We start from the raw sequence: 72,089 nt of genomic DNA on the forward strand, positions 1-72,089 counted from the left end.
GTCGAACTACAGCAACCATGTACTTGTTTGAGACTAAAACGCACAGACACAGAGACAACAACTCAATAAAAAAGTGGTCAGATGAAGCAGATGCTAAACTACAGGACTGTTTTTCTAGCACAGACTGGAATATGTTCAGGGATTCTTCCGATGGCATTGAGGAGTACACCACATCAGTCACTGGCTTCATCAATAAGTGCATCGATGATGTCGTCCCCAGAGTGACTGTACATACATACCCCAACCAGAAGCCATGGATTACAGGCAACATCCACACTGAGATAAAGGGTAGAGCTGCTTCTTTCAAGGACGGCACTCTAACCCGGAAGCTAAAAAGAAATCCTGCTATGCCCTCTGACAAACCATCAAACAGGCAAAGTGTCAATACAGGACAAAGATCGAGTCGTACTACACCGGCTCCAACGCTCGTCGGATGTGGCAGGGCTTGCAAACTATTATAGACTACAAAGGGAGGCACAGCCGCGAGCTGCCCAGTGACACGAGCCTACCAGACGAGCTAAATTACTTCTATGCTCGCTTCGAGGCAAGTAACACTGAAACATGCATGAGAGCATCAGCTGTTCTGGATGACTGTGTGATCATGCTCTTCGTAGACGATGTGAGTAAGACCTTTAAACAGGTCAACATTCACAAGGCCGCAGGGCCAGACAGATTACCAGGACGTGTACTCCGAGCATGCGCTGACCAACTGGCAAGTGTCTTCACTGACATGTTCAACCTCTCCCTGTCTGAGTTTGTAATACCAACATGTTTCAAACAGACCACCATAGTCCCTGTGCCCAAGGACACTAAGGTAACCTGCCTAAATGACTACCGACCCATAGCACTCACCTCTGTAGCCATGAAGTGCATTGAAAGGCTGTCATGGCTCACATCACCACCATTATCCCAGAAATCCTAGACCCACTCCAATTTGCATTCCTCCCCAACAGATCCATTGATGATGCAATCTCCAATGCACTCCACACTGCCCTTTCACACCTGGACAAAAGGAACACCTATGTGAGAATGCTATTCATTGATTACACCTCCCTCTGCAACTGGATCCTGGACTACCTGACGGGCCCGCCTCCAGGTGGTAAGGGTAGTTTACAACACAACCGCCAGGCTGATCCTCAACACGGGGGACCCTCAGGGGTGCATGCTCAGTCCCCTCATGTACTCCCTGTTCACTCATCACTGCATGGCCAGGCACGACTCCAACACCATCATTAAGTTTACAGATGACACAACAGTGGTAGGCCTGATCACCGAAAACGACGAGACAGCCTATAGGGAGGGGATCAGAGACCTAGCCATGTGGTGCCAGGACAACAACCTCTCCCTCAACGTGATCAAGACAAAGGAGATGATTGTGGACTACAGGAAAAGGAGGACCGAGCACGCCCCCATTCTCATAGATGGGGCTGTAGTTGAGCAGGTTGAGAGTTTCAAGTTCCTTTGTGTCCACATCATCAACACACTAACATGGTCCAAACACACCAAGACAGTCATGTAGAGGGCACGACAAAACCTATTCCCCTGCAGGAGACTGAAAAGATTTCGCATGGGTCCTCAGATCCTCAAAAGGTTCTACAGCTGCACCATCGAGAGCATCCTGACTGGTTGCATCACTGCCTGGTATGGCAACTGCTCAACTTCCGACCGCAAGCCATCCAGGACCTCTATACCAGTCGGTGTCAGAGGAAGGCCCTAAAAATTGTCAAAGACTCCAGCCACCCTAGTCATAGACTTTTCGCTCTGCTACCGCACGGCAAGCGGTACTGGAGCGCCAAGTCTAGGTCCAAGAGGCTTCTAAACAGCTTCTACCCCCAAGCCATAAGACTCCTGAACATCTAATCAAATGGCTATCCAGACTATTTGCATTGCCCCCCCCCCTTTTTCAAGATCTCTGCAATCCACCCTGGAATGCTGTCTATTAACTTCTGGGCCACATCCTGACTGATGGCAGCCCATTCTTGCATGATCAATGCTTGGAACTTGTGGGTTTTTGTTTGTCCACCCGCCTCTTGAGGATTGACCACAAGTTCTCAATGGGGTTAAGGTCTGGGGAGTTTCCTGGCCATGGACCAAAAATATTGACGTTTTGTTCCCCGAGCCACTTAGTTATCACTTTTGCCTTATGGCAAGGTGCTCCATCATGCTGGAAAGGGCATTGTTCGTCATCAAACTGTTCCTGGATGATTGGGAGAAGTTGCTCTTGGAGGATGTGTTGGTACCATTCTTTATTCATGGCTGGGTTCTTAGGCAAAAATGTGAGTGAGCCCACTCCCTTGGCTGAGAAGCAACCCCACACATGAATGGTCTCAGGATGCTTTACTGTTGGCATGACACAGGACTGATGGTAGCGCTCACCTTGTCTTCTCCGGACAAGCTTTTTTCTGGATGCCCCAAACAATCGGAAAGGGCATTCAGCAGAGAAAATGACTTTACCCCAGTTCTCAGCAGTCCAATCCCTGTACCTTTTGCAGAATAACAGTCTGTCCCTGATGTTTTTCCTGAAGAGAAGTGGCTTCTTTGCTGCCCTTCTTGACACCAGGCCATCCTCCAAAAGTCTTCGCCTCACTGTGCGTGCAGATGCACTCACACCTGCCTGCTGCCATTCCTGAGCAAGCTCTGTACTGGTGGTGCCCCGATCACACAGCTGAATCAACTTTAGGAGACAGTCCTGGCGCTTGCTGGACTTTCTTTGGCACCCTGAAGCCTTCTTCACAACAATTGAACCGCTCTCCTTGAAGTTCTTCATGATCTGATAAATGGTTGATTTAGGTGCAATCTTACTGGCAGCAATATATTTACCTGTGAAGCCCTTTGGTGCAAAGCAATGATGAAGGCACGTGTTTCCCTGCAGGTAACCATGTTTGACAGAGGAAGAACAATGATTCCAAGCACCACCCTCCTTTTGAAGCTTCCAGTCTGTTATTCGAACTCAATCAGCATGACAGAGTGATCTTCAGCCTTGTCCTCGTCAACACTCACACCTGTGAGAATGACACAACAGAGAGAATCACTGACATGATGTCAGCTGGTCCTTTTGTGGCAGGGCTGAAATGCAGTGGAAATGCTTTTTGGGGGATTCAGTTAATTTGCACGGCAAAGAGGGACTTTGCAATGAATTGCAATTCATCTGATCACTCTTCATAACATTCTGGAGTATATGCAAATTGCCATCATACAAACTGAGGCAGCAGACTTTGTGAAAATTAATATTAGTGTCATTCTCAAAACTTTTGGACACGACTTTACATACATGTACAGACAAATAAATAGAGAAATATGAAACGGGAAGGCATTTGAACCCAGTCTGGCACAAAGAGAAGATTCAAGAAGGAGACAGGCCTACATACAAACTATATACATATGTGCCATTTGCTATATAGAAGCTAAATATTTGTATTATTTAATTATAGGTATATTTTATTTTATTCCAGCCTTCATCTAAATATTCCATAAACGGAAATACACAATGGACAAAAAAACATTTCAGTTTCTCCTCATCGCTAATAGTTTTTACGCAAGAAAATGTTATGTGGGGGGTTCCGAAGACAAGGTTGCATGCACCCGCCCATATAGTGTTCTTGTCTTCCTCCACAACCATCGCTCTGAGACCCAGGGCTGTTGCCTTGTGGATTTGGTCGTCCGTCCACCACAGCCTTTAGTGGGGACATGACTGTCAGAATTTGAGGCTGTTTTCCTAGCTTCTTAGAACTAGCTAGCTAACAGCTATATTAGGTTTTTCTCCAAAGCCCATTGGCAAGACCGCCAATACATCCTTCCCTCACACAAAGGCTTGAAAAGCTTCAAGTTGCTACTATTTTAATTTTATCCCTAAGTTGGTCATTACTATGTGGCAGTGTTGTCGCTCTATCTCCATTTCAGAAAGCTCCATCACTGAGTTTTTCTCCCCACAGCTTTAGTTAGCTAGGCTAGCTAGGCAGCTAGCCTAACTTTAGCTTGGTTTGCCTCTCTAGTGCAGGTGTAGCAAATTGATGAGGAAGTGTGGGGGGCGTTGCGCATGCAAATAGCGTGCATATAACAACAAATCAAATAGTCGCTTAGAATTTACAAGCCAGAGTTTCCAGACCAGTGAGTCACAGCTTGCTGTGTAGTCATGTGGGTTGCGCGTCATCCAGGCTAATTATACCCTTCCACCTATCTGTTTCATGTTTCAGGTAGCCCGCAAAAGCCAGCATGGATAGAATGCAAGAATTGACTAATTTTGCCACATTCTAATCATTCTCATGTGCCAACGTATGGCCATGGTCCATGCCATGGTGAGACTTGCACTCCTGTAGATCTGAAATAATTGGATGGTGAAATTTGCATCCAGCCAACCAGAAAAGCCAGGCAAAGCAATTCAGGCATTCTTGAAATTCAAGGCAATCCTTGTACTGCAATTAAACATTATTTTAATTTTTTATAATTTTTTTACCCTTTTTTCTCCCCAATTCGTGGTATCCAATTGGTAGTTACAGTCTTGTCCCATCGCTGCAACTCCCGTATGGACTCGGGAGAGGCGAAGGTTGAGAGCCGTGCGTCCTCCGAAACACAACCCAGCCAAGCCGCACTGCTTCTTGGCACACTGATCGCTTAACCTGGAAGCCAGCCGCACCAATGTGTAGGAGGAAACACCGTACACCTGGCGAAGGTCTCAGCATGCATTGTGCCCGGCCCGCCACAGGAGTCACTAGTGCGCGATTGGACAAGAACATCCCTGCCGGCCAAACCCTCCCCTAACCCGGATGACGCTGGGCCAATTGAGCGCTGCCCCATGGGTCTCTCGGTCGCGGCCGGCTGCGACAGAGCCTGGACTCGAACCAGGATCTCTATGAAACATTATTTTTATAGTTTAAAAATATATTTAGTAAGCAGAAGGCATTTATAATTAAATGTAGAGTGGTGCTTTATAGTTATGTGATGACATCTCGTGCTCCGCGTAAATTATTCAGCAATCATCATTGTTTCCATTATCATTTGTCACAATAAAGTTCGACAAAAGAAAAATCCACCACTGTCGAACGGATAAAAACGTTGTCAATCTTTAGAAAATTACTCCTGTACAGTGGCTTGCGAAAGTATTCACCCCCTTGACATTATTCCTATTTTGTTGCCTTGCAACCTGGAATTAAAATTGATTTTTGGGGGGTTTGTATCATTTGATTTACACAACATGCCTACCACTTTTTATTGTGAAACAAACAAGAAATAAGACAAAAAAACTGAAAACTTGAGAGTGCATAACTATTCAACCCCCCCAAGTCAATACTTTGTAGAGACACCTTTTGCAGCAATTACAGCTGCAAGTCTCTTGGAGTATGTCTCTATAAGCTTGGCACATCTAGCCACTGGAATTTTTGCCCATTCTTCAAGGCAAAACTTCTCCAGCTCCTTCAAGTTGGATGGGTTCCGCTGGTGTACAGCAATCTTTAAGTCATACCACAGATTCTCAATTGGATTGAGGTCTGGGCTGTGACTAGGCCATTCCAATACATTTAAATGTTTCCCCTTAAACCACTCAAGTGTTGCTTTAGCAGTATACATAGGGTCATTGTCCTGCTGGAAGGTGAACCTCCATCCCAGTCTCAAATCTCTGGAAGACTGAAACAGGTTTCCCTCAAGAATTTCCCTGTATTTAGCGCCATCCATCATTCCTTCAATTCTGACCAGTTTCTCAGGCCCTGGTTTTATGGAAAGCCTTTAAAAATGACTGTTTCGCATCGCTAACTGGCTACAAAGTGGTAGACTCATGAATTACCATGCAGTTACGTCTTCAGAAAGTTGAAAGAAATACAAATTGCTGATGCATTCTCTAATATTCTTTACATGTAGGCTTTGGATTGAACGAATCTGCACTCTCTTTTTTCACTAGGGCATTCGGAAACAACTGCACAGTGAAGCCTATCAATACAATTATTATTTGGGTGATTTTTTTTCCTGGTCGCACTGGTGCTCCCAAAATAAAATATCAGGTCCCACAGCAAAATATCTAGGAGCATATGTGACCAAAATTGTCACACTTTAGAGCCTTGGTCAGACTGACCTGCCTGGACCTCTGATTATGTGGTCTGTCTTTAGGGGAGGAGTGCAGTTGAGTAGCTCTCCCACTGAGAAGCAGAGTCCATCAGGTCTGGTCCTCCAGCCTCCAACCTCCAGGCCTGGTCAGACTGCCCTGCCTGGACCTCTGATTCTGTGGTCTGTCTTTAGGGGAAGAGTGCAGTTGAGAAGCTCTCCCACTGAGAAGCAGAGTTCATCAGGTCTGGTCCTCCAGCCCCCAGCCTCCAGGCCTAACACAAAGCAGATGGTGAGGGGAGATTCCCAGCAGTAAAGGACGGGCTGAGGATAAGAGGAAAATAAAAGATGGAAGAGTGAGGAACAAATTATGGTCAGAAAGACAAACCTACTTTGTTGAGGCGAGTTGAGTTTTGATTATAACTGACAATTTCATCCTGATTAATAATTTGTTAATCCATATTTACAATGCTAACATAGAGTAATCAATGTTTGAGGAACTACAAAATAGGTTCAGAGTTCAAGTTAATGGCTCATCCATACACACAGACACACACCATCCCAAATATAAAAGCTAAATATGTTCTCGACGAAAGGCTTAAAAATTAAGATGAAGAAGAATGTTTAAGTGAACCCTCCCAGTCTCATTGATATGGGTGAGTGCACAACGGACACCCATCATTTCATATCACCATAGCGATTAGGAAACCTTTGATCTTTGGGGTGGATGTGATAGGATGATGAGGCAACAAGCTCTCACTGTCTCAATGCAGAATTAGACATTCATCCACGTTCTCCAAACTTAACATTTCAAAGTTGCTCCAAATGTCACATTTCTAAGTGTTTTCGTTGCTCCTGCTGCTCTGTATCGTCCCATTTCTCCAAACATCACATTTCTAAGTTAAGGGTTAGGTTTAGGCACTCATTCCGAATAGTTAAGGTAAGGGTTAAGGTTTACGTTTAGGCACTCATTCCAAATGGTTAAAGTTTGGGATAGTGTTAAAACCAAAAATAAAAAAACAGTGTCCACAAATGGAATTCAACACACAACCTCCAGAGTCATAGGATTACTTTAGAGCCCTGCCATGGACCTCTGATTATGTGGTCTGTCTTTAGAGGAGGGTTGCAGTTGAGAGGCTCTCCCGCTGAGAAGCAGAATCCACCAGGCCAGGTCCTCCAGACCCCAGCCTCCAGGCCTAACACGAAGCAGATGGTGAGGGGAGATCCCCAGCAGTAAAGGACGGGCTGAGGCCTCTGCTGGAGGTACAACAAGAACTAGAACCTAATTTGGAAGTGGAATCATAACATAGGAACAATGGACCTGCACATTGATATGCATAAAATGTTTGTGTGAATTTCTGGCAGACTAGACGCTGTGGTGCGTATTGCTGCTTTTCACAAGGTCAATTGCAAATTTGTCACAAAAAAAGGGAAAATGAGAAGGTCATTTTTTAGATTGCACAACCATCTAACCCTGCACATTATACACTATCCCCAAAATCCACCACCCTATCCCACAACTTTGTCCCTAAACAATCCTACACCAGGCCGTCTGCCAACTTGCGTCTTCATCTTCTGACAACGATAACCCCTCTAAACTGGAGTGGCAGGGACCAGAGTCCAAATGTCCATTTGGGCACACTTATTGGCTGACAGGAAGGATCTTTTGTTACAGTCTCTCTCATTCTTACACTCTCTGCCCACTCTCTCTGTCTCTCTTTGTCTCTCTAAATCAGTGGTCCTAAATCAGTGGTCCTCAAAAAAGTCGAGATCACTTTCTGAGTCAAAATGAAGGCAGAGATCTACCCCTCAGAATTTTTTAGAAACATGACTTAAAAGACGTAAGCCTATGCAACATTATTAACCTATTAAAAACAATGATGTTTGTAGTAGGCTATATGCCCAATACATTATCACTGCATATTGGCTATGCTTGAATTGCCCTGCCAAGGTTATTCTTCTCAGAGCATTTCAAAATGATATTTCAAAACTTAAGGCATACGATCACACTGGTAATATATCATAATTTGTCGTATTGTGAGGCACAGCTGAGTGAGCATAAATTCAAATAATGTGCTTTCTTTATTTTACTGGACTGATTATGCTTTCAATCTGATGATCAGTCTCAGTGGAGGGAGAGCATCAGAGGGTCTGCCTCTCACCATAGTACCATCTCTCAGCTATCCCCCCTCCGCCAAGACTGACCAAAATATATATTACAACCTATGTGTTGTGATAATTGCGTTGTTTGCTCTATAACCTTTTAGTTCATATCCCTTGAAACTGTGATACAGAGACAATAAGAAGACAGAGTAGCAAAATACATTTAACCACACCTTTGTATCATCACAAAACTGGAGAGCAACATCTGTCCGGTGAAGTCAACAAAACATATTGCATGTAACAAACAGTTACATGACCTACAGCATGGTCAAGCAAGGTAATGTTTCCGACATTTTCGGACTACTAAACAGCTATTGATTAAGAACCATGGAGAGTCGCAAAGAAAACAGAAGCTGCCTCCACTAATCCAGCAACATTTCAACTTCAACATCATGTAATCACCTATGCTTAGTCTAGTACAGTGACAACTAAAAGATACCAAAAACGATTTAGTACAATCAATGTAAACTAAATATGATGTGGCTGTCCATTGTACTGATTGTGTGTGTGTGTGTGTGTGTGTGTGTGTGTGTGTGTGTGTGTGTGTGTGTGTGTGTGTGTGTGTGTGTGTGTGTGTGTGTGTGTGTGTGTGTGTGTGTGTGTGTGTGCGTGCAAGTAGAAAAAACATGTTGAGTCACCCTACTTGTAGAGACACGCCAATGCTATCCTCCTCTTTCCTGTTGCCTAAATGGTCTATGGCTGTCATACAGTACACACTTTAAGTTTTTGTTGTCCTATGCTAGCTGGTAAAATGCTTTCTCGCTAGCCTAACTACCTTTCATGGGCAACGATGTGCCAGGCCAGCTAGTTAACATTAGCATACTACTTCTAGCTACATGTTTAACTTCCATCATTTCATGCCAGGGGAACAATGTATGAATTTATGGTTAGATCCGTTATAATCATTGGCCAGTACTGAGAATTAAGTAAAACTACAAGTCCAAATCCCTATCTCCATCCATGGCTAATTTAGGACAGGGCTGATTTTAGCTAGCTATCTAGCCACCGGAGGACAACAACAACGAGATGCAACAATTCAAGTTTTTTTGTTGTCAATAATAACGTTTGTGATGTGATTGTTCGGAAGCCAAATCCAAACTGTCTTCCCTTAACACTTTTTTTGGGTGCGTCAGGACCATTCAGAGCTGAGCTCACTCAGCTGAGCACAACGCTGATTGGCTATTTTAGTTTTTTTTTTATGATCAAGGGAGGCCAAATACTCGCTGGCTTCCCTTGCATTCACTGCTACAGGCGACAACAATGTCATACTCTTTCTGACCAGACAGCATCAGATAGATACGCTACACATGCTGAGACAGAGGGGCGCTGTTCGTTCGCTCAGATGCTTTTTCCGGTGAGATACATTCAGCCTCTTAGAAATTTATGAAACACATAGAGACAAAAGATAAATTATTTAGTATCTTTTTTTTCTTGGTAAATTTTTTGGGGAATCCATAAATACATGCCACTGCCAAAGAAAAGGACTCCGTCTTCAAGCTGATAGCAAAACTCAAGTCAGACTGCATTATTTCTGCCCCATGCACAAATTCATGTTGTTACTCCTATGACCAGTGCTGGTTGCAGTGTGAGTGGAGAAGTGCATTTCATGGCTTATAAAAATGTTGAATAAAAAGGTGTTGACAGTGATGAATAAAACTTTAATATGAACTCACTCGTAAAAACAGCAGCTCTTTGCTGTATTCATTGACAGTCTCTCTTTAGTCATGGTTTTAGATGTTTTGAAATTACAGTATCGTCTTACTTTGCTGTGCGCTCAAGGAAGCTGCAGTCAGACATGGTGATCTGAGGCTGTGTCTATTCTTGAGAGTTCATGCAGCTTTAGTATTCTGATTATAGAGTTGTAATCATGGAATTCAGAGCGCACCATGCATCTACACCTACATTTAAATGTGTCTACCATGTCCACAGTGTTTCCGGATTCCCATTTCCCACACTATATTCAAATGCCAGTATGCATTCCACAAACGGTGGAATAGGCTAAATATGATAATAACACAACAACTGATGGCAGTAGCTAACTACTGTAGCTAACTAGCCAGCTAACCTCTGTAGTTAGCCAGCAAGCTAGCAAGCAACGCTAGATGGATTGCAAACGGGTTAGCAGAACTCCAGCCAAACAACTTATTCTTCTCCTAAATATTCGCTAGCGGGCTAGCATTTTATGAGGCCAGTAAACACTTCCTCCAATGAAAAGGTGCCTTTCAGTCCCAAAACACACTTTTTCTGGAGACTTGTGGGAGGAGTGCTGATGACGTCGCCCACTGTATGCACTTTCGGTAGCCTGATTGCGTCCAGACTAAGGAGAAATCCGCACACAATGCATCCCTGACCACAGCCTGAAGTGGTCAGCCAGATCTGAACACAATTAGACCACAAAGCAACTTTTGTGCGTTTCAATGCAATCTTCATATTCTGATAGCAGAAGTCGCAGGTAGGTGTCAAGTTTAGACACAAACTTGGAGATCAACCAGTCAATCACAATCGACCATTTGGTGACCATCGATGGTTTTGTGAGCATCAACTGTTTGTGAATCCACTATCATCGAATTAAGGTGGGTCCTGCCTAGGCAAACTCTACAAAGTTATATGCTGGCCATGTCAAGATTGTAAACTTACAGGAAATGGACGACATCAGTGCCCCATTGACAGTGATTTACAGTAATTGGACGATTTCAGTGCCCCATTGATACGAACTGAACTGGACTACAAACACGAGTCGCTAATGATCATGTGACGAGGTAGCCTAGTCTGCAAACTTCAAGATTTGTGTCTGCCCTCACCCAACATAACATTTCCTCTTGGTCTAATGGTCTAAGATGTTGGTTTCTCCCGTGGGAGACTCGGGTTTATATCCTTACATATAGACTCCATTGGCTAGGCAGATTGGCATGCTTGGGCTAGTTGCTCTTGCTATCTGTATCTCTGTGTACATGTGGAACGGAGGTGGTTCAGTAAACTGTGCTTGCATGGTGAGTGATCTGACCTGAGACCTGAAGACCCGAGCCTTTAGCTCCATGGACTAACATGGTCTTGAGGTGTATTGACAACCCAGGTTTGACTCCCAGGTGGTCATCCAGACTGCTAGGGTTGCCAAGTAAAACAGGCAATTGAGCTAAACCAGTCTATATGCAAGGACATTGAATAATGATGATGCTGCTGATGATGATGAGGGTGATAAGGATGTTTAAAGACTTTCCATATAAAATTCATTTCACAGTTCATCACAAGTTACATTTCCTGATTCTTCATAACCATCACTGATGATGGAAAATATGCTTCCAGGAAACATGCCTTTGGCTCTTTTTGATAATTATTACTAGTTCCATACAATGCACATTAATGTCCTAATTATGGTGATGGAAGTCTCTGGAATATGTAAGGACAGGTTAACAGTAAAACTAGAGTTCAAGGAAGTAGTTTCACATCAACAATAGGCTACAAAGTTGGTGTAGGTTAAAGACAGTGAAGTTCTTTAGTTGCCTTGGAGACGGGGGTGGGGCCGCCGCTCGCGGAAACTGCCTTTAAATATGTCGTTGGAGTGAGAGGTTTTACACAGTCTCATTTGGATTTTACACTGAACTAGGCTACATAGTATAGTACCAGGGAAAACAACCAGGTACCGACCGTCGCCCTGAACACAAGACAATCAGAACCATGTGTGGTAAGAACGGATAGCCTACATCTAATCTAGATAATCGGGAGACAAATTACGCATTACGCATAACAAGCAATAGCCTACAGTAGGCTCGTCTAGTAGAGACTATTGGAATAGTACAATAGTATTAGCTATGTTGTTATTGTAATTTAAAACCAGTCCGTTGGGAGCCGTACCAAGGCAAACAGTTTTTGTGTGTGTCTCTGACACTGTCAATGAGGTGCCATCCTTGTAGGCAATTTAAATGTCAGCGTAGGCCAATTACTTAAATATAAACCTAGATTATATATAAATATAACTTGTATTACTTCTAGTAATAACAAAATAGGTTATCAGTGTTCTGCAGCGGTCCATATCTTGGTTGGACGACAATCCTTCCGCTTTAGACAATTAACATGTCAGTCTCATGGCATGTTCTGAGCTGCTACGTGTCAATGTAGCTCCTTGGGGTATTAATGACAGGTCTGGCAACATTGTAGGCTATGACAGGCCGGGCAACATTGTATTATGATCAGATTATGATGATAGTCTACATCAATAGGATACCATCAGCCCAGGAGCATCATTCCCAAATATTCAATTTAACAAAATTTAGGCTATGCTTAAAGAGATGTACTCTCATCCGAGTCGTTGGACTCTAGGCCTATGCACATTTATGTTGCTTAAATATGATTTTGCATTATCAAAAAATATATGATTGTATGCTATTTAAATGCTTTAGGGTTTTAATAGTAACTATTTGCCTCGAAGTGAAGCAATCCAAGCAAAGCTTTACAGCCAACTGTAAATGTAAGTCGGCTAGTTTCTTCCTGGCATCTCTCGACTGTAAATCTAGGTCTGTTAGTTTCCTCCCGGGATCTCCCCCGGGCCCCGGCCTAAAGTTAGACTACCTAGTCGAGGCGAACACTGCACGCAATGTGCTCCTTTCAATGGCCACCTGTGTTGCTCTGATTCCAAACTCCCTCCAGCGTGGTGCACATACTGGGACCTTAAATTGCAGACGTCACGACCATTTGAGGCGCTCTCCAGAGCATTATGTGTCATTCGCTTTTGATCAGAAACCTATGTAACTGTAATGGATATTTAATTAAATCATCGGTAAGGTTGCTCATTGAGACAGGCCCTTTATATCCCAATCAGACAGCCTCAAATGTTCTGTAAACAACAGCGGGAGATGCTGGTAGGAAATCAAAAAGTCAGTGACTGACAGCGGCTACAGAGTCAGTGTTCACAGAATGTCCTTCATAGAATACAACAGTGAATAATCCGTGTGTCCTTTGTCTGGCATCAATCATTATCAATTGATATGAGAATAATTCATTACAAGTTTATTGACCATCAACCCACACCTTGAGTGCCACAAAAACTTAAATATAGTAAACATTGTGGAAAACACTAAATCTATTTTCAGCATTACACTCATTCATCGTCAACACTGATGATTCATTTGCACCACTATGAATCTCCCATGAAGTGGCTTTTTTTATTTCCAAAGCTTTGATTATATGATTCCATTATTTCTCCAGTTGGACAGGGATTAGTTTGTTGATATACACTTTTAATGATATATTTTGATTTCCATTCATGTCTAAGCTGTCCCAGTTGGCCATGTCGGTAATTTATATGCGTAGGCCACTGTCTCCATGTTCACAACACATTATAGAGAATCATATTCCCAAACACAGGAATAGAGTATTATGAACAACAAAAAACTGTTGGGATACTGACTGCTGTACAGTACTTGCCTCCTCAACTGTTTTCTAGACCATAGTCTAGTACTGAATGGATAGTCTACATTACACCTACACACTGCTCAAGTCTTTCAGTGAAAGTACTCATAAAACAGCTTGAGTTGACTGTAAAGATAGACCGAAAGAGAGGGTGAAATAAGTAAATAGTCTTTCTCTTGTTCTCTCTCCCCTCCCTCCCCCTCCTTCACCCCTTTATCCCCTCTTTTTCAAACTCATTGCAGGGATCTTTGCCTACCTGAATTACTGTGTGCCTCGCACCAGAAAGGAAATATTCGAGACACTGGTGAAGGGACTGCAGAGGCTGGAGTACAGAGGCTACGATTCAGCAGGTAAGGCCCTGGGTATCACCCTGAACACGCACACACAACAGATCCTTCACACTAAAGCCCACAGAGTACCACTCTCGCACCTGCATCTCACTATGTTTATTCCAGTCTTACTTTGGAACTGCACAGGCAGTATACGGCTTCAAGCACAGTTATGACAAACATTAGTAAAACCACTGTCATTACACTGTAAAACCCCAAAGACTAGTTATTCCTTTACTCTGTGCTTCAGGGCGGTTAAGCAGTGAGAATATTGATACAGAGACTCTGTGTGGTGGTACTAAAAGTATGGTATCTAATCACTTACAGTTGAGGGCTGCCGGTTACTGTCGGTTATTATGCCGATGAGTACATTGTCCTGCTATGTTGACATGCAGGTACTGTTGAAGCAGGTGTACACATGTGATCACATGGTCCATTTGAAACTGGGTGTGGACACGCCATCTAGCTGGTGTAACATTGGGCAAAAGGTAGCTCTAATACATTATTACTTCCACCCATCTGATGATCCATTGGGTAGTAGGATCTCGGCTACAGTGGTTCCTCCTTTAAAAGTTGCGAGCTTACACCGCGGGTCTCAGAGGTACCCAGCGTCACGGCTTCATTGCTCCAGACCACCACAAGGGGGAGTTAGAGCACTCATTATGCATTTGGGTCCCAAGCTTTTTATATGGCCAATCATATTGCGTGGTTCCAATGACGAATTTGACACGAGCCACCTGTCTCTGGTGACTTTCTTCAGCAAAGATGGCTGACAAAACATTCCAGTGGAAGCTAATTTAAGTAATTATAACATCATAACGAATCAAGAAATTTTTTTACAATTGAGAGGAATATGTTGGTTAATGTAGAGACAAACGATTGTGCATATTCTATTGTCATAAAGTTAATTTACGAAAATCGCTATTTAGCAAGTTTTTTTTCAGTCATATCCAATACCAGATGTATCTAACTCCATTCTTTGAATGATGCTGTGTCTGCATGTGTGTATTACAATTAAACACTTCAACAGTGTTTACCACTCCTGCTGTTAGGAGTGGTAAACTAGTGGTCAGTTAGGATCACCACTTTATTTTAAGAATGTGAAATGTCAGAACAATGGTAGAGAGAATGATTTATTTCAGCTTTTATTTCTTTCATCACATTTCCAGTGCGTCAGAAGTTTACATACATTCAATTAGTATTTGGTAGCATTGCCTTTAAATTGTTTAACTTGGGTCAAACGTTTTGGGTAGCCTTCCACAAGCTTCCCACAATAAGTTGGGTGATTTTGGCCCATTCCTTCTGACAGAGCTGGTGTAACCGAATCAGGTTTGTAAGCCTCCTTGCTCGCACACTCCCCACAACATGATGCTGCCACCCCCGTGCTTCACGGTTGGGATGGTGTTCCTCGGCTTGCAAGCCTCCCCCTTTTTCCTCCAAACATAACGATGGTCATTATGGCCAAGCAGTTCTATTTTTGTTTCATCAGACCAGAGGACATTTCTCCAAAAAGTACGATATTTTTCCCCATGTGCAGTTGCAAACCGTAGTGTGGCTTTTTTATAGCGGTTTTGGAAGAGTGGCTTATTTCCTTGCTGAGCGGCCTTTCAGGTTATGTCGATGTAGGACTCGTTTTACTGTGGATATAGATATTTTGTATCCTCCAGCATCTTCACAAGGTCCTTTGCTGTTGTTCTGGGATTGATTTGCACTTTTCGCACCGAAATACGTTCATCTCTAGGAGACAGAACGCATTTTCAGAACTGTGACCTTAATTTCCTACCGTCTATAAGCTGTTAGTGTCTTAACGACTGTTCCACAGGTGCATGTTCATTAATTATTTATGGTTCATTGAACAAGCATGGGAAACAGTGTTTAAACCTTTTACAATGAAGATCTGTGAAGTTATTTAGATTTTTACGAATTATCTTTGAAAGACAGGGTCCTGAAAAAGCGAAGTTTTTTGTTGTTGCTGAGTTTAGATAACGTGCCACAGAATGCTGCAGCAGCCCGCAAGGTGTGCCGCAGTATGACACAACTTTTAAAGGAGGAACCACTGTAGGGGTTGATTTTGGGACAGGGCATCGGTCAACAGTGTTCAGTTAAATGAGATGAGGTGAACCCAAAAAGCAAAGAATGCAGTGGTAGAGAGTCCTGAACATGTGAGGAGAGAATCTGTTGCCCCTATTCCTGTTCTGAGCCTGACCATACACCAGTGATATCTGCCTCACTGATATTTACTATTGCTTTGGCACATGTTTAACATGATTATTAAATGACTACCGCATCTCTGTACCCCACACAAACAATTATCTGTAAGGTCCCTAAGTCGAGCAGTGAATTTCAAGCACAGATCCAACCACAAAGATCAGGGAGGTTTTCCTATGGTTCGCATTAATGACACCTATTGGTAGAAGGGTAACAAAAAAAAGCTGACATTTAATATCCTTTGAGCATTGTGCAGTTATACATTTTACACTGTGGATGGTGTATCAATACACCCAGTCACTACAAAGGTACAGGTGCCCTTCCTGAATCAGTTGCCGGAGAGGGAGGAAACCGCACAGGGATTTCAGCATGAGGCCAATGGGGATTTTTAAACAGTTACAGAGTTTAAAGGCTGTGATACGAGATAACTGAGGATGGATCAACAACATTGTAGTTACTCCACAATACTAACATAAATTACAGAATGAAAAGAAGAAAGACATAATCAACATAATAAAAATAAGGTACTAAAGTAATATTTGGCAAAGAAAGTAACTTTTTGTCCTGAATACAAAGCGTTATGTTTGGGGCAAATTCAACACAACACATCACTGAGTACCAGTCTTCATATCTTCATAGTTTGTCATCTGCAAGGACTAGGGACTTTTTTTTTAGGATAAAAAGAAACGGAATAGAGCTAAGCACAGGCAAAATCCTAGAGGAAAACCTGGTTCTGTCTGCTTTCCAACACTGGGAGACAAATTCTCCTTTCAGCAGGACAATAACCTAAAACACAAGGCCAAATATACACTGGAGTTGCTTACCAAGACAACATTGAATGTTCCTCGTTACAGTTACAGGCTGTCTAGCAATGATCAACAACCAACTTGACAGAGCTTGACATTTTTTTAAAGAATGGGCAAATATTGTATAGTCCAGGTGTGCAAAGCTCTTAGAGACTTACCGAGAAAGACTCACAGCTGTAATCGCTGCCAAAGGTGATTCTAACATGTGTTGACTCAGGGGATTGAATACTTATCTAATCAAGATACATTAGTGTTTTATTTTACATTAATAAAAAAAAAAAAGATTTATTTTTTTAAGTAATTTTGTGTAGATCGTTGACAAAATATGCAATGCATTTGAAACACAACAAAATGTGGAAAAAGTTAAGGGGTGTGAATACTTTCTGAAGGCACCTTACACACACACACACACACACATACATACACACACACACACACACACACACACACACACACACACACACACACACACACACACACACACACACACACACACACACACACACACACACACACACACACACACACACACACACACACACACACACACACACCCCTTGTGACGTAAGCTGGTTGATATTCACAAGAGATTCCACAGTAATCAGCTCTTTCCTCAGAAAGGTCCGTTACAAAGGTTTTGTATTATTTCAGGCAGTAGTTTTAAAAGTAGTGCTAATGAGCCACAACAGGTCCCCGGAAATGGTGTACTATGACATCCATTTTGTATGATATGTGACGTCCTGCAAAAAATGTAAATATATATTTAGCAATTCGTATGATATTGTTACAAATCCAATTTGTACAATATGTTATGAATTTGTTGTTCTTCAGATCTTGTTCAATCTCTTTAATTGAGTGTTTCTTATGGAGTAGGATGGATTTGGAGTCTTTCAAACAAGTTTTCAAATTGGACATGAACACTGCCTCAGTTGAAGTTGAACTGATTCATTGAATAGCCTTGCAGCCTGCTAGCCAGCAAGTTTAGCCTTCATTGACCATGATTGGTTTATGGTTGGTATTGCTATACATTTGCCTCAGTAGTTTTTCTCCCTGGTCTCAGGCATCGCTGTGGATGGTGACAAAAACACAACGACAGATGGCATCAACAACAACAACAACATCGTTCTCATTAAGAAGAAAGGCAAAGTCAAGGCCCTGGATGAAGAGCTCTACAGTAGGTCTTATGGATACATTTCTCTCATTCCCTACATCACACTCCTCTCCTCCAGCGTCAGATATATGATTCCAATGCCTGTACCTCTCTTCTTGGTAACTCCTTTTCTGCCTCAAGACCCTTCTAGTGCACTTCTCTCCCTCTTCTATCTCTCCTCAAGCTTTCCCTTCTGCTCTGTCCTAACCAAATACCTCTTTAATGAAAGAGGGTACAGTGTAGGGTTATGGTACGGGTGTAAGGGTTATGGTAAGACATTGAGCACGGCTGAATTACCAGACTATTGTAGTCAGTCTTCTGTCAGCTTTACCCTATCACTGTACCCATTATTGACTGATGTTAAGTCGTATCATGTTACTGTTCAATCATTGATAGAATACCTTTGTTCGTATTGTTGATCAGTGCTTGATGTGCTTTGTGATCAGAGAAAGACTGCATGGATCTGGAGGTAGAGTTGGACACACACTTTGGCATGGCTCACACACGCTGGGCCACACACGGAGAACCCAGCGCCCTCAACAGCCATCCCCACCGCTCCGACAAGAACAATGGTAACACACACTCACCTGTGTACACACTCACACGCACACACTCACCTGTGTATACACACACACACACACACACAGTTCCTACCTACACACAACATACAGCGCAGACATACACACCAACCCACTGCTCTGTCATGGCTTTGACAAGTGAGCTAGTTTTGTTCTGGTTACTGATTGGCCAGAGATATGAATGTGTAAAACACACCTAACATACTGTGACCAGCCCTTGCCTCCCCAAAGCTCTCTCTTATAGGGAGAGTTCTAGGGGAGTGTGGGAGGCCTCAGTGAAAGGAGTATTTATTTACACACATCCAAACGTAGGACATGAGATGGACAGAGAGAATCAGCCTTTCACAGAGGCCAGCCAGACAGACAGGGTCTTGTTCAGTTGACTTTAAACATAGCCATGTCCTTCCTCAGGCACACCTTTTCATGTGTTCTGTCGTGTCTTTGGCTATGCCGGATTAAGTGATATGACATGCTAACCTATAAAATTCTTTCTCTGTAATTGATATTACCTGATTAAGCTAATCATGTAAATGTAATTAACTAGAAAGTCGGGGCACCACAGAAGAACGTTTATAGAGCCGTTATCTTCCGAATAAACTCTTAAAATACTTAGTAATATTTTATATCGATAGCAGTCAATATTAACCCTTATCTTATTTTCAGTCTCATAATGAAAGTTGTAAATTCTTGGCTATCTTCACGAACCCTGGCTAACAAGTTGAATCAGCAATACAAAATTGGGTTTAATTATTTATTTACTAAATACCTAAACTAATCACACAGAATTACAAATACACAGAATACAAATGATGTCATACAGAAAACATCCCTGGTAGACGGAACCTGTATGATGGCTGGTTACACAAAGGAAAGGGGGTTGGGCTTGAATGAAAGAGCGGGAAGACTTAGGAACAAAGAAACAGCAGCTATGCTATCGTAAATACAGTATCTTATGCATTCTAAATTACCGCCCATCTGGAAAAGGAAAATGCAATAAATATTTACTCTGAGCTGCGCTTCGGTAGATTGGTTGTAGATGCTGGCAGGGTTGGCCAACAGATCTTCCTGTCCTCGGAAGAATGTCTCTGGCGGTAAATTGGATACGTGGTGGTATCTTCGTCTGTTTGTTAGACTGGATCCGTCGTCCGTCCTTTCCTAGCCCACGTCTACAGCGGCCGCTGCTAACTGCTAACCTTGGCGTGATCCTGGACAACACCCTGTCGTTCTCCACTAACATCAAGGCGGTGACCCGATCCTGTAGGTTCATGCTCTACAACATTCGCAGAGTACGACCCTGCCTCACACAGGAAGCGGCGCAGGTCCTAATCCAGGCACTTGTCATCTCCCGTCTGGATTACTGCAACTCGCTGTTGGCTGGGCTCCCTGCCTGTGCCATTAAACCCCTACAACTCATCCAGAACGCCGCAGCCCGTCTGGTGTTCAACCTTCCCAAGTTCTCTCACGTCACCCCGCTCCTCCGCTCTCTCCACTGGCTTCCAGTTCAAGCTCGCATCCGCTACAAGACCATGGTGCTTGCCTACGGAGCTGTGAGGGGAACGGCACCTCCATACCTTCAGGCTCTGATCAGGCCCTACACCCAAACAAGGGCACTGCGTTCATCCACCTCTGGCCTGCTGGCCCCCCTACCTCTGAGGAAGCACGGTTCCCGCTCAGCCCAGTCCAAACTGTTCGCTGCTCTGGCACCCCAATGGTGGAACAAGCTCCCTCACGACGCCAGGACAGCGGAGTCAATCACCACCTTCCGGAGACACCTGAAACCCCACCTCTTTAAGGAATACCTGGGATAGGATAAAGTAATCCTTCTAACCATCCCCCCCCCCCTTAAAAGATTTAGATGCACTATTGTAAAGTGGTTGTTCCACTTGATATCATAAGGTGAATGCACCAATTTGTAAGTCGCTCTGGATAAGAGCGTCTGCTAAATGACTTAAATGTAAATGTAACTCAACGGCTAGGAAGTATCACTTCTGTAGTGAATAAGCTCAAAGTTCATACCATTCGCCACCAAAGCTCACGCCGAGGTTGGCTTAGTTCTGTACTTGACGTGTGTCCTTCTAACGTAGAGGCTGCAGACCTCACGTACTGGAACATGTGGTTATCTTTTCGTCAAAGGCTTATATAGTGGAGAGGGGGAAGGATGTATTTCATCGTTTATAACCCCTGTCTCTTCACAGGGGTGGGCCACTGATCAAGCAGGGCACTTTCCTTATGAAAACCCAATTCTCTCATTTGGAAGCTAAAATTACATTTAATCTCCTAACAAACAATTTCAATATCAAACATTTCAATTGCATAACAATTCCATGTGACTCTGATAACTAGAGGGTGTATACTTTCCCAGGTACAGTTTGTGTCGTCCTGTCATCAGTCATAATGTCTCAGATGACAACCGAACTGACATCCATACTCATTACGTTCCAAAGCATATTTCCAACTGGTTTTATTACCAAAATATGGTTCCTTTCCCCATTTGTTTGATGTTCCCAGACTCTCTATATTTAACAGGACAGCAGTCCTTCAGGACAGCAGTCCTTCAGTAGGGTCAGAAAGAGAGGGGAAGGGAGAAAGGTATTTATGGGGGGGTCATAAACCTTACCCACAGGCCAACATCATGACAGTTCTTTGTGCTAAAGATAACTATGTTCAGAGTCATTTTCACATGCATAAATTCCTAGTTCTGACTGCCACATGCAAAGGTGTGTGTGCGTGTGTCAGCACTCAGGATACACTCCTTAACTATGCAATCAGGCAGGAATTACAGGAATTGCTGTTAAGATACTCTACATGACCAAAGGTATGTGGACACCTGCTCGTCTAACATCTTATTCCAAAATTATGGGCATTAATATGGAGTTGGTCCCCCCTTTGCTTCTATAACAGCCTCCACTCTTCTGGGAAGGCTTTCCACTAGATGTTGGAACATTGCTGCGGGGACTTGCTTCCCATTCAGCCACAAGAGCATTAGTGATGTCAGGCCTGGCTCGCAGTCGGCGTTCCAATTCATCCCAAAGGTGTCCGATGGGGTTGAGGTCAGGGCTCTGTGCAGGCCAGTCAAGTTCTTCCTCACTGAACTCAACAAAAAAATGTGTACACGGACCTCTCTTTGTGCACAGGAGCATTGTCATGCTGAAACAGGAAAGGGCCTTCCCCAAACTGTTGCCACAAAGTTGGAACCACAGAATCGTCTAAAATGTCATTGTATGCTGTAGCGTTATGATTTCCCTTTACTGGAACTAAGGGGCCTAGCCCGAACCATGAAAAACATCCTCAGACCATTATTCCTCCTTCAACAAACTTTACAGTTGGCACTATGCATTTGGGCAGGTAGGGTACTCCTGGCATCCGCCGAACCCGGATTCATCTGTTAGACTGCCAGATGGTGAAGCATGATTCATCACTCCAGAGAACGCATTTCCACTGCTCCAGAGTCCAATGGTGGCGAGCTTTACACCACTCCAGCCGACGCTTGGCATTGTGTATGGTGATCTTAGGCTTGTGTGCGGCTGCTTGGCCATGTAAACCCATTTCACGAAGCTCCCGACTAACAGTTCTTGCGCTGACGTTGCTTCCAGAGGGAGTTTTGAACTCGGTAGTGAGTGTTGCAACCGAGGACAGACGATTTTTACACGCTAAGTGCTTCAGCTGAGCCGTTGTTGCTCTTAAACATTTTGCTTTTAAACATTTCCACTTCACAATAGCAGCACATACAGTTGACTGGGGCAGCTCTAGCAGGGCAGAAATTTGACTAAATGACTTGTTGTAAAGGTGGCATCCTATGATGGTGCCACGTTGAAAGTCACTGAGCTCTTCACTAAGGCCATTCTACTGCCAATGTTTACTATGGAGATTGCATGTCTGTGTGCTCGATTTTATATACCTATCAGCAATGGGTGTGGCTGAAATCGCTGAATCCACTAATTTGAAGGGGTGTCCACATGCTTTTGCCCATATAGTGTATGTTAAGAAAATTTCCTAACTGATTTCTCACTGTCTCTATTTCCTGACTGATTTCTTGCTGTCTCTATTTTCCCTCAGAGTTTGTTGTCATCCACAATGGCATCATCACCAACTACAAAGAGTTAAAGAAGTACCTGGTAAGTACAAGTCCTACTCTACCCCTCCACTCTGCTGTCTGTATTTCTATAGTTCTACTCTATTTCAGTATAAATTACTCCACCGTAAAGTTCAGCTAGTTTTGGGTCACACCCTTGGTAATGGACCGAGATATGATCAGAAGGGTTATAGGGTTTCAAGTCCTCTGTCATCCATTGCCTTTGACGATCTTAGTCCTGGGTCCTTTGTTTTGGGTTTTTTGACCGATGACTCTTGCACTGTTCTACACAAATGCAAGTGAATTGAAATGGCATTGACAAAGTAGCAATGGGCAATGTTTGCTTAGGCCAAAGTGGAATTCATACAGTATATCTTTTATCCTCTGAGTCAGCTTGCCTTTTGTCTGTCTTGTTTTGTCAGTCGAGTTTTGCTGGTTCTGCCCAGCTAGCACATAACGAATAATATTCGGAGAACCATATGTTTCTTAGAGCTTGGTGAGAGCATGGTTGTCCTATGGTTATTTTGCATACAACCTTCCCACAACTTTCTGGGAATGGTGCATGATAGTTGCTTGGCTTTGAACATTCTATTTTCTTGGTATTTCATTGCTTTAATAGAAGATTTTCTAAAAGTTTAAACATAGTTACAGTTAATTTCAATTTTGGTAATGTTTTAGGAATGTTCTCTAACTGGTTTGACATTAGGAATGTTCTCAAATATTTCAGAGAATGTTAAGAAACAACATTCTTCTGTGGGAATTTCAGTACTTCCACAGAACATTTCACACAAGTTCCCGTGTGGTTCTATTTCATGTCATATTTTATTATATTCTGGTGAAGTTATAAAAATGGTGTGACTTTAGCGATGTTCTTAGAACGTTCAGATAACGTATGGTTCTCTTTTGGCAATATTCTGGGAATGTAAAAAAAAAATAAGGAAATTGTACACATTAACATCAATAAACTCTACATTATTTTCTCAGAACATTAAGAAGACTTTCCATAAAAAACACAAGAAAAATGTTGTAACATTCAGAGAACATTCTAAGAATGTTATTTAAAAGCATACATTTGGTTCTCAGTATCAAACAAAATCTCTCTATCCTCAATCATTTTAAGTGTGTTTAGGTGTGTCAGCGCACCAACTAATTGGTCACACCTGATCTTAATGAGTTCTTGTTTCCTTTCAAAAGGGGTCTGTTTGAGTAGACAAAAATAAACAGCTTCGTATGCGTAAAAGAACATGGCATGCTATCTCCATCCTGGTGGTGCAGTGGACTTCCATGGTTTAAGAACAGAAGATCATAAGTTTGAATTTTACTGATGCCGTATCACAATAAAAAAATAAATGTATTCACATGATGAATGTCTAAGGAAGTGAATGTATCCCATCTGTGCTTGTTACAAAAGGTTTACCCCAAATAAGCTTGCAGTGTTAGTAAAAGTCTTAAGTTTTTCAAAACCTTCCAAATAACCTATAATTTCCATTCTCAAAGCATTAATATATCCTCTCAGGAAAACTTTGAAAGGAACCAGAGTAAAATGTTCTCAGAACCTCCCTGCAACTTAAAAATAAACTTTCCCAGAACCGGCAAAATGTTCACTTCTGTTCTTAGAACGTTTAAAAAACGTTCTGTTTTACTGGTCAGGAAACGTATGGCTTCGATTCCACTGTCACGTTCGTCGTAGTAAATGGACCAAGGCGCAGCGGGTCGAGTGCTCATCTTAACTTTATTAGTGAACACTTAAATAAACAAAACAAACTAACAGTCTTGCAGGCTAAATACCGCAGTGCTAAGAACAACCTCCCACAATCCCCAAAACAAGCACTCCTAATTATAGGACCTTCAATCAGAGGCAACGATACACAGCTGCCTCCAATTGAAGGCTCCAATCCCAAATACCTAACCATAGAATTAAACACCCTAGAACAGACATAGAAAGATACAATATAGAACAATGACCAAAACCCCGGAATACATAAATCAAACACCCCTCTACATAAACACATACTCAAAACCATATAAAACAAATACCCCCCGCCACGTCCTGACCAAACTATAATAACAAATAACCCCTTTACTGGTCAGGACGTGACACCCACAACCAATGTGAAACCAAAAACATTAGTTCCCACAACTTCCAAGGAACCAAATGTGCTAGCTGGGTACCTTCTCCTCAGCTATAATGGGTATAAATTGATGCAAGCAGGAGATACTGAATAGTAACTGATAGCTACCTCTACTGGTTTTGCTAGTTATCACTCATAATTCTTAGGGTATAGAATGTTGTTCTTACCTATCCTAGCAGATACCCATCCCAATGCAATTATATCCTAGCAGACAGTAAAATAAGTTACAATAAATCATGTTTTGTGAACCATGCTGACTGTACTTACCTCCTCTTAGATCTGTTTGTGCTGTAGCCAACTCCTCTGACTATTGGTGTTATGCTAGCGGAGTTATTATGCTAGCTAATGCACATTTAACCTTTATTTAGGCAGGGAGTCCATTTGAGACCAAGAGAGCCTTGCATGAAAAGCCCAGCAATTACACAATAAAAGTTAGAGGCATCTCCGGGAGTGCTGCTTCAGTAAGCTTGTAATATTCATTCTGATCCCCACCCTCTTTCAGAACTCCAAGGGCTATGAGTTTGAGTCAAAGACGGACACAGAGGTCATCCCTAAACTGATCAAATACGTTTACGACAACCGAGAGAGAGAAGACCTGTCCTTCTCTACCCTGGTGGAGAGGGTCATTCAACAGCTGGTGAGTACTGGGACACCTCAATCAGTCAATACAATTTATTTATAAAGCCCCTTTTACATCAGCAGATGTCACAAAGTGCTTATTCAGAAACCAAGCCTAAAACCCCAAAGAGCAAGCAATGCAGGTCAGGGTTCCATTGCCACAGGCAAAACAGCAGAAACTGGATCAGCAGCACGACCAGGTGGACTAGGGACGGGGAGAGCCAGGAGTCATCAGGCCAGGTAGTCCTGAGGCATTGTCCTAGGGCTCAGGTTCTCCAGGAGTAGAGAGAGAGCGATGCGAGAATTAGAGGGAGCATACTTAAGTTCACACAGGACACCAGATAAGACAGGAGAAATATACCAGATAGGACAGTCTGACCCTAGCCACCTGGAACATAGACTATTGCAGCATAGATACTGGAAGCTGAGACGGGGGGGGGGGGGGGGGGGGGGGGGACAGGGCCAACCAGGCAGGATATAACCCCACCCACTTTGCCAACACCTACTGTACTACTATGTTATTACTATAGTACTACTGCTGCTGCTACTACTACTACTACATTTTTTGATTTTAGTCATTTAGCAGACTCTCTTATCCAGAGCGACTTACAATTAGTGCATTCATCTTAAGCTAGGTGAGACAACACATCACAATCGTATCAAGTACATTTTCCCTCAACAAATTATTTATCAGCAAAGTCAGTACTAGTGGGAAAATAAGTGTTTACGTTTTTATTTTCTGTTTGGGGGAGGGGTGTCAGAGGCACCGTGAGATTTATTTAAAGTACTCTTCAAAAACTACTACGATGACGACGACTGCGGCTGCTGCTTCTGCTACTACTACGAAACAAAAATGAATTGCTTAACAAAAATGACAAAACATCCCCTCAGATCCCATCTGGCCTTATGATGAATTTCATCTCTGAAACAGCATTGGAAGGGTGTTTTCAACAGAGCAACAATCTCCCCCAGTTCCCCTTGATGATGTCATCCTTGCACTGTCCAGTCTGGCCTCAAATTTGGCCGTCCCATTAATAGTGTTACGTCATCGCCAAAACAGTCACCATGGCAACCACCCCAACAACATCTTTAGTGACATCGAAATCTGTATATCTGGTGAACAGGAGCGAGACACTTTTTCAATCCGTTTTGCAACAACTAGATTGCTCATTCATTTTCTCTTTCTCTCTGTCTCGCTCAGTTCTTCACACACTCTTGTTGTTGAGTTTGGTCTTATTGGAGCCAGTCCTATCTCAGCCCCATCTCCCCTCTCCCTGGCTCACTGTAAAAGCTCTGAAAAGAACACAGAGGATAAAATGTACAGCTTCAGTGGGTTTTGGCTAATAGGAACCAGAGCAGACCCCTTACATCCTAATGACCACTGCTCCTCCCCCTCTCCTCCATCTCTCTCCCACCCTTGGTAAGAGTGCTGGCAGTGTGTTGGAAACAGAGCTGGTTTTATACAATAGAGGTCTTATTCCTCCTAACTTCCCTGAACATCGACCCCCCCATCCCTTCCACACATCCCCCCCCCCCCCACGAGGGGAAACAGATGGAAAGACTGTCTCCAAAAAGAAATAGGACATTTGAATGTTGTTTTGTAAGGTCACTGTCGGTCTGTTCGACTGAAACTGTCATCTACATTTTCCTTCGCTGTATTTCTTCTTTTTACAATTCCTTCTCATCTTCAACCTTCTCCTCTTCATCATCATCATCATGGACCCTAACATACATGTTTGTATTCTCTCCTCTTTGTCATCCTGTCTTAGGAGGGGGCCTTCGCTCTGATGTTTAAAAGCCGTTATTTCCCCGGAGAGGCGGTAGCCACCAGGTCAGTATCCATGTCCACTCACATGTCTCTGTTTGTCTGGCCTATGCCATGACCTCACATACGTCTGTCTGTCTGGCCTATGCCATGACCTCACATACGTCTGTCTGTCTGGCCTTCACACACTAAAGTAGGAAACATTACTAAAACAACATAATCATTCCAACTAAAACAACATAATCATCCCAGGACATTAGGCTGCTAAATAGTCATCACTAGCCTGCCTGCGGCCAGTACCCTGCCCTGAACTTTAGTCACTGTTACGAGTCGGCTACCACCAGGTACTCAACTCTACACCATAGAGACTGCTGCCCTAGTCATTGAACACTGGTCACTTTAATGTTTACATAGTGTTTTACCCACTTCATATGTATATACTGTATTCTAGTCAAGGCTTATATAACTACTTCTGTACACACTTTTTCTATTCCTATACTTTCCATAATCTATACACACCATGGTATACATACAGTATATATTTATATTGCTCATTCTAATATTTCTATATTTCTTAATTCATTTATTTGTATTTATTGGTTTTGCATTTATCGTTTTGTATTGTTAGGTATTAATGCACTGTTGGGAAGCATTTGCTACACCCGCGATAACATCCACGAAATTTGTGTGCAAAATTTGATTTGAAAGGATCAACACCCATTGGCATTGACTCGTCGTCTCAGCTATTGCCACAATAAAGCAATAACAGCTTGACTCTATATAGCCCTACATTGATCTTCAGACTGTGTCTCTGCCAAGCTTCTATTCCATCTAATTAATGCGTCATGTATGATGACATCACTCTTCCCTAGCTACAGCTCCCTGCCCAACATAAAGAACTGTCAGAGAAGAGAAGGATACAGTAAACAGAAGGGAAAAAAATAGCGTAATTGAGAAACGTGCCTGTTTTCTTTAAGCCTCAGGTGGGAATTAAGCTGTCAAGCACAACAATGACTTAGAGATTTATGATTGTCGTTTTTTTTATGGGAGTGTTATGTTATGTTTGAGTACTTTTATCGGGTGCTTTGTGTACACACTGTCATAGGTCCTATTTGACACTGTAGGAATAAAGGCTTGAGCTATATTCAGGTTATTTTTGCCACACCCTCTCCCCTTACCTGTTGCTGTCACACCCATCTGCACCTGTATCAGCCAATCAGAGAAGCACACATAGAGTAATGGGGATGAGAAGGCTAGAAAGATGAGCAGGAACTGAACTCATCCAACTGTAGGGGAGAGGGTGGAAAAGGAGCAAGAAAGTGCAAGAAAAGAAAAGAAGAGAGACAGCAAAGCTTTGTTCGAATACCCATACTAACATACTATTAGGTCATTTTAGTATACTGTAAACGAACAGTATAATTTCAGTTGAGCATACTAGAGCAAAGCTTGTCCACTGGAAATTGATGCTCTTGCTAGCTTGTTAGCATAACAAATTACTAGCTAGACATTTTATGACAAGTGTGTTATTAAATTTAATCTGGAGGGTCAGAGTGCGCTCTGGGCGTTGGTAAACCCAGATCGTTGTCAGTTCATAAATTCAGAGCGTTTTGCTCTCAGCGCGCACACTGGACGCTAGTGATGGGCATTCTGGCTCTTTTCAGTGAGCTGGCTCAGCTCACCAAAAAGAGCCGACTCTTTTGGCTCCCAAACGGCTCGTTAAAAAAATGTATTGTATTTTTTCAAGTCAAACAGTTTGCGATAGTTTGACTATGATTGGTGTTAAAACAAATCTAATTAAATTATTAAATGAAATCATACTCTACCTTAACCACAATGTATTTAAAAATGCATTGGTTTGTATGAAAAATAATGCTATTAAACATTTGCATTTAAAGTATAACTTTTTAATGTATACAAACAAAGTGCTCTGAATTAGTTAATTCTATTAATTTAAATCTTTTGATTATTCATATCTTATTTTAAAAAAATATATATATATAAATAGATTCGGCTCTTCTGATATGCGAGCCGGGTCTTAGAGCCGACTCTGTAAGGTATGACGCTGGAGAATAGAAGCAGGTACGGGGAGTTGACATTTAATTAGGAACGGACATGCAACAGCGTCAGAACTGGGAAACACAAAGACAGGCGACAAACAATGCAGCAGCGGGGAACAGAGCTGGGGAACTGATAAATATAGGGGAGGTAATAAACAGGTGATTGAGTGAGTCCAATATCGCTGAGGCGCGTGACGATGGAAGGCAGGTGCGTAAATGATGGTGGCGTAATGCAGGGCAGTCCCGGGAAGAGCGGGAGCAGGCGTGACAAGACGACTCGTTCGCGAACGAGCCATCACTACTTAAAACCTGTTGGGGCTCGGGGGCAGTATTGAGACATTTTGAAAAAAATATGTGCCCATTTTTAACTGCCTCCTACACCAACTCAGAAGCTAGGATATGCATATTATTAACACATTCGGATAGAAAACACTCTGAATTTTCTAAAACAGTTTGAATGGTGTCTGTAAGTATAACAAAACTCATATTGCAGGCAAAAACCTGTGAAAAATAGATCAAAAAAAAATGTGAATTTTGTGACTGTACTATTTAGTGTCATTGTTTTATAGATACCATAGTGAGAAAGGATTCATTTCGCAACACCTACGGCTTCCACTAGATGTCAACGATCTTTATAAAGTTGTTTGAAGCGTCTATGATAAACAGAGAGCAAATTAGAATCCAAGGAAGTTGACAAGTCATCACTTCATTTTTTTGCGCCTGCGCATAAATCTGAGAAGCGTGAGTTTGTCATCATTGTTTATCTAGACATAGGATAGGTTGTGTGAAAATATTACTGATGTTTAACGTTAAAAATTGACCAAAAGATTAATGCTAAACAACATTTGACATGTTTGAACGAACGTAAATAGATTATTTACTAGGTTTTTTTTTGCTTTTCGGCGTGATTTTACATTCCCCCCACCACGTTTTGTGGGAGCATAATGAACGCTAAGTACTTGGTGTTATTTGGACATAAATTATGAACTTTGTCAAAAGAAACCACATTTGTTCCGGACCTGGGATGCCTGCCTTCTGATGGAGATAATCAAAGGTAAGGGGATATTTACAATGTTATTATCGATATTAGATGATGCTAACTGTATAGCATAGCTTATTGTTCTTAGCATAGCACCCCGTTTATTGCTAAATGTGATTTCCCAGTAAAGTTATTTTGAGATCTGGCCATTCGGTAGCAATTACGAGATGATAATATATTATTCTTTGAATGACAATATTATAATTTACCAATGTTTTCGAATAGTAATTTTGTTATGTTCACCGGAAGCATTTCAGAGAAGAAAAAAAATCTGAATTTCACGCTACTGTAAAATGCTGTTTTTGGATATAAATATGAACTTGATGGAACAAAAAATGCATGTATTGTATAACATAATGTCCTAGGAGTGTCATCTGATGGAGATTGACAAAGGTTAGTGCATAATTCTAGCTGGTTTCTGCTTTTGGTGACGCCTGACCTTGAATTGAAAATGGATGTTTGTACTTTTGTGGCTATGTACTGTCCTAACATAATCTAACTTTATGCTTTTGCCGTAAAGCCTCTTTGAAAATCGAACAATGTGGTTAGATTAAGGAGATGTTTATCTTTTAAATTGTGTAAAATAGTTGTTTGTTTGAGAAATTGAAATTATTAGATTTTTGATGTTTTGAATTTCCAGCCTTGTTAGCAATCCCGACTCGGGGTTCATTGCTAACCTGTAGCCCCAACAGGTTTTAATTTGCCAAAATACATGCAGTGGACACTATTTCCCAACTTTCAAGGCCCATAATGCAATTCTTCAGAAAGTGTGCGCGGCTTCACAACGTTTTGAGTTTAAGAAAATGGCGGAAATATGCGACCGAAGTCCAACGAAAGCGGATACAAATTAATTTCTTAAACTAATTATGACAAATGTTAAAATGTTGAGCAATGTAATAAAGTAATGACTTTTCAAATAAGTTACACGTTATGTTGGCTGACAATTTGTTAGCTACGCTATCCTTACGAACCACAGCATTACAGCAGTATGTACCGGTATTTTAGCTAGTTACCTAACGTAGTTGGCTACTAATACATCGAACTTTCCAGGCAGTATATTAACTATCTGCTATCTAACTAACTACCCAACGTTTATTGACCTGATTATTCATATCATGCTTAGCTAAGTGGTATAGTCGTGTGCGTTTCAATTGAGTTAATAGCACTCTCATCTGAGTGCCAGAGCGCCGAATAACTGATTAATTTACTAACGCTCAACACCAGTTGAATATGGCCAGTGTCGGTAAACGTCGGCACAAAAAGCGTAATTAAATTGATGCCAGCAGCACAGTTACATTCACCAATGCTCTGGATTACATTAAAACAGCCTAACCAGCTGGGCGAGAGAAATGGCCAGAGTGAGGTGTTCTCTCATTTGTGTCTGGAAGTAGCTAGCCAACGTTAGCCAGTTAGCTTGGGTGCTTGACTGCCGTTGAACGCTCGGATCACCTCTACTCCAGAGCGTCCAGTAGTGATGGGTCCGGCACAGACAGTGTGTTAGGCTATTAGTGGGTTGTGTTATACTTACCAGTGTTCGCGGGGTCCGACATGCCAATCAACCTGCTATCAGCCAATCACGGGAATGCCTGGAATGTTCTGATGCCGGGCATGCTGGTGGTTGGCAGAGGAGGGTTGGGCAGGGGGATGGAGCATTGGAAGTTAAGACCAGGTGTAGCAATTGTTCTTTTTCTTACGTCTGGCCTTCACAAGAGAAGGTCACGGTTGGTTTGTGGGGTATCGTTCATTTATTTGGCGTGGGCTACGGCCAAACAGTAGCCTGTGCAAAGTTGGATTAATAAACCGTCAATTTGTAAACTTAACTCTCTGTCTGGACAATAGTTCCTTTATGATCAAGTCAGGTCATTACAATATGAATAATCAAAAGATAGCTAGCATTTGTTGCCCAAAGGCTCCCGAGTGGCGCATCGGTCTAAGGCACTGCATCTCAGTGTTAGAGGTGTCACTACAGACTCTGGTTCGATTCCAGGCTGTATCACAAACGGCCGTAATTGGGAGTCCTATAGGGCGGTGCACAATTGGCCCAGCGTCGTCCGAGTTATGGTTTGGCCGGGGTAGGCCGTCATTGTAAATAAGAATTTGTTCTTGACTTACTTGCCTAGTTAAATAAAATAAAATAAGCAGTGAAGCTTGACCGGACCGGGTTATGTGTTGTGAAGCTAGCCACAATAGTGGAAATTGCAGGTGGCCTTCAAAATAAAAGTCCCTCTTTGAAAGCGACGCAATATTTAGACTAGATAATATTAAAACAAGGTTGGAGTGTTGTAATTTGGAGCAATGAAATGGGGTATCAGTATACTCAATGACACCCACAGAACACAACTGTAAAGAGTTTATGCAAATATTAGCATCATAGCTCTTATCAGGGACTTTGAGGGAAATCACTTCAAAAGTCAGCCTATTGTGGTACTGACAGTCATATTACACTGTACAGCCTTACTTAAGGATTGTGGATGAATTAAATGGTGTATCAGTCTACTCAGTACCCTAGTGCTTTTTTCCCCAACGTCCTCCTCAGAGTTCTCAGACTCCAAAACGTCCACGTTGTATTGTTTTTCCTCTGGAGTAGTGTTCAATACACATAGTAGGTTGACTGGTACTATAAATGTGGCTCAATTCAGTGGTTTCAGAGTCCCGCAATAAGAGCTATGACGCTAATGTTCTCTGGGTGTCACTGAGTAGACTGATAACCCATGTCATTGATCCACAATCCATATGCAATTCTAAAGTCTAATACAGCCATTGTTATTACAACAGATTTGTCAAATTATTGTATTTTGTTGATTTTCTTTAACATTCCAACCTAGTTTGGCATGATCTATTCAATTATGGCATAATTCCACTATACGTATTAATTTGTATCACTGTCAATGACAGACTTTTATTTTGACAGACGTTTATTTTGATGGCGAACCGCACGTTCCACTATTGTGGCTAATTCTTATTGTGGCCAGCTTCACATAGGTGGGTCCGACCATTAATCAAATAAGATCTGTCATATAAATTAGGGGTATTTTAGATGATGACACCTAGCTATATAGTTAGCTAGCTAACTGTAGCTACTGAAACAGATTATGTCGTTTTGCTATATTTTTGGGGAAGAACATTGTTTGCATCCATCAGCTAGCTAGCTTTTTTTATGACCAGCACTGTACAGAGCTTGGGGAAGTGTCTGCGCTCGTACGGCAGCGGCAAGTGCGCGAGACAAAACTTTACCAGCATCATAGCATACCAATCGGTGAATCGTTGTGTCAAATGAAATACGAGTGATAGTGTAAACAATGTGTAATAACGACGTAACATTTTTTATGAACGTGTTAAATTATTATGTGACGTGCAGTCATAGTCAGGTCCTGCTTGGTCAACAAGCTTATTTCACGAGTCAAATAGTGTGTTTTTTTTTTAAACATTTAACTAGGCAAGTCAGTTAAGAACACATTTTTATTTACAATGATGGCCTACTCCATCATAGCCGGATGTGATACAGCCTGGATTCGAATCAGGTACTGTAGTGACGTCTCTTGCACTGAGATGCAGTGCCTTAGACCACTGCGCCACTCGGGAGCATGTATTTAACATGTATCTTTTTTGACACATAAAGACCTAAACGGCTTCCACAGTGTGTGTGCACGTGCATTTGTGTTTGTTCTCTCTCACAAATCTAACAATTTATCTCCTAACCCCTCTGTCTTTCTCATGCTTGCCCCCTCTTTCCCCCTTTCCCCCTACCCCTCTATCCATCCCCCTTTCTCTGTCTATATCCTTCAGGAGAGGAAGTCCTCTGCTCATTGGTGTGCGGAGCAAGTATGAGCTGTCTGCAGAGCACATTCCAATCCAGTACAACACTGGTGAGCTCTGTTCCCCTCTATCAGACATGATCACTTTACAGTGTTCTTAAACCTCTCAGTTACAGTGATCTTAAACCTCTCAGTCACTGTTCCCACAGAAACTTGACTGTGTTATCAACCTTAAACACATCGTATTTCAATCAAACCACATCGCAACACATTCGGTTACATTATCTTCACGCACCGATCTCTTAATTTGAGATACGAGGGCGTAACTCGAACTGACGCATAAATATTGCACATGAGATTTGCATGAAAAGTTCAGTTATATGTCTGTAGTTCAAGTCCCGATTCAGGTCAATATGAAACACCCATAAATTAACTAATTAACTAACCAACTCATAAGCTAACCAACCAACCAGTCAAGCTGACGCCCGTCAGAGCTATCTGTGTTTGTGAGCAGTATCTGTATCTGTGTCCTAACACTTAACAGTTGCAGTACTTACCATCTGATCCAGACTAATGGTTATGAAAGCCTGTTCTCCTGTGTGTGATAACATGTCATAATCTAAGGCTAATCCCGTTTTGTCCGTAGCTCCGTACTACTCTGTCCTGAGGGACTGTGCAGTTAATCCAGTGGTCCCAGAGGGACAGAGGGCCACTGAGCCCATATGTGCGCCAACTACCGAATAAACACTTGGGTGTTGTGGCTTGATCTCTGACTTGGTGTTCAGATTACTGCACTGTTGGAGCTAAAAACATAAACATTTCGCTGCACCTGATAACATCTGCAAAATATGTGTACTTTACTAATAACATTTGATTGAACCACCGATTAAGAATTGCATGACTCACAACAATCAGATACCCTTAAATCAGACTAATGTCTCCAATGAATCAACTGCTGCATGATTGCATGAGACTACTCTTCAAAGAGTCAAGTGCAAAAATGACAAGATTCATATTTAAAAAATATATACAGTACCAGTCAAAGGTTTGGACACAGCTACTCATTCGGGGTTTTTACTATTTTCTACATTGTAGAATAATTGTAAAGACATCAAAACTATTACATAACACATATGGAATCATGTAGTAACCAAATAAGTGTTAAACATATATTTTAGATTCTTCAAAGTAGCCACCCTTTGCCTTGATGATATAAAATATATTTTGCTTTGTTTAACACGTTTTTGGTTACTACATGATTCCATATGTGTTATTTCATAGTTTTGATGTCTTCACTATTATTCTACAATGTATAAAATAGTAAAAATAAACAAAAAACCCTGGAATGAGTAGGTGTGTCCAAACCTTTGACTGGTACTGTATGTGTTTGAGAAATCACCCTTGCTTCTTGTGGAAATGCCAATGCTGTGTTCAACCTCTATGGGATATCATAGCCCTCTCCAAATTATACATTTAAAATATGTTTCTTGACATGTGTGTCACAATAAATCTGCCCCTTACCTACTCATTCAGTTAATAACAGTCATGGGTTTGGTGTGTTATGTTCTCTTTGTGTGTATCAACAATCTGGAGACAGAACACCCTGTAGGTATGTTGACTGTGTCTTCACCTGTTTACTTAACTACGCTCAGATTTATTATTGCAGTTTCTAGATGGAGACTGGGGTCAGGTCTAAAGTCCAATGAGAAAGGAATGAGGAAGAGAAGTAGATAATGGGTTGCTTCTCTCAATACTATAAAGTGGCTTCCTTCTCTCTGCTCCTTTCCCTCATCTCTTTTAAAACACAGGATAGGTGAAAGCAATATAGTGGATGCCTACTGTAAATTCTCCTGTGGAGTACAGATGAAGGAAAAGAGACGAGGAGAGAACAAGGTCATTTATCGCTATTGGGGACTAATACTCCTGGCCCCATCATGACTGCAGTGCTCTACTGTAACTGTACTAAAGGGCAAACGTCCCTCAACTGCGTTCAGTCACCTTATAAATAATATGTGACAAATCAATACGGATGGCAGTTTGAACCTCCATCTGATTATTAATTCCAGAATCTTCTGAAGCAATGTAAATGTAACCAGATGATTGGCATGTTCATTTATGGTCAAAGGAGCCTTGGCTCAGATGGCTCCTCTCCACTGTTGTTTGTCAATCACAATCATGAACTTGTTTTGGTTTGCAATTATTGGGTTAAAACAGCTGTTACCAGTTTATGAAAAATGACAAAATATTTTAGGTGGAAAGTTCAAGTATAGCAGAAGTGTTGATTTCAGTGATCCATCTCTGGTTGTTCCAGTGCTCAGTTTGAACCATGAACCCTAACCCCTGCCCTATACTCCCTGCCCTCTGTCGAGTAGCTATGTTCAAAGAGGGGGTCCAGGAAAAGAACAGCCATAACCGGCCAGATATCGCCAATGCTGTGAATTCCGCTGAAGACGGCAAGGCTGTGGAGTACTACTTTGCTTCTGACGCTAGGTGAGCTGAAAGCCCTAGGTGTGTGTGTGTGTGAATACGTGCACGGTGTGTGTGTGGCGCATGCATTTGTGCTTGTCTCGTGATCCTTTTTTCTTCCTCCTCTCGCTCTCCCTGCCCAGTGCCATCATAGAGCACACCAACAAGGTGATCTACCTGGAGGATGATGATATAGCAGCGGTTGTAGGGGGGAAGCTGTCCCTCCATAGGCTGAACCGCCTGGCAGGGGAGGTTCCTGTCCGGGCCATCCAGACCCTCCAGATGGAATTGCAGGAGATCATGAAAGGTCAGAGGTTAGAGGTCATAGGGCTCGTCGCCTTGGAAACCTAAGGGTTAATTAGGAGTAGGTTAGAGGGTCCCAGGCCCTACACACTGACCTAGGGTCAGTTCTGTGCAAGGTTAAGGTGCAATATTTTGGATTTGAGGAGGGAAAGCTGATTCTCAGTATGTACCTAAGGGGACCTTAAACCTAGAGCCGGTCAGTATCGATACCTTCCCATTCACAAACACATGTCAAAGATAAGGTCTAATGTCATACTAGTGAAATGTCTGATTTTACACAGAGAACACATACCCATTTGGCCACACATACTGTACTGAAGCTGCTATAGCTCTAAGAACACTAGAATAAGATCTCCCTCTGCTGACGTTAGTGAGTAACTACACCTGTGACCTAACCACTGTCCCTATTGTGTCCTTATCTTTTCTGTGCAGGTAACTTTGAGGCGTTCATGCAAAAGGAGATCTTTGAACAGCCAGAGTCTGTGTTCAACACCATGAGGGGGCGGATCTGCTTCGACACCAACAAAGGTAGCTTACCATGACGATGTCATATCCTGATCCGGTCCCTCCCTATTGTTCCAGGATGCTGATGGCACAGTGCCCTAGGCTCAATCAATATTAGCACAGCAATTCATAGAGGCATACGTTATTAAAAACAATAACTATGTTTTATGTGAGAAGTAGGCATTGGTCTGAAGCCAAAAAAGAAAGGAAATTCACATTAGCACCACAATGCCTACGTCAACGTCTACCAAGGTTTTCCAGCACACAGCTTTGACCTACTACTGGAGCCATGTTGGTCTATTGTACTTCAAACAATGTGTAGGCAGGTTGCTTAGGATTCAAACTTTCTCAAACAGCCTAATTCACAGTCTTAAGATGAGGTGCACCCACAATAATGTGACTTGTACTGCATACCAGGTAAATTATTGGATTCTTTACACACCACACTAAGACATTATCCCATTCCACTACCTTTTCAAGGTTTATTTGTTTATATGACAGCAAGCTTTTATACTTACAAGATCATCAGGCTTGATAGAGTGAGCTGTTTTGTCTTGTAGTAATGTGGTGCCTCCTGGGATTTCATTAAATATTTTTCTTAGCAAAATATTTCATATTTTTTTGGTCAGTAGGTGGCCTACATAACAACATGTCACTCATATACTGTAGATATAGAGGTCTATAGAGCCTGTCTGCATTCTTGATTTCTGTAACCGTTTACCTGTGTAATATTGTCATGTGCTCACAACTACTTGTTTTGCATACATGGGCCTGTTTTACCAATTGCTGTACTGATCAATGGGCAGTGAATATGTAGTCCAAAGTTATGTTTGTATTTGTATTTATTTTTGCAATAAAGATGGTGACGCTACAATAATAGACATTTACAATAGGCCTATATCAAAAAATACATTCAGCCTAACGATATATATATATATATATATATATATATATATATATATATATATATATATATATATATATATATATATATATAGTTTGGACACAGCTACTCATTCCAGGGTTTTTCTTAATTTTTTCTATTTTCTACATTGTAGAATTAAGAAAAACCCTTGAATGAGTAGGTGTCCAAAATTTTGACTGGTACTGTATACAGTGTCTTCGGAAAGTACTCAGACCCCTTGACATTTCCACATTTTGTTACTTTACAGCCTAATTCTAAAATTGATTTATAGTTTTTTTCCCACATCTGCACACAATATGACAAAGCAAAAACAGGTTTTTAGAAATGTTTCGAAATTTATTACAAATAATAATCGGAAATATGACATTTACAAAAGTATTCAGACCCTTTACTCAGTACTTTGTTGAAGCACCTTTGGCAGCGATTACAGCATTGAGTCTTCTTGGGTATGACGCTACAAGCTTGGCACACCTGTATTTGGAGAATTTTTCCCATTCTTCTCTGCAGATCCTCTCAAGCTCTGGCAGGTTGGATGGGGAGGGTTGTTGCACAGATATTTTCAGGTCTCCAGAGATGTTCGATCGGGTTCAAGTCTGGGCCACTTAAGTACATTCAGAGACTTGGCATGAAGCCACTTCTGCGTTGTCTTGGCTGTGTGCTTAGGGTCGTTGTCCTGTTGGAAGGTGAACCTTCGCCCCAATCTGAGATCCTGAGCGCTCTGGAGCAGGTTTTCATCAAGGATCTCTCCGTTCATCTTTGCCTCGATCCTGACTAGTCTTCCAGTCCCTGCCGCTGAAAAACATCCGACAGCATGATGCTGCCACCACCGTGCTTCACTGTAGGGATGGTGCCAGGTTTCCTCCAGACGTGACGCTTGGCATTCAGGCCAAAGAGGTCAATCTTGTTTTCATCAGATCAGAGAATCTTGTTTCTCATGTTCTGAGAGTCTTTAGGTTCCTTTTGGCAAACTACAAGCGGGCTGCCATGTGCCATTTACTGAGGAGTGGCTTCCGTCTGGCCACTCTTCCATAAAGGCCTGATTGGTGGAGTGCTGCAGAGATGGTTGTCCTTTTGGAAGGTTCTCCCATCTCCACAGAGGAACTCTTTTGCTCTGTCAGAGTGACCATCGGGTTCTTGGTCACCTCCCTGACCAAGGCCCTTCTCCACCGATTGCTCAGTTTGGTCGGCCAGCTCTACGAAGAGTCTGGGTGGTTCCAAACTTCTTCCATTTAAGAATGATGGAGGCTACTGTTTTCTTGGGGACCTTCAATGATGCAGATATTCCCCACATCAGTGCCGCGACACAATCTTGTCTCGGAGGTCTACTGACAATTCCATCGACCTCATGGCATGGTTTTTGCTCTGACATTCACTGTCAACTGTGGGACCTTATATAGACAGTTGTGTGCCTTTCCAAATCATGTCCAATCAGTTGAATTTACCACAGTTGGACTCCAATCAAGTTATAGAAACATCTCAAGGATGATGAATGGAAACAGGATGCACCTGAGCTCAATTTCAAGTCTCATAGCAATGGGTCTGAATTTCAGTTTTTTATATTTAATACATTTGCTAAAATAAAAATAAAAACAGTTTTCGCTTTATCATTATGGGGTATTGTGTGTAGATTGCTGAGGATTTTTTTTATTTTAATCAATTTTAGAATAAGGGTGTAACTTAACAAAATGTGGAAAAAGTCCAGGAGTCTTGAGTACTTTCTGAAGGCACTGTGTGTGTGTGTGTGCGTACGTACGTACGTACGTACGTACGTACATATATATATATATATATATGTACGTACGTACGTACGTACGTACATATATATATATATATATATATATATATATATATATATATATATATATGTACGTACGTACGTACATAAATACATACATATATATATATATATATATGTACGTACGTACGTACGTACATATATATATATATATATATATATATATATATATATATACACACACACACTGCTCAAAAAAATAAAGGGAACACTTAAACAACACAATGTAACTCAAAGTCAATCGCACTTCTGTGAAATTAAACTGTCCACTTAGGAAGCAACACTGATTGACAATACATTTCACATGCTGTTGTGCAAATGGAATAGACAACAGGTGGAAATTATAGGCAATTCGCAAGACACCCCCAATAAAGGAGTGGTTCTGCAGGTGGGGACCACAGACCACTTCTCAGTTCCTATGCTTCCTGGCTGATGTTTTGGTCACTTTTGAATGCTGGCGGTGCTTTCACTCTAGTGGTAGCATGAGACGGAGTCTACAACCCACACAAGTGGCTCAGGTAGTGCAGCTCATCCAGGATGGCACATCAATGTGAGCTGTGGCAAGAAGGTTTGCTGTGTCTGTCAGCGTAGTGTCCAGAGCATGGAGGCGCTACCAGGAGACAGGCCAGTACATCAGGAGACGTGGAGGAGGCCGTAGGAGGGCAACAACCCAGCAGCAGGACCGCTACCTCCACCTTTGTGCAAGGAGGAGCAGGAGAAGCACTGCCAGAGCCCTGCAAAATGACCTCCAGCAGGCCACAAATGTGCATGTGTCTGCTCAAACGGTCAGAAACAGACTCCATGAGGGTGGTATGAGGGCCCGACGTCCACAGGTGGGGGTTGTGCTTACAGCCCAACACCGGGCAAGACGTTTGGCATTTGCCAGAGAACACCAAGATTGGCATATTCGCCACTGGCGCCCTGTGCTCTTCACAGATCAAAGCAGGTTCACACTGAGCATGTGATAGACGTGACAGAGTCTGGAGACGCCGTGGAGAATGTTCTGCTGCCTGCAACATCCTCCAGCATGACCGGTTTGGCGGTGGGTCAGTCATGGTGTGGGGTGGCATTTCTTTGGGGGGCCGCACAGACCTCCATGTGCTTGCCAGAGGTAGCCTGACTGCCATTAGGTACCGAGATGAGATCCTCAGACCCCTTGTGAGACCATATGCTGGTGCTGTTGGCCCTGGGTTCCTCCTAATGCAAGACAATGCTAGACCTCATGTGGCTGGAGTGTGTCAGTAGTTCCTGCAAGAGGAAGGCATTGATGCTATGGACTGGCCCGCCATTCCCCAGACCTGAATCCAATTGAGCACATCTGGGACATCATGTCTCGCTCCATCCACCAACGCCACGTTGCACCACAGACTGTCCAGGAGTTGGCGGATGCTTTAGTCCAGGTCTGGGAGGAGATCCCTCAGGAGACCATCCGCCACCTCATCAGGAGCATGCCCAGGCGTTGTAGGGAGGTCATACAGGCACGTGGAGGCCACACACACTACTGAGCCTCATTTTGACTTGTTTTAAGGACATTACATCAAAGTTGGATCAGCCTGTAGTGTGGTTTTCCACTTTAATTTTGAGTGTGACTCCAAATCCAGACCTCCATGGGTTGATAAATTGGATTTCCATTGATTATTTTTGTGTGATTTTGTTGTCAGCACATTCAACTATGTAAAGAAAAAAGTATTTAATAAGATTATTTCTTTCATTCAGATCTAGGATGTGTTGTTTAAGTGTTCCCTTTATTTTTTTGAGCAGTATATATATACACACACACTATTTTACTGTAAAGTCCATAATCCCACTGAAGAGTACAAATTAGGCTGTTTGAGAAGGTTTGAATCCCAAGCAACATGCCTACACATTTTTTTAAGTACAATTAACCAAAATAGTTACTCTAGTAGGTCAAAGCTGTGTGCTGGAAAACCTTAGTAGAGCATGGTTGAAGTAGGCATTGTGGTGCTCAGAAATTTCCTCTATTTTCAGGCTTCAGACCAATGCCAACTTCTCATTTAAAACATCGTTTTTTACACTGGAAGGTGATTTTATGTTAATGGTGAATTATACAACATTTCCACACACAAAGGCAGATCTTTTTAGCAACCAAAAGGCTGTCATTGGAAATGCTGTTCTAACCTGTAACACAATGTCTGGATCTTAGTGGCATAGGTGGTGTGCTTGCATAACTGCAAGGGTTGCTGGTTTAAACCCTGGTCTGCTGAATGTTGCCCTCTAAAATCAGTTTTGAACTAACTAGATTGGGACAGTCTTACATTGTAAAATGACTTCCCATTCAAAGCAACTCCGATTGACTTTTGAAGGTCTTAGCTCAGCCAAAAAGGTAGCACCTTGTTGGTTCTCTTTTGGCACGTGAGAGCGATAACTTATAAATGTAATCAAAACTGTTGTCCTTACAAACTTATTCAGTCAGAAAGGTAGCAAGTGTAATGGTCACGTTATGGACCTGTAGTCTTGTTCTTATCCGACACCTAGACATTGAGCTAGGTCGGGGCAACAAATCATATTTTTTCCTAATGCTATCGACCCTGTTCAAAATCCGGTATGCGGTTCTCGGTAACGGTCTGACGGTTCATGACGAGAGGCAGGGAATGTGTTGTGTGCCTCCAATCACCTTGAATGTGATTTGCACATTCAAGGTGATTTGCACTCTCCCCTTCACCATTTTCATCGACATTGGTATCATATTGGATTAGATATGATGATAGGGACATTTGAATATAACATTGAGCTTCAACCAAAGCCTACGTGACAATAATTAACAGTTACTATGTGGAAGTATAGGCCTACTGTGCTGTAAGACTGGAGATGTGCCACAACTGCAAAACATTTATTTATAAACCAATACAAACACTCACTTACTATGTGACCCCCTATTCCCGAGCATCAGATATTAAAACCAAAAAAATAAAATAAAATGCATCATCTTTTTAAAATTATTATTATATGTTAAAGCAAAAAGGTAGAATAAACAGCTTTGGACAAATAAAAACATTGTCAAAGCAATTCCAACATATTCACATAAAACCCCTAAATATCTGAACAATATCCCTCTCACCTCTTGGCTCTATATGCTGATGGTCTCCTCTCTTCTGTCCTGTCTTGTCCTCAGTGATCCTGGGGGGATTGAAGGACCACCTGAAGGAGATCAAACGTTGCAGACGCCTCATCATGATTGGCTGTGGAACCAGCTTCCATGCTGCCGTGGCTGTAAGTGAACCAACCAGAAGTGCGATTGCGAAGGAGAAAGGAAAGATGATGATGATGGTGATGACTTCTTCTCTTCCCCTCTCCCCTTCACCTCTCAGACCAGACAAGTTCTGGAGGAGCTGACAGAGCTCCCTGTCATGGTGGAGCTGGCTAGCGACTTCCTAGACCGCAACACGCCCGTCTTCAGAGACGACGTCTGCTTCTACATCAGCCAATCAGGTAATGCCATACTGCGTTGGTGGGTAGACTGCTATTTATATTTTATTGCTAGTGTTTCATAAAACGCTAGTGTTTTTGTTATTTTACTCTCTATGGTGGAGACTGTGGATACTCTGATAAAAGAGAATGCTAGTACAGAGACTAAAATCTGTTGGATAGGGGAGAATTCTAGTGTTTGTATGAATGCTAAGTTGCCTCTGTCCTCTGCTCCTTCCTCCCCTCAGGTGAGACAGCAGACACCCTGATGGCTCTGAGGTACTGTAAGGATAGAGGTGCTCTGACGGTGGGGGTCACCAACACAGTGGGCTCCTCCATCTCCAGAGACACAGACTGCGGGGTGCACATCAATGCTGGGCCAGAGATAGGGGTTGCCAGCACCAAGGCCTACACCAGCCAGTTTGTGGCTCTCATCATGTTTGGTCTGATGATGAGTGAGGACAGGATCTCCCTGCAGACAAGGAGGCTGGAGATCATCAATGGACTCAGGATACTCCCAGGTGAGTCTATAAACCACAACACCCACTGTGATAATGTTTAACCCATTATAACCTTCTCACTGTAACCAACATGATATCACTATGACTAACCCACTTTAACCAATATACTGCCTGATCTCACCAGCAAAAACACCACTTTGTTGTTTTTACTAAACCTCTCTTTTTCACCTTCTATCGCTCTCCTCCCCTCCCTCTCTCAGAGTTGATCAAGAAAGTGTTGACTCTGGATAAGAACATCAAGTCCATAGCAGATGAGCTATATGAGCAGAGGTCTTTGCTGGTCATGGGCCGAGGCTTCAACTACGCTACCTGTCTAGAGGGGGCACTGGTGAGAACAGATCTAGCATTAGCTTACCCACCCCAAATACTAACCCTCAACCGTTATAGGAAACATGAAAAACTGACCTTAGGTCAGCGTCCATCTAGGGGCAATGTTTGGCATTTTCTCCTCTTTTCCGCTTCTTTATATACCATTAAACCTCTATATATACACACAATATATGCACACTCTGACATGATAATACTGATTATTATGTCATTTAACTGATTGATTCTTCCCATACAGAAAATCAAGGAAATCCCCTACATGCATTCAGAGGGCATCCTGGCTGGGGAGCTGAAGCACGGTCCTCTGGCTCTGATTGACAAGCACATGCCGGTCATCATGATCATCATGAGAGACGCCTGCTACACCAAGTGTCAAAACGCACTGCAGCAAGTCACAGCCAGATCGGTACGTCACATTACTCACTCACATAGGCTGCATTTAGAAAGGCAGCCAAATTAATTGGTCTTTTGACCAATCACATCAGATCTTTTTACATCAGATTTTTTTCAGCGCTGGAGACCAATTATCCGAATTTGGCTGCCTGTCTATCAACGCAACCTTATTCACATATTCAGATACACAACTAAATACACACACCCACAACTAAAACTTGCTCAGTAGGGGCATTTCGATGTAAAAAGTCCCATGAGCACTAACATGTAAAGTTCATAGGAGCATATCATTTTTTGCTGGAAGAATAAGTGCTTCTCTTTGGGGTAAAGTAATCCTTCTAACCCCCCCCTTAAAAGATTTAGATGCACTATTGTAAAGTGGTTGTTCCACTGGATATTATAGGTGAATGCACCAATTTGTAAGTCGCTCTGGATAAGAGCGTCTGCTAAATGACTAAAATGTAAATGTATATCACATTTGGTGTCAAATTAAAGCTAAAAGTCCATTTTTTTTAATCATGATTTTTTTATTTAACCTTTATTTAACTAGGCAAGTCAGTTAAGAACAAATTCTTATTTTCAATGACGGCCTAGGAACAGTGGGTTAACTGCCTTGTTCAGGGGCAGAACGACAGATTTTTACCCTTGTCAGCTCGGGGATTTGATCTAGCAACCGTTCAGTTACTGGCCCAACTGTCTTGCCTTTCCCATAAAAATGTGGGAAAGGCAAAGGCTTTAATTTCTGGTCAAACAGATGGAAAGGGGGCCTTAGAAAACGTCTTAAAAAGGTATTAGAAATACATCAAAACACAATAATGCTGAAGTAAAGACCCCAGCCAACTAATATCAACATTTACATTTAGTTTTGTTGAAATGATTTGCCTTCTGTAAGTTTAAGAAATATTGCCTAGTGTCTTATCATTCTTTTACAAAAACCCACATATCTTGAAGATATTTTCCAATTTCTCTCATGAGGGAGGATAATAAAGTTCACAGAAGTAACAAGTGAAGGTTAACCTGCCAATTAGTTATAGTGTTTTTACTGATAACAATTTGTTTATGATTTATTAAGTGATTAAAACGCTTCATTCTGTTACCAAATCGGTAAAGAAAAGTAGATTTGATTGTAGGTCAGTACAATACAGTACTCTACTGTAGTTTGTAGTAAAGTTTAGTACAGTAAAGTACAGTACAGCACACTAGCGTAGACGACAATATAATTGACTATATTGCACTGTACTTTACTGTACTGTACTAAACTCTACTGTACTGTACTAAACTCTACTGTACTCTACTGTATTGAACTATACTGTACAGTACTGTACTCTACTTTGTTGTGCTTTGCTGTACTGTGATGTCCAAACTTGTGGAACATGGACGTCTATGATTGGTACAGATTTGTTCTGGTCTGGACTAACCAAATGTGGTCTTGTTTGAGGATGGAGCTCATTTGAATAATAGCCAGTGTGCAGAAAAATACCCAAACATGCAAAGGAGGATAGGATATGTTCTACCTTTCTAGAAAAACATTGGGACATTCATTATTATGCATTTCTGTATAGAACAGATCAGGGACCCATGATGTCATTCTGTTACCATCATTCTGTTACCGGGTGTTAATCTTCTTCACTTACTGTAGTTCAAACACCAAAATATATTTTTTCACAACACAAGGTTTTTGGAAAATGTGGTCACATAAAGAACTGAGGGAGGTTTGACCTTCATTCTGTTACCAAACGTTACATCTGCACTGTTTTTAGAGTAAATGTGTTTTCGTCAAATTTTCTGTGGTAATTGTTAAAAGTAGTCATTGTGCATAGAGTTGTATGGTTTGTTTAACTTTGCAATCAATGTTTTTTTTGTTTATCATACTTTTAAAGTGAAACATCTGAGTCTCAGCATCATTCTGTTACCATGGAATTGCACCAAGACAAACATGCATACAACCACAGGCACACACACACAGCCTGACTATCAAAAGCCTTGAATAATCTCTTTCACCCTCAGGGGCGGCCGATTATCCTGTGTTGCCAGGATGACCCAGAGGTGTCTAAGAATGCGTATAAGACCATTGAGCTGCCTCAGACAGTGGACTGTCTCCAGGGCATGCTCAGTGTCATCCCTCTGCAACTCTTGTCCTTTCACCTGGCTGTGCTGCGAGGATACGACGTGAGTCTACCACTACAACCTACCTTGTCTTACTGCAATCTTTTCCTTTGCTCACAGACATCCATTACCGTACCTTTTTCACTCCCAGTATTTACTCTGATTTTATTTCGATTTCATTGCAACAAGCATTAAAATCGACAGTTACTCACAAAATCAACTATGCTGTATGTTTATCTAGTCTTGTGTTGTTTCCTTTACTCCTCAGTTTTGAGCTGGTTTAATGGCTGTGTCTCTCTTTCCTCTGGTTCTAGGTGGACTGTCCCAGGAACCTGGCCAAGTCTGTCACAGTGGAGTAGAACCAGGCAGAAGGCAGTAGAGGCAACATCACTGCTCTGCTGAGGAGAGAGACAGAGGAGGCGAAGCCATCAAAGTGCAATTATGTGTGTAGAAGGTGTTTGTGTGTGTTTTTGGTTTGACCATCCTTGTGGGGACTAGAAGTAAAACAAGGATAGTAAAACAAGGCAAATTGGGATAAGGGGGGACATTTTGCTGATCAACACAAGGAAAAAGGCTATTTTAGGCTTAGGGGTTAGGTTTAGGGTTAGAGTTACAATTAGGGTTAGGGTTAGAATTAAGGTTAGGGGTTAGGGTTAAGAGTTAGGTTTAGGGGTTAAGGGTTAGGGAAAATATAATTTTGAATGGAAATCAATTTTATGGTACCCACAAGGATATTAAAACAAACGTGTGTGTGTGTGTGTGTATGTGTGCGTGTGTGAATAGAGGGAAGTGACATTTTTAAAGCACAGAAATGTGAAGTCCTATTGACACACTGTTGAGGCGATGCCATTGACCTTTTGGGCCTTTTGCTCTCTCTATCTATATCTCACAAAACTTTGACCATCTGTCAAATCAGCATTATCTCCAATAATGCCTCCAAAGCAAGATCCTTTCACTATACAGTACTGTGCACACTGTGCCTTGTACCAAATTTGTGCCTTGTCCACAAACAGTTGAGCCAAAAATACATAGTGTAGGAGTAATGCATTTAGTTGGTGTATTGAAGTGCTTACAATTGTGCAATATGGGAGGCATTGTGAATGTTTGATAATATTATCGTTGTTAAATGGGTTCTCTGTCCCGTGGGAGTTTATTAGCTTTGCATCTTGGGGAGTGTAGGCTATTCCATAGCATTCTGTTATCCAGCAGAGCCAATAGCTAGCATATTGTAGGGAACTATTCTGAAAAGCTCTATGTAGGCTATTTGGATATATCACTTGTGATGTAGGGCCTACACACATTGCTTTGGTGTACTGTACACAAAAAATTCATTCCTTGTAGTCCCATAATCAAGGGGCACTTTTTTTTTATCACTCCTTTGTCAGAGTGAATCTAATATGATTTTACTCATGAGGGGATTACTGTTCATCTACACTCCAATCTGTTGAAAAGGGCCGGATGATACTGCTACAGGCTTGTAAGATACTATAAGAATTATACTTCCTTTCATTCACTACCCTTTCATTAATCATTATTCTCAGTTTAGTCATTGTATGGCGTTCATCATTGCAATCATATTATGTTGTCTGTCATGCAGCGTTGTGAGAGACATCTCTGTCCTATTCTATGAAGACTGTTTGGGGTCCATTGGCTTATTTATGTATGAAACCAATTGGTTGCACTTACTTTTATAGTGGATTTAATCTCCCAGAGTGTAATCCACAACGGCAATATTGACATGCCCTAACTCTTGTTGTCGAAAATGTGAGGCACTTCCCTTGACATCTCAATATAAGACTGATATGCATAAAGTGGTATGAATTGTAGTTTTGTACTGTATAGGGTAAAACATGTTATATTGAGATGTACTTTAGTTAATGTATTTATCTGTTTTTTTATGGGGGTTAAAGAAAGTTGGCTGGTTTATCACAAACTATGATTGTATTTTATAATATACACTAATCAAATCAAATGTGTATATATATATATATATATAGCCCTTCTTACATCAGCTGATATATCAAAGTGCTGTACAGAAACCCAGCTTAAAACCCCAAACAGCAAGCAATGCAGGTGTAGAAGCACGGTGGCTAGGAAAAACTCCCTAGAAAGGCCAAAACCTAGGAAGAAACCTAGAGAGAAACCAGGCTATGAGGGTTGGCCAGTCCTCTTCTGGCTGTCCCGGGTGGAGATTATAACAGAACATGGCCAAGATGTTCAAATGTTCATAAATGACCAGCATGGTCAAATAATAGTAATGACAGTGAACAGGTCAGGGTTCCATAGCCGCAGGCAGAACAGTTGAAACTGGAGCAGCAGCACGGCCTGGTGGACTGGGGACAACAAGGAGTCATCATGCCAGGTAGTCCTGAGGCATGGTCCTAGGGCTCAGGACCTGCGAGAGAGAGAAAGAAAGAGAGAATTAGAGAGCATACTTAAATTCACACAGGACACCGGATAAGACAGGGGAAATACTCCAGATATAACAGACTGACCCTAGCCCCCCGACACAAACTACTGCAGCATAAATACTGGAGGCTGAGACAGGAGGGGTCAGGAGACACTGTGGCCCCATCCGATGATACCCCCGGACAGGGCCAAACAGGCAGGATATAACCCCACCCACTTTGCCAAAGCACAGCCCCCACACCACTAGAGGGATATCTTCAACCACCAACTTACCATCCTGAGACAAGGCCGAGTATAGCCCACAAAGATCTCTGCCACGGCACAACCCAAGGGGGGGCGCCAACCCAGACAGGAAGACCACGAAAGTGACTCGACCCACTCAAGTGACGCACCCCTCCTAGGGACGGCATGGAAGAGCACCAGTAAGCCAGTGACTCAGCCCCTGTAATAGGGTTAGAGAAAGAGAATTCCAGTGGAGAGAGGGGAACCGGCCAGGCAGAGACAGCAAGGGCGCTACCGGTCAAAGGTTTGGGGTCACTTAGAAATGTCCTTGTTTTTATAAGAAAAGCAGTTTTGTCCATTAAAATAACATCAAACTGATCAGAAATACAGTGTAGACATTGTTAATTTTGTAAATGACTAATGTAGCTGGAAAAGGCAGATGTTTAATGGAATATCGACATAGGCGTACAGAGGCCCATTATCAGCAACCATCACTCCTGTGTTCCAATGGCACATTGTGTTAGCTAATCGAAGTTAATCATTTTAAAAGGCTAATTGATCATTAGAAAACCCTTTTGCTATTATGTTAGCACAGCTGAAAACTGTTGTCCTGATTAAAAAAGCAATACAACTGGCCTTTCGACTAGTTGAGTATCTGGAGCATCAGCATTTGTGAGTTCGATTACAAGCTCAAAATGGCCAGAAACAAAGACCTTTCTTCTTCTGAAGCTTGTCAGACTATTCTTGTTCTGAGAAATGAAGGCTATTCCATGCGAGAAATTGCCAAGAAACTGAAGATCTCGTACACCGCTGTGTACTACTCCCTTCACAGAACAGCGCAAGTTGGCTCTATAACCAGAGTAGAAAGAGGAGTGGAGGCCCCGGTGCACAACTGAGCAAGAGGACAAGTACATTAGAGAAACAGATGCTTCACAAGTCCTCAACTGGCAGGTTCATTAAATAGTACCCACAAAACACCAGTCTCGACGTCAACAGAGAAGAGGCGACTCTGGGATGCTGACTTTGAGGCAGAGTTCCTCTGTCCAGTGTCTGCTCTTTTGACCATCTTAATCTTTTATTGGTCAGTCTGAGATATGGCTTTTTCTTTGCAACTGCCTAGAAGGCCAGCATTTCTCAGCCAGTTGAAATCATGAATCAGCTGGCATCATTTTTATGGATACAGTGGCTGGCGAAAGAATTCACCCCCTTGGCATTTTTCCTATTTTGTTGCCTTACAACCTGGAATTAAAATGGATTTTTTGGGGGGTTTGTATCATTTGATTTACACAGTATGCCTACCACTTTGTAGATGCAAAATATTTTTTATTATGAAATAAGACAAAAAAAAACTGAAAACTTGAGCGTGCATAACTAACTATTCACCCCCCCCAAAGTCAATACTTTGTAGAGACTCCTTTTACAGCAATTACAGCTGCAAGTCTCTTGGGGTATGTCTCTCTAAGCTTGGCACATCTAGCCACTGGGATTTTTGCCCATTCTTCAAGGCAAAACTGCTCCAGCTCCTTCAAATTGGATGGGTTCCGCTGGTGTACAGCAATCTTTAAGTCATACCACAGATTCTCAATTGGATTAAGGTCTGGGCTTTGACTAGGCCATTCCAAGACATTTAAATATTTCCCCTTAAACCACTCAAGTGTTGCTTTAGCAGTATGCTTAGGGTCATTGACCTGCTGGAAGGTGAACCACCATCCCAGTCTCAAATCTCTGAAGACTGAAACAGGTTTCCCACAAGAATTTCCATGTATTTAGCGCCATCCATCATTCCTTAAATTCTGACCAGTTTCCCAGTCCCTGCCGATTAAAAACATCTCCACAGCATGATGCTGCCACCACCATGCTTCACTGTGGGGATGGTGTTCTCGGGGTAATGTGAGGTGTTGGGTTTGCGCAAGACATAGCGTTTTCCTTGATGGCCAAAAAGCAAAAATAAATTCTCATCTGACCAGAGTACCTTCTTCCATATGTTTGGGGAGTCTCCCACATGCCTTTTGGCGAACACCAAACGTGTTTGCTTATTTTTTTCTTTTAGCAATGGCTTTTGCTCTGGCAACTCTTCCGTAAAGCCCAGCTCTGTGGAGTGTACGGCTTAAAGTGGTCCTATGGACAGATACTCCAATCTCCGCTGTGGAGCTTTGCAGCTCCTTCAGGGTTACCTTTGGTCTCTTTGTTGCTTCTCTGATTAATGCCCTCTTTGCCTGGTCCGTGAGTTTTGGTGGGTGGCCCTCTCTTGGCAGGTTTGTTGTGGTGCCATATTCTTTCCAATTTTTTATAATTTATTTAATGGTGCTCCGTGGGATGTTCAAAGTTTCTGATATTTTTTTCATAATCCAACCCTGATCTGTACTTCTCCACAACTTTTTCCCTGACCTGTTTGGAGCGCTCCTTGGTTTCATGGTGCCGCTTGCTTGGTGGTGCCCCCTGCTTAGTTGTGTTGCAGACTCTGGGGCCTTTCAGAACAGGTGTATATATACTGAGATCATGTGACAGATCATGTGACACTTAGATTGCACACAGGTGGACTTTATTTATCGAATTATGTGACTTCTGAAGGTAATTGGTTGCACCAGATCTTATTTAGGGGCTTCAAAGCAAAGGGGGTGAATACATATTTGAAACAAGTAATATTTTCATTTCACTTCACCAATTTGGACTATTTTGAGTATGTCCATTACATGAAATCCAAATAAAAATCCATTTAAATACAGGTTGTAATGCAACAAAATAGGAAAAACGCCAAAGGGGCTGAATACTTTTGCAAGGCATTAGTATTCATATTAGACAATACATTTAGACAGAATCATAGGTCAACATGTTATAGATAGGGCACCTTTTTTTCAAAGCAATGCTCCCATAACTTGCAATACAATATGGATAAAAATAGATCAAAACATGTCCATGATACAAAAAAAATGTCTGAGATCGAGTTCCTCATTAATCCCCCCCATGGGAAGACAGTGTACAGGTAGTGGATACAGAAGCATTTAAGTTTTAGTAGGTTATCAATGTCCCCACCACTAAGGAGCATGTGAACCTTCTCTATCGCAATGAACTTGAGTGTTGTAATGTCCTGTTTGAATTCTGTGAAGTGCTTGGCGACAGGAGACTGCTGATTGTTTCTATGAATGGATGACTTTTAGGAATGAGGACTCAACTCTATTTGCCTGTTCACTCCACCTATTTTGTGGTCCGACTCCTCTTTGCATTCACATTGCTATGTTGGGTTTTTAAAATGTGCAGGAAAAGCCATTCCAGCAGAATGTGAATCAGACAGCTACAGTATATATACCTACTTACATTTTGGAAGCTAATAGATTGCATTTAGTTAAAAGATTTTATTTGAATTTTTTACTTAATCTTTATTTAACTAGGCAAGTCAGTTAAGAACAAATTCTTATTTTACAATGATGGCCTACCCCAGCCAAACTGTCCCCTAACCCGGACGATGCTGTCTCAATTGTGCACCGCCCTATAGGACTCCCGATCACAGCCAGTTGTGATACAGCCCGGGATCGAACCAGGGTCTGTAGTGACGACTCTAGCACTGAGATGCAGGGCCTTAGACCTCAGCACCACTTGGGTGCCCTCAAAATGGTGAGACATAATAATAAAATCAGAAGATACCATTAATATTATTGGTAACAACAAATAGCAGAAGAATAACTGCATTAAATAATGCTTTAATTAACAATTTTACACGAATGTAGGCTACCGCCCCTTTAAGAGCTAGAATTGATTTTGTACCCTATATCGTGATTCTCACCAAATATGTTGTCTTCTCACACTATTCAAACCACACAGGCAAATAAACAGCTTATGAAGCTCTCTTTGGGTGTTTTCACATATAGTCCTCTTTAAAATAACAGATCTCAGTACTTATAAAAGTGAACTCTGGGGTAAAAAACAAGCAAAATAACTAGGTTCTCTTTGTATTCACACTGCCCTTGCCATTGAATGAGGACTCAACTCTTTTGCCAGTTCACTTAACCTATTTTGTGGTCCGAGTCCTCTTTGCATTCACATTGCTATATTTAAAAAGGAACCAAGATCTTTTTCCAACACTCACTCAATGAACTCAGAATGTGTTATCAGACAGCATGGCCGGCCCGCCCATTAGGCAGCCAGCCACCCGGACAGCTGATGAAACTGTGGGTTTGCACAACCAAATAATTTCCACACAAACTGTCAAAAACAGTCTCAGGGAAGCTCATCTGCATGCTAGTCATCCTCACCAGGGTCTTGACCTGACTGCAGTTCGGCGTCGTGACTGACTTCAAAGCAAATCCAAATAAAATTGTATTTGTCACATACACATGTTTAGCAGATGTTATTGCGGGTGTAGTGAAATGCTTGTGTTTCTAGCTCCAACGGTGCAGTAATATCTGACAAGTAATATCTAACAATTTCACAACAATACACGCAATACATACAGTATATGAGTAATGCAAAATATGTAAACATTATTAAAGTAATTAGTGTTCCATTATTAAAATGGCCAGTGATTTCAAGTCTATGTATATAGGGCAGCAGCCTCTAATGTGCTGGTGATGGCTATTTAACAGTCTGATGGCCTTGAGATAGCTGTTTTTCAGTCTCTCGGTCCCAGCTTTGATGCACCTGTACTGACCTCACCTTCTGGATGATAACGGGGTGAACAGGAAGTGGCTCGGGTGGTTGTTGTCCTTGATGATCTTTTTGGCCTTCCTGTGACATCAGCTGCTGTAATGTGTCCTGGAGGGCAGGTCGTTTGCCCCCAGTGATGCGTTGGGCAGACCACACCACCCTCTGGAGAGCCCTGCGGTTGCGGCTGGTGCAGTTGCCGTACCAGGTGGTGATACAGCACGACAGGATGCTCTTAATTGTGCATCTGTAAAGGTTTGTGAGGGTTTTAGGTACCAAGCCAAATTTCTTCAGCCTCCTGAGGTTGAAGTTGTGCTGTTGCAACTTCTTCACCACACTGGCTGTGTGGGTGGAGCATTTCAGTTTGTCAGTGAAGTGTACGCCGAGGAACTTGAAGCTTTCCACCTTCTCCACTGCGGCCCCAACGATGTGGATGGGGGGTGCTCCCTCTACTGTTTCCTGAAGTCCACGATCATCTCCTTTGTTTTGTTGACATTGAGTGAGAGGTTATTTTCCTGGCACCACACTCCCAGGGCACTCACCTCCTCTCTGTAGGCTGTCTCATCATTGTTGGTAATCAGGCCTACTACTGCTGTGTCATCTGCAAACTTGATGATTGGTTTGGAGGTGTGCGTGGCCACGCAGTCATGGGTGAACAGGGAGTACAGGAGGGGGCGGAACACGCATCTTTGTGGGGCCCTGTGTTGAGGATCAGCAAAGTGGAGATGTTGTTTCCTACCTTCACCACCTGGGGGCGGCCCGTCAGGAAGTCCAGGACCCAGTTGCACAGGGTGGGGTTCAGACCCAAGGCCTCAAGCTTAATGATGAGCTTGGAGGGTACTATAGTGTTGAATGCTGAGCTATAGTCAATGAACAGCATTCTTACATAGGTATTCCTCTTGTTCAGATGGGATAGGGCAGTGTGCAGTGCAATGGCGATTGCATCATCTGTGGATCTATTGGGGCGGTAAGCAAAATTAAATGGGTCTTGGGTGTCAGGTAAGGTAGAGGTGATATAATCCTTGACTCGTCTCTCAAAGCACTTCATGATGACAGGTGAGTGCTCTGGGGCGATAGTCATTTAGTTTAGTTACCTTTGCTTTCTTGGGTACAGGAACAATGGTGGACATCTTGAAGCATGTGTGGACAGCAGACTGGGATAGGGAGAGATTGAATATGTCCGTTAACACTCCAGCCAGCTGGTCTGCGCATGCTCTGAGCACGCGGCTAGGGATGCTGTCTGGGCCGGTAGCCTTGTGAGGGTTAACGCTTAAATGTCTTACTCATGTCGTTCACAGAGAAGTAAAGCCCACAGTCCTTGGTAGCGGGCCTCGTCGATGGCACTGTGTTATCCTCAAAGCGCGCGAAGAAGGTGTTTAGCTTGCCCAGAAGCAAGACGACGTGGCTGGTTTTCCCTTTGTAGTCCGTGATTGTCTGTAGACCCTGCCAGATACGTCTTGTGTCTGAGCTGTTGAAATGCGAATCCACTTTGTCTCTATACTGACGTTTTGCCTGTTTGATTGCCTTACGGAGGGAATAACTACACTGTTTGTATTCGGCCATATTCCCAGTCACCTTTCCATGGTTAAATGCGATGGGTCGCGCTTTCAGTTTAGCACGAATGCTGCCATCTATCCACGGTTTCTGGGTAGAGTAGGTTGTATTAGTCACAGTGAGTACAACATCTCCTATACACTTCCTGATCAACTCAGTCACCATATCAGTGTATTCGTCTATGTTGCTCTCGGAGGCTAACCGGAACATATTCCATTCCACGTGATCCAAACAATCTTGAAGCATGGATTCCGATTGGTCAGATCAGCTTTGAATAGTCCTTAGCATGGGTACTTCCTGTTTCAGTTTCTGCCTATAGGAAGGGAAGAGCAAAATATAGTCATGATCAGATTTGCCAAAGGGAGGGCAGGGGAGGGCCTTGTAGACATCCCGGATGTGGAGTAGCAGTGGTCGAGTGTTTTAGCAGCACGAGTACTACAGTCAATGTGTTGATAGAACTTCAGTAGCATTTTTCTCAAATTTGCTTTGTTAACCCTTTCACACGTACCATCACACGGGATGTGATCGTTATACAGTGGTCCCTGAAGCGTACGATCACACCCCGTGTGATTAGAACACTCATTTAGAACGCTCATTTAGAACGGCCAGTTTCGAATGACCCAACAATCAACATTTGAGCTGGCCACACTTTTTTCAGAAACTATTTACACAAACACAGTCCTTACAAAGTTATGTCCAGAATGTGAGCAGTTTATTTTTGGATGCAATGTTCAGATATTCACAGAAGTATCTATAGCATAACACAATCATCCTAACCGGAAAAATGTAGGCTACATTTGTCCTAGCGCTGAGGAAAGATTGACGCAACACAAGCGGTCATATTTTCTAACTCTCGGCTGACATAAACTACACTATGAATTAGCTAATAGCAATTACTATGTACAATTAATCACATCACGGGTGAGCTCACCGTTGATCAAAATAATTGAGTAAAACACTTTCTAGAAATCGAAAGTAATCCGACGATTAGTTTCAGCGCGCAGCCATGCTTTTTTACCTCACAGAAACCGAAGATAATAAGAGAAGACAAGATGAGTTGTTGAAGGGGTGTGGTCTACCATCATTCACATCCCACATTCACTTCCTGAAGTTCTCAAAAAATTAGTGAACCCTTACTCACCTCATTTTGTTATAGCATCTTTGGTCCGACAGACGATCAAGTGAAACCCAGAATGCATTGTATGTCAACAAACATGGCTCCATACACAAAGCTGGAATTAGCTTAGCTCATCATAATCAGTACAACCTTCAAAACATTATTTTACACACATACTATGCGCCCTTTACAATTTATGCAAAAATCGGAACGCATGATTTATCACGGGTAATTGAAAAACGTAAATAAAATAGTAAATATATCAATAATACCACACAAAACATTTTCTGATAGTGATTTATTGATACAAATTGCGCGTTTAGGCAGTCAATCACGGTAACCTCTCACTCCCACTCTGAGCCATTCAGTGTTGTTGTTTATGTAACAATCACATCCTGGAATGGAGAGAACGTTCGAACATCACGTGCATAAAAAAACTCACGCTGGGGCGACCGTTAGAGATATTTGGAACTTAAAATCCCCAGCTACAATACATGTGCCCTAAGGATATGTGGTTTGCATAATGTGCAGTGAAGTTCTTTGAAGGCTGTCATGGTATCTTGAGAGGGAATATACACGGCTGTGACTATAACCGAAGAGAATTCTCTTGGGAGATAATATGGTCGGCATTTGATTGTGAGGTATTCTAGGTGAACAAAAGGACTTGAGTTCCTGTATGTTATCACAATCACACCATGAGTAGTTAATCATGAAACATGCACCCCTGCCCATCTTCTTCCCGGAGAGATTTATTCCTGTCCACGAGATGAACTGAGAACCCAACTAGCTGTACGTACTCAGACAGTATATCCAGAGGGAGCCATGTTTCCGTGAAACAGAGTATGTTACATTCCCTGATGTCAACTTTATTATCCAGATACTGAACATTTGGAAATAATATACTCTGAAGCGGTGGGTGGTGTGTGCGCCTCCTGAGTCGGACAAGAAGTCTACTCCGAGTACCTCTTTTCTGCAGGCGGTGTTTTGGATCAGCCTCTGGAATCAGTTAAATTGCCCTGGGGGGTACGAACAAAGAATCCGATTCGGGAAAGTTGTATTCCTGGTCTTAATGCTGGTAATGGCGGTGAGTTACCGCTTCTCTAATATCCAAGAGTTCTTCCCGGCTGTATGTAATAACACAAAAAAAATCCTGTGCTAATAATCTAAGAAATAACACAGAATAAAACAAAATACTGCAAGGTTTTCCGAAGAGCTAGAAGCACGGCAGCCCTATCTTTCTGCACCATTTTCATACAGTGGGCAAATGCTTACTTTCGATGGCCACTGGCACACAAAAATATTGTGCTCTTCACGGATGAATCCTGGTTTCAACTGTACTGGGCAGACGGCAGACAGCGTGTATGGTGTCGTGTGGGCGAGCGGTTTGCTGATGTCAACATTGTGAACAGAGTGCCGCATGGTTATAGTGGGGTTATGGTATGGGCAGGCATAAGCTACGGACAACGAACACAATTGCATTTTATCGATGGCAATTTGAATGCACAGAGATACCGTGACGTGATCCTTAGGCCCATTGCCGTGCCATTCATCCCTCACCATCACCTCATGTTTCAGCATGATAATGCACAGCCCCATGTCGCAAGGATCTATACACAATTCCTAGAAGCTGAAAATGTCCCAGTTCCTCCATGGTCTGCATACTCACCAGACATGTCACCCATTGGGATGCTCTGGATCTACGTGTAAGACAGTGGGACAACATTCCACAGGCCACAATCAACAGTGTGACTTTATGTGAAAGAGATGTGTCGCGCTGCATGAGGCAAATGGTGGTCACACCTGATACAAGTAGTGGAAAAAGTACCAAATTGTCATGCTTGAGGAAAAGTAAAGATGCCTTAAAACCTCTTGGGGCTAGGGGGCAGTATTTTCACGGCCGGATGAAAAACGTACCCAATTTAACCTGTTAGGGCTAGGGGGCAGTATTGACACGGCTGGATAAAAAACGTACCTGATTTAATCTGGTTACTACTCCTGCCCAGTAACTAGAATATGCATATAATTATTGGCTTTGGATAGAAAACACCCTAAAGTTTCTAAAACTGTTTGAATGGTGTCTGTGAGTATAACAGAACTCCTATGGCAGGCCAAAACCTGAGAAGATTTCAAGCAGGAAGTGGCCTGTCTGAGAAGTAGTGTTTCATCTTGGCTCTTTTTATTGAAGACTCAGGATCTGTGCAATAACGTGACACTTCCTACGTCTTCCATAGGGTCTCAGAGCCCGGGAAAACGTTGAACGATATCGAGGCAGGCTCTGGCTGAAACACTTTATCGCTTTTGGCAAGTGGCCACTCAGAGTACTATGGGCTTAGGCGCTTGCCCGCTTCGACCGAATGGTTTCTTTTCCTTTGTCTGTTTATCTAAACGCAGATTCCCGGTCGGAATATTATCGCTTTTTTATGAGAAAAATGGCATAAAAATTGATTTTAAACAGCGGTTGACATGCTTCGAAGTACGGTAATGGAATATTTAGAATTCTTTTGTCACGAATTGCGCCATGCTCGTCACCCTTATTTAGCCTTTAGGAGAGTGTCTAGAACGCACAAACAAAACGCCGCTGTTTGGATATAACGATGGATTATTTTGGACCAAACCAACATTTGTTATTGAAGTAGAAGTCCTGGGAGTGCATTCTGACAAAGACAACAAAGGTAATAACATTTTTCTTATAGTAAATCTGACTTTGATGAGTGCTAAACCGGCTGGGTGTCTAAATAGCTAGCCCTGTGATGCCGGGCTATCTACTGAGAATATTGCAAAATGTGCTTTCACCGAAAAGCTATTTTAAAATCGGACATATCGAGTGCATAGAGGAGTTCTGTATCTATAATTCTTAAAATAATTGTTATGCTTTTTGTGAACGTTTATCGTGAGTAATTTAGTAAATTCACCGGCAGTGTTCGGTGGGAATGCTAGTCACATGCTAGTCACATGCTAATGTAAAAAGCTGGTTTTTGATATAAATATGAACTTGATTGAACAAAACATGCATGTATTGTATAACATAATGTCCTAGGGTTGTCATCTGATGAAGATCATCAAAGGTTAGTGCTACATTTAGCTGTGGTTTGGGTTTATGTGACATTATATGCTAGCTTGAAAAATGGGTGTCTGATTATTTCTGGCTCGGTACTCTGCTGACATAATCTAATGTTTTGCTTTCGTTGTAAAGCCTTTTTTAAATCGGACAGTGTGGTTAGATTAACGAGAGTCTTATCTTTAAAATGGTGTAAAATAGTCATATTTTTGAAAAATGTAAGTAATATCATATCTCAGGTATTTGAATAACGCGCCACAGGATTCAACTGGCTGTTGAGTAGGTGGGACGCAAGCGTCCCACCTAGCCCATAGAGGTTAAACAGGTTACTACTCTGGCCCAGAAAATAGAATATCTATATTATTAGTAGATTTGGATAGAAAACACTCTGAAGTTTCTAAAACTGTTTGAATGGTGTCTGTGAGTATAACAGAACTCATATGGCAGGCAAAAACCTGAGAAAGATTTCATCCGGAAGTGGGAGAAATTAGAAATGTAGTTTTTCTTTTGAATCCCTTGAAAAACTACAGTGACATAGGATTTACGTTGCACCTCCTAACTCTTCCATTGGCTGTCAACAATCTTTAGGAACTGGTTTCATCCGTCACCTGTTACCGGGCAGAAAATTGTGGCTCAGTCAATCACTGGCCAGTCTGAGGACAGGTGTCTTACGTTAAAAAATACCCTAAAGGATTGATTGTAAACATCGTTTGACGTGTTTCTACAAATGGTAATGGAACTTTTGACCATTTCGTCTATGGATTTGCGTCCACGCCACATGGCATTTGGACATAAATGATGGACTTTGCAGAACAAATGAAAATTTATTGTGGAAGTGGGTACCCTTCCGAGTGCATTCCGCCGAAGATCAGCAAAGGTAAGAAAATATTTCAAACATATTTTTAGAGATTTTTCGATGCCGTGGTTGTAGGCTAACTGTATAGCTTAGCATTGAAGGCTAAGTTCTGTACTCAGAATATTGAACAATGTGCTTTTTCCGTAAAGTTATTTTGAAATCTGACAAAGTGGTTGCATAAAGGAGTAGATTATCTCTAATTCTTTAAATAATTGTTATACATTTTGTCAACGTTTATGAGTTCTTCTGTAAATGTATGTGCCTATTCACTGGGAGTTATGGGGAGAAAACATTTTCTGAACATCACGCGCCAATGTAAAAATTGGGTTTTTGGATATAAATATGAACTTGATCGAACAAAAAATGCATGTATTGTCTAACATGATGTCCTAGGAGTGTCATCTGATGAAGATTGTCAAAGGTTAGTGCTTAATTTTAGCTGTATATCTGGTTTTGTGACGGCTATCCCTGCTTGGAAAATAGAATTTTAAATTTTTTTGCTAATGTGCTATCCTAAAATAATCTAATGTTTTGCTTTCACCGTAAAGCCTTTTTGAAATCGGACAATGTGATTGGATTAACGAGCAGAGTATCTTTAAAATGCCGTATAATACTTGAATTTTAATTTTGAGATTTTTTTATTTTTTATTTCGCTCCGTGCTCTCTCACTGGTTGTTGTCCAACCAATCCCGTTAACGGGATTATATCTCGAAGGGGTCCTCTAGAGGTTTTTTAATAGAAAATTACACAAATAAAATTGAAAGTCACACAGTAAAATCCTACTTGAGTAAAAGTAAAAAGGAATTTGGTTTTAAAGATACTTAAGAATCAAATGTAAATGTCATTGCTATAATATACTTAAGTATCAAAAGTAAAAGTACAAGTATAAATCATTTCAAATTCCTTATATTAAGCAAACCAGACGGCACAATTTTCTTGTTTTTAAAATTTACGGATGGCCAGGGGCACACTCCAACACAGACAAAATTTACAAACAAAGCATTTGTGTTTAATGAGTCCACCAGATCAGATGCAATAGGGATGACCAGGGATTTTCTCTTTAAGTGTGTGAATTAGACAATTTTCCTGTCCTGCTAAGCATCCAAAATGTAATGAGTGTGTAATGAGTACTTTTGGGTGTCAGGGAAAATGTATGGAGTACAAAGTGCATTATTTTCTGTAGGAATGTAGTGAAGTAAAAGTCATCAAAAATATAAATAGTACAGTACAAGTACAGATACAAGTACAGATACCACCAAAAAACTACTTAAGTAGTACTTTGAAGTATTTTTACTTTAAAGTACTTTACACCACTGCCAGATACTGACTGATTTTCTGATCCACACCCCTACCTTTTTTAAAGGTAACTGTGACCAACAGATGCATATCTGTATTTCCAGTCATGCGAAATCCTTTGGTTAGGGCCCAGTTCATGAATTTCAGTTGACTGATTTCCTTATTTGAACTGTAACTCAGTAAAATCTTAGAAATTGTTGCATTTTACCTTTATATTTTTGTTCAGTATATATTATGTGTTTCGCCATGTGTATAGTGCAAAGTGAGTGTTGTCATGGTTCTCTCTCCTTGGTGAGGATCAAAGGCGCCAGATCAGCTCTGCACAGGGCTGCCAGATAGCCCTCTCTCTCCCACCAGAGAGGAAGGGGGGAGTTGGGCCGGTTTTCTGACGTAACGCCGGTCATAAACTCTCTATCTTGCCCTGCAGTATTGAACAAAGGAATGTGCTGTGTCTAGAGAGAGACAGACATTGGGGCAAGAGAGAGAAACAGACATTGGGGCAATATATTTCAACATTCAAATGTTGGGGATGATGAGGGATGGAATATAGAAAATGTATGTCTATTTTGTTATGTCATTAAAATGATCTGAAAGACTATATAACGGAAATACTGTAACTTAGGAAGGAACACATTCTAGCTGTAAAGTTTCCACCCTATTGGATGTTCATACAATATGAAGAACAATGAAACTATTTGAAAAGATAGAAATGTGAGTTTAGTCTTCTAATGAGATAATGCTTGTTCATGTCTGTTGCATACTATCTGAGCCATGCTCCTAATGAGGCCAGAGTGCTTAAAAGGACTTGCTGAGAATTTAAATACAGACCAGACAATGTGAGGACGTGGTCCACACGTTGAAATGGTTAAAACTACAAGATCAGAAAATGGTAAGACCCTCTGAAACTCTCAACGAGTGAAGAAGGTGAAGACTAGACCAAAACATGCACAGTCTGCAGCTCTGCATGTGAAGTAGTTTAGGACAATTGACCCAAGACAGGAGGGAAGAACAGTTCTCTCTCACCACCGTGTGGTACATCTGATGTATCCATTCCAGAACAAAAGAAGCCTACAGCTAAGGACATTGTAACCTCTGGTGGACAACCTGAGACTTGCATCGAACTACTTCCCATAGACGGTCCGAGTGGTTTCAACAGAGAGATGGCAGAGAAGGACATCTACGCTTAAATATATGTTTCATTTCTAATCCAAATGAGCGGTTATTATGGTGCTAAATATTCATATTTAAGGTGAGTGTAGTTTCCAAATGTATGTATGATAAGTCCACTCTCTTTGTCTGTCCTGCTCTATCCCCACCCCCTTTCCATTGTGTAACAAGCCGTCATATCGTGTTAGTCCACTAGGGACTTTTCTTTGCATTATGTTAGTAATCAATAACCTATACCATGTGTGTGTGTGTGTTTATGTATTTATGTATGATTATTTAGTTAGTTAGTAAATAAATAATTAAGCCAATTTGTGTATCGCTGATTCATCACTTAGGTTAGGGTTCGTGCAGATTTACAAAGTCAACGACGTTCAGAATGAGACTGATATGAGGAAATTATTAATTGATGACTGGTATGATATCGATATATTCTTGAGTTTATTTGGGAAACGGTAACTCATTAAATAAACTTTTCCCGTGGTGCCCCAAATTCCTAATGAGTTAATTGTTACATGATTAATTTAATTGAGTAATAATTAAACATAGTAGGTAATTATTCTATGAATAGCAGTCATCACATTAATGATAGTCACGTCACGACAGTGTTAACGTGCATAAAATGAAAAAGATATTTGTTAGGCAGAAGTTTTTACTGTGCCGCCCACGGTGCGGCAGTCCCACACACCCCTCCTCTGGTTTCCAGCTGGAGGGCCAGTGGGAAAGGGAGTCAGCTGTGGTATTGTCCTTGCCCGGGACATAGCTGATGGTGAACCTGTAGGGCTGCATGGAAAGGTACCAGTGGGGGATGCAGGCAATGGAGTCTTTCACCCTGTCCATCTGTAACAGGGTTATATTGGTGATTCCCCGTGCCATTTTATTGTTAAGCCAATGGGTTTTTGGCTTTATTTTTGTCTTGCCTTCACCTACTCAACATGGCATCTTATTGGCTGGTTTGCGAAGCTTGCTTACGAGGGAGGATGTTTCAGTTAGAATCGTCCCAGTGAACAAGCACCAAAACAGCTGTAAGTTGATGGTGGCTAAGCACTGTACGTCAAAAGGGATTTTTATACTCCCAAGTGATGATTTAAAATGTACAATTTATATAAATTTGTTTGTAAATGTTATTAGAACACCACACATAAGATGTAGCGTTTTTGGTGAAAATTTGTTGTAGAGAATTCCATCTAATACTAGCTAGTAACTTACTGTGTCTGCTGGGAGTGTTCATATATTTTGTACAGTGCATGAGTGCAGAGTTGGATGGTGAGCCGTGCATTGCATGACGTGCAATTTTGTGCAGTTTCTATCAGGTACATTGTTATAAATATTATATTGTAATTGTTGTATTATTTTGGTAACTACATTGCCCAGTGAACATGCACCAAACCAGCGTGCGTGAGTGCAGTGTTGGATGGTGATCCGAGCATTGCATGACGTGCAATTTTGTGCTGTTTCTATCAGAATAAATCTCCATGACTGGTGCTACAAGTTGGAGATTGTGTCGATGATTGATTGTACACAACGCTGGAAGAGTACTGTTACACATCCACTGCAGAGCCGGTGGTCCATCTCCAATAAGAACTCTCTGCCAAGGAGAGAGTACCTGAATGAATCCAGAGCCCACTTGACTGCCAGGCACTCCTTCTCCACTGTCGAATTCCGAGCCTCTCTTTGGAACAGCTTCTGGCTAATGTAGGCAATAGGATGGCAGTCCCCTTGCTCACCCTGCAGAAGAACAGCTCTTAAAACACTCAGAGGCATCAGTTTGCACGGTAAAAGTCTTGTCAAAATCTGGACTGTACAACACAGGTTGCTTACTCAGAGCTTTCTTGAAGTCCTCGAAGGTGATCTCCGCCACTTTTGTCAACTGGACCATGTTTAGACAGGTCTTCTTGGTCAGATCTGTAAGGACGGCAGTACCAACCTACGGTACCAACCTGCCATCCCAAAAACAATCAGACCTGGCTCTTGGTCTGAGGAAGAGGACGTCTCAATGACCTTCGTCACCTATGGCCTGATGACACCATTCCCGATCACATACCCAAGGTATTTTGTCTCTGTCTTGACGAAGGCACATTTGCATGAATTGATTGGCGGCTGCCTGAATCCCATAGACCACCTTCTGATGCTGCAGATGTTCTTCCCAGATGGGGCTGGGAAGGATGATAACGTCATCGAGGTAGACAGAAGAAAAAGCGGACAGACCAGATAGTACCTGATCCATGAGCTGCTGGAAGGTTGCCGGTGTTCCGTGACATTCAAACTGCATTTTTGGAACAGCCCCCAGGGGGCCCTGAACACCGTCAGCTCTTTGGAACTGGAACTCAAGGAAACTTGCCAGTAGCCTTTACACAAGTCAATGGTATTCAGGAATTTGGCCTTACCTAAGCATTCGATGAGGTCGTCAATGCGAGGGTTTGTATAGGAGTCAAACTTCGACAGTGAGTTCAAGTACCGGAAGTCAATGCAGAACCTGAGAGTGCCATCCTTCTTTGGCACCAGCACCACAGGACTGCAGCACTCACTCCATCAATTTTTTCTTCAGTGCCACCAGGAGGCGCTCAGGGATACGGTAACTCATACATCTGGCAAAAGCATGTTCTTTCAGCATTATGTCGCGCTCAACCAGGTCTGTGTGCCTGGGGACTTCTTGGAAAATGACTGGATCACAAAGGTCTCTCACCTGGGTCTGCTGGTATTCTGAGAGGTGGCTGAGATCCAAGACAGAACTGGAGGGGGTCTGACCAGTTAAGTATTGCTCTTCTAATTCCTCCTCATCCTCCACTGTCCTGATCATTAATACTTGTTTCAGATCTGACTGATGACAGGTAAGGGTTGCAAAGGTACTTTGATTTTGCCTCTGGCTGACGTCTGTTGGCACCGAGGACAACTCCTACAGAATACACAAATGTCAGCCTGTAAGCCTGGCCATTGGAAAATCATGCGGTCTATGGTTTTGTGCTTTCCCATGTGCCGTGCCCAGGGGATGGAGTGACTTAAGGTATGTACTAGCTCATTGACCTCTTCTGGGACAGCCAACTGCTGGACTGGACCAATTTTAGATTTTTTAATTTTGATTATAATAAAAAAATATTTTTTTATTTTTTTAGTGGGTAGATCAGCTTTAATATTGCAGATAGATTAGCTTCCATCATTGTAATTGTCTGCATCATTGTCTGCATAACAGTCACAAATATGGACACACCTACTTATTCAAGGGTTTTCTTATTTAAAAGAAAAACTTTTTTAAAGTATTGTGTAGTTGAGCTGCATAAGTGTTGCTCTTCACTTTCTAGAAGATCAAGTTTTGAAATCAGTGGAATTAGAGTATGATAGCTAAAGAGATGGAGAAAACACCTGTCTCCTGATTGCATCTTCAAACTAAGGGCAACTGTGGTATGGCATTCCTGACAAGGAGACACATCCATCATGCATGATGATGTATACAGTTAAGATAGTCTAGCGTTAGCTAGCTACATTTTCAGATATTACACGTTTCTAATTTTGACAAAGTGGTTTCATTTCAAGCTAAAGTGTATTGTTAGCTAGCTAATGTTAATTGACTTGCTCCCTAGCTGACTATTATTGTAATGTTTCTCGGAGACGTTTTCTTTTCTAGTTAGAGCCAAATGTTAGCTAGCTAACATTTGACGTGGTTGGTTAGCTCCCAGCACTATGGCATTGTTGGCACTTTTTTCCTTGTTGTTTAACTAGCTAACGCTAGCTGGCTGACTCGTTAGCTAACATTATGTGACGTGTGTACAACACCCGTTGAGTATGGCCGGTGTCAGTAAACATCTACAAACAAGTGTAATGAAATTGTTGCCAGCAGAGCTGGTTAGATTGTTTTCATGTTATCCAGAGGTAAACAAATCATCGGTCAGAGCGTCAAGTGCTCGCTTTGAGGGCGAAATGAGATGGGTGGGGCTAAAGCTTAAGAGGGTGTGAACGATGCTGAATGAGTATAGACAAAGAGAACTTCACTAGAAGGCGATTTTCTCAAAAGTGAGTTTACAAGTTGATCAACTTTCAAAGCAGAATTACTTTCCCATTGTTCCTCAAATACAGTGTATGATATACCATTTTGTAGCTCTGAGTCTCTACTTTTATCCAATGTAAAAAACAACATTTCACATCTTGCTACATAAGACCGAATCCAGGTGGTGAGTCACAAATAAACCTTACACAGCCTGGAGGTGTTTTGGTTCATTGTCCTGTTGAAAAACAAATGACAGTCCCAATAACCGCAAACCGAATGGGATGCCGTGTCGCTGCAAAATGCTGTGGTAGCCATGCTGGATAAGTGTGCCTTGAATTCTAAATAAATCACTGACAGTGTCACTAGCAAAGCACCCCCACACCATCACACCTCCTCCTCCATGCTTCACGGTGGGAACCACACATGCGGAGATCATCCGTTCAGCTACCCTGCGTCTCACAAAAACACAGTGGTTGGAACCAACAATCTCAAATTTGGTCTCATCAGACCAAAGGACAGATTTCCACCAATCTAATGCCCATTGCTCATGTTTCTTGGCCCAAGCAAGTCTCTTCTTATTATTGGTTTACTTTAGTATTGGTTTCTTTGCAGCAATTAGACCATGAAGGCCTGATTCACACAATCTCCTCTGAACAGTTGATGTTGAGAGGTGTCTGTTACTTGAACTCTGTGAAGCATTTAGCATTTATTTGGGCTGCAATCTGAGGTGCAGTTAATTGCCGATTTCTGAGGCTGGTAACTCTAATGAACTTATCCTCTGCGGCAGAGGTAACTCTGGGTCTAGTTTCATCAAAGCGCTTGATGGTTTTTGCGACTGCAAAATTGAAATTTTCTGGATTGACTGACCTTCATGTCTTTAAGTAATGATGGACTGTCATTTCTCGTTGCTTATTTGAGCTGTTATTGCCATAATATGGACTTGGTCATTTGCCAAATAGGGCTATCTTCTGTATACCAACCCTACCTTGTCACAACATGTAAGGGCCGTCTCTGGAAGAAGACCAAGGTGCAGCGGAGGATGTGTTCATCATTAGATATTTAATGAAAAGAGAACACTATACAAAACCAACTGAGAAAAAACCGACAGCCAAGCAGTCCTGTCAGGTGCAAAAACACTAAACAGAAATACATTTACCCACAACCCCAAGGAAAAACACACACTACTATATAGGACTCCCAATCAAAGGCAACTCAACACACCTGCCTTCAATTGGGAGTCCAACCCCAATTAACTAACACATAACACAAAACTTCTGCCACGTCCTGACCAAAACTAATACAATTACGCCCTCTGCTGGTCAGGACGTGACAGTACCCCGGAATGCACCTTAAAAAAAGAAAACACAAAAATCCCCAATACCCCAACAAAACCAATAAACAATACCCCCTAAACAATAAGGGAGGGAAGGGAGGGTGGCTGCCGTCAACGACCGCACTGTGCTACACCCTCCCTCCCCCAACCCACCTATCCTGGAGGTGGCTCAGGTGCGGGACGGGAACCTCGCTCCACCTTCGGCGTCGTCCACTTCGGTGATGCCGATAGCTGCGCCGGGCAGACGGGCCACTCGGGCTGGGCCGGAGGACAGGCGGGCCACTCGGGCTGGGCCGGAGGACAGGCGGGCCACTCGGGCTGGGCCGGAGGACAGGCGGGCCGCTCTGGCGGCTCCGGGCAGTCGGGCCGCTCTGGCGGCTCCGGGCAGTCGGGCCGCTCTGGCGGCTCCTGACTGGCGGGCTTTGGCGACTCCTGACTGGCGGGCGGCTCTGGCGACTCCTGACTGGCGGGCGGCTCTGGCGACTCCTGACTGGCGGGCGGCTCTGGCGACTCCTGACTGGCGGGTGGCTCTGGCGACTCCTGACTGGCGGGCGGCTCTGGCGACTCCTGACTGGCGGGCGGCTCTGGCGACTCCTGACTGGCGGGCGGCTCTGGCGACTCTTGACTGGCGGGCAGCTCTGGCGACTCTTGACTGGCGGGCGGCTCTGGCGACTCTTGACTGGCGGGCAGCTCTGGCGATTCTTGACTGGCGGGCAGCTCTGGCAGCTCCTGACTGGCGAGGCAGGGCTGACGCACTAGATGCCTGATGCGTGGGGCTGGTACTGGACGTGCCAGCCTGGAGACACGCACCTCAATGCTAGTGCGTATAGCAGGAAACACCGGACCGTAGAGGCGCACTGGCGGTCTTGAGCGCAGGGTTGGCATCACCCCTTCAGGCTCGATGCTCACTTCACCCTGGCACCTGCGGGGCACTGGTACAGGGCGGACTGGGCTGTGCGTGCGTATCGACGAGATAGTGCGCACCTCAGCGAAACATGGCGCCCTCCACCTCATACGCTCCTCCATGTAATCACGGGTAGCTGGCTTGCGGCTCCTCCTTGGCCTAGCCAAACTACCCGTGTGCCCCCCCAAAAAAAATTATTGGGGGTGCCTCTCGGGCTTCCTACCCAGCCGTGTTCCCTCATACCGCTGCCGTTGGTTCTTCTGTCCTCCTGCCTCCGCTCTTCTGAGTGCCTCCACCTGTTACCATGGGAGGCGATTCCTTCCAGCCAGGATCTCCGCCCATGTGTAGGATCCCTTGCCGTTCAGGATATCCTCCCATGTCCATTCATCAACCCGATGCTCCTCCTGGCGCTGCTCCCTCCTCCTCCGCTGCTTGGTCCTTTTGTGGTGGGTAATTCTGTAAGGGTCGTCTCTGGAAGAAGACCAAGGTGCAGCGGAGGATGTGTTCATCATTAGATATTTAATGAAAAGAGAACACTATACAAAACCAACTGAGAAAAAAACGACAGCCAAGCAGTCCTGTCAGGTGCAAAAACACTAAACAGAAATACATTTACCCACAACCCCAAGGAAAAACACACACTACTATATAGGACTCCCAATCAAAGGCAACTCAACACACCTGCCTTCAATTGGGAGTCCAACCCCAATTAACTAACACATAACACAAAACTTCTGCCACGTCCTGACCAAAACTAATACAATTACGCCCTCTGCTGGTCAGGCAGTGACACAACACAACTGATTGGTTCAAACGGAACAAGAAGGAAAGATATTACATTAATTAATTGTTAACAAGGCACACCTGTCAATTTAAATGCATTCCAGGTGACTACCTCATGAAGCTGCTTGAGAGAATGCCAAGAGTGTGCAAAGCTGTCATCAAGGCAAAGAGTGGCAACTTTGAAGAATCTCAAATATATTTTGATTTATTTAACACCTTTTTGGTTACAACATGATTCCATATGTGTTATTTCATTGTTTTGATGTCTTCACTATTATTCTACAATGTAGAAAATAGTAAAAATAAAGACAACCGGTCATGCTGGAGGATGTTGCAGGCAGCAGAACGTTCTCCACGTCGTCTCCAGACTGTCACGTCTGTCACACGTGCTCAGTGTGAACCTGCTTTCATCTGTGAAGAGCACAGGGCGCCGGTGGCGAATTTGCCAATCTTGGTGTTCTCTGGCAAATGCCAAACGTCCTGCACGGTGTTGGGCTGTAAGCACAACCCCCACCTGTGGACGTTGGGCCCTCATACCACCCTCATGGAGTCTGTTTCTGACCGTTTGAGCAGACACATGCACATTTGTGGCCTGCTGGAGGTCATTTTGCAGGGCTCTGGCAGTGCTCCTCCTGTTCCTCCTTGCACAAAGGCGGAGGTAGCGGTCCTGCTGCTGGGTTGTTGCCCTCCTACGGCCTCCTCCACGTCTCCTGATGTACTGGCCTGTCTCCTGGTAGCGCCTCCATGCTCTGGACACTACGCTGACAGACACAGCAAACCTTCTTGCCACAGCTCGCATTGATGTGCCATCCTGGATGAGCTGCACTACCTGAGCCACTTGTGTGGGTTGTAGACTCCGTCTCATGCTACCACTAGAGTGAGAGCACCGCCAGCATTCAAAAGTGACCAAAACATCAGCCAGGAAGCATAGGAACTGAGAAGTGGTCTGTGGTTACCACCTGGAGAACCACTCCTTTATTGGGGGTGTCTTGCTAATTGCCTATAATTTCCACCTGTTGTCTATTCCATTTGCACAACAGCATGTGAAATGTATTGTCAATCAGTGTTGCTTCCTAAGTGGACAGTTTGATTTCACAGAAGTGTGATTGACTTAGAGTTACATTGTGTTGTTTAAGTGTTCCCTTTATTTTTTTGAGCAGTGTGTATATATATATATATACTGTACATACAAATATTTTAAAAATGTATTTTCCTTTATTATTTTCCACTAACCCTACCATCCCTCCCCTAATTGGAGTAAACTAATGGACAACAACACGAAGGCTTTTACTTCCAGCTTATACATACTATGTCACACCATTCATCTCCATTCAAACCCTCCCATCTATCTCTTAACACCATCCATATTGTATTTCTTTGCCATATATTTTTCAACTGTGCTGTGATGTTTCACAAAAGTTCGGAACCTTTCTATTCTCATATTATTATTAATCGATTGACTATGTCTTCTCAAATCTCCCAGTAGTGCTATCTGCAGAGTTCGCTGCAGGTAAATGTTGCAATTCTTCAGCCATTCTTGGACCAAAAACAAGCTACAGTGGGGGGAAAGGGTATTTGATCCCCTGCTGATTTTGCACGTTTGCCCACTGATAAAGAAAAGATCAGTCTATAATTTTAATGGTAGGTTTATTTGAACAGTGAGAGACAGAGTAACAACAAAAATATCCAGAAGAACGCATGTCAAAAATGTTATAAATTGATTAGCATTTTAATGAGGGAAATAAGTGTTTTTCTATACCAGGCGGTGTCAGAGGAAGGCCCTAAAAATTGTCAAAGACTCCTGCCACCCAAGTCATAGACTGTTCTCTCTGCTACCGCACAGCAAGCCATATCAGAGCGTCTGTCTGTGAACAAAAGGCATCTGAACAGCTTCTATCC

General features: G+C 42.5%; 1 protein-coding gene across 1 annotated transcript; it reads left to right on the forward strand.

The window, feature by feature from the left end:
* The first annotated feature begins 11,639 nt into the window (after positions 1-11,639).
* LOC106604909 (glutamine--fructose-6-phosphate aminotransferase [isomerizing] 2) lies at positions 11,640-53,833 on the forward strand. Its single transcript, XM_014200030.3, has 18 exons — positions 11,640-11,875; positions 13,842-13,949; positions 18,003-18,116; positions 18,539-18,664; positions 22,727-22,785; positions 25,377-25,511; positions 27,262-27,323; positions 34,140-34,219; positions 36,481-36,598; positions 36,718-36,881; positions 37,310-37,405; positions 43,235-43,332; positions 43,431-43,551; positions 43,776-44,048; positions 44,249-44,376; positions 44,614-44,781; positions 46,776-46,937; positions 47,189-53,833. Exons 1-18 carry the CDS (start codon positions 11,869-11,871, stop codon positions 47,231-47,233), a joined length of 2,064 nt encoding a protein of 687 aa, XP_014055505.1. The 5' UTR covers positions 11,640-11,868; the 3' UTR covers positions 47,234-53,833.
* The last annotated feature ends 18,256 nt before the right edge of the window (positions 53,834-72,089 follow it).

This window comes from Salmo salar, chromosome 05 (assembly GCF_965601325.2).
Source record: "Salmo salar chromosome 05, fSalSal1, whole genome shotgun sequence".
Classification (NCBI taxonomy): domain Eukaryota; kingdom Metazoa; phylum Chordata; class Actinopteri; order Salmoniformes; family Salmonidae; genus Salmo; species Salmo salar.

Bases quoted from the DNA above. Each gene is read 5' to 3' on its own strand.
- LOC106604909 (XM_014200030.3), top strand. The intron at 22,786-25,376 runs GTAAGTACAAGT...ACCCTCTTTCAG, and splicing joins AAGAGTTAAAGAAGTACCTG to AACTCCAAGGGCTATGAGTT. The intron at 27,324-34,139 runs GTCAGTATCCAT...TATATCCTTCAG, and splicing joins GGAGAGGCGGTAGCCACCAG to GAGAGGAAGTCCTCTGCTCA.